This window comes from Mesocricetus auratus, unplaced genomic scaffold (genome assembly GCF_017639785.1).
Source record: "Mesocricetus auratus isolate SY011 unplaced genomic scaffold, BCM_Maur_2.0 Super-Scaffold_15014, whole genome shotgun sequence".
Classification (NCBI taxonomy): domain Eukaryota; kingdom Metazoa; phylum Chordata; class Mammalia; order Rodentia; family Cricetidae; genus Mesocricetus; species Mesocricetus auratus.
Window position 1 is genome coordinate 6,159,423 of NW_024429186.1, and position 70,870 is coordinate 6,230,292.

Below are 70,870 nucleotides of genomic sequence, written 5' to 3' on the forward strand. Positions count from 1 at the left end.
GTGCCTGGAACTGGAGATCATTGCAAGCCTTGCGTATGTCCAGGTAAGCCATCTCCAGCCCCAGTATGCAACAAGTGTCCTAAGCAGTCCTTGTCGGAGAGTAGCCCATTTCCATCTTTCTTCTTCATCTACAGGCCCAGAAGTATCGTCAGTCTTCATCTTCCCACCGAAGCCCAAAGATGTGCTCACAATCTCTCGGAGTCCCAAGGTCACGTGTGTTGTGGTGGACATTAGCCAGGATGATCCCGAGGTCCGGTTCAGCTGGTTTGTAGACGGCAAGGAAGTGCACACGGCTCAGACGCAGCCCCGGGAGGAGCAGTTCAACAGCACCTACCGTATGGTCAGCGTCCTCCCCATCCTGCACCAGGACTGGCTAAGCGGCAAGGAGTTCAAATGCAAGGTCAACAGCCCAGCCTTCCCTGCACCCATCGAGAAAACCATCTCCAAATCCAGAGGTGAGCGTTGCCGAGTGGGCGATGAAGTAGCTGCCACAGGGTGTAGGCAGAGCTTGGCATAAACAGATTTCCGCCCTGTCAGTGCCCTCTGTGCTGACTGCTCTCTGTACCCACAGGGCAACTTCAGGTCCCACAGGTGTACGCCATGCCCCCACCCAAGGAGCAGTTGACCAAGGATGAGGTCAGCCTCACCTGCATGGCAGTGGGCTTCTTCCCTGAGGATATTGATATGGAATGGCAGAGGAACGGAGAGCCAGAGAAGAACTTCAGGAACACCCCACCCGTCTTGGACGCGGACGAGACTTACTTCCTCTACAGCAAGCTCAATGTGAAGAGGAAAGATTGGGAGAGTGGAAATTCTTTCACCTGCTATGTGGTACACGAGGCCCTGCACAACCACCACACAGAGAAGACTCTGTCCCACCGTCCTGGTAAATGAGCCCAGTGTCCTGTGAACCCTCTGGTCCTAAGGGACACTGACACCTACCTCCATACCTTCCCTGTGTAAATAAAGCACCCAGCACTGCCCTGGGATCCTGCAAAAAAATGTCCTGGTTCTTTCTGAGATGCAGAGTCTTCCTAGGTCATGGGCTGTGGGATCTCCAGGGTCTGAGGCCTGAATTAATGCTAGGGAGAAAAACATGGGTCTGTACTGCCAGACCCAGTGCTCTGGAATTTGCCTGGCCTCACTGAGAAGGCTTACCCCTAGGCAGTGACTCTCACTTGCTCTCCCTCTAACTAGTAGTTCATCTGTTCTGGGCCCAGAGATGTGCTTAAGACACCCCCAAAGAGAGGAATGCACAAACACCATCTCCCTCAGTCTGTCCTTGCCCCCTTCCCTGTCCAAGGACACCTCTGAGTGCACTAAAAATGTCTATGTGGCCAAAGGCATGCAGACAGACACTTGCTGTCCCTCCGCTCAATCCAGGAAGCTTTCCAGGGGCTAGGTCTACACTACATGGTGAGGATGAAGGTAGCTTTCACTGCCCATGACAGGGACTATCAGATGGCCATGTGGGTGCCAAGTCCAGACCTAATAGAACCAACATGATGAGCAACACCCAGCCCACAAGACCCATATGTGCACATACACACATGTATACACACACACACACACACACACACACACACACACAACTGTGACCTCACATGGGCACCTTGCACAGTATTCCAAGTCAAAAGAGGTATCGGGTCTTTCCACATGCCCCTCCTCAACTTCCACAAGTGTGCTAGCCGAGACAGATACAGCTTTTCTCTGCCAAGGATGCCCACACCCTCCTCCTACGCACATAAGTCCCCTCAGGCCCAATCTGTCCCTGGAACCTCTTACCAGTTCTCCCACCTCACACAACTGAGACTCCTCCGAAGCTGTACAACTTGGCCCACTTCCCACTGTGGACCTTGTCTGAGGTACAGGCAACAACACCAGGAACAGGCTGCGCCATCACTCTGCTCCTCTGAGCTTGGTCACCAGGGGACAGACAGAAGATCAGGGAGGCTACACAAGCACTGTCCACAACAGTCACAGGCCCTGACTCAGCCTAGCCAGCCTCAGAACTGAGGAGTGGAGCAAACAGAATGGTCTCCTACACAGTCCAGGCCACCATCAGGTCCAGTGTGTCTGGATGAACCCAGGAACAAAACTGGAACTCTTTTGGGAACTGAGGTTTCTGGTCCAAAGAGAGCAGAAAGAAAGCTGGCCCCAGGGAGGACCCGCTCGCCCCAGGGAGGACCTGCTCGCCCCAGGGAGGATCTGCTGGCCCCAGGGAGGACCCGCTGGCCCCAGGGAGGACCTACTCGCCCCAGGGAGGACCTGCTGGCCCCAGGGAGGACCTGCTCGCCCCAGGGAGGACCCACTGGCCACAGGGAGGACCCGCTGGCCCCAGGGAGGACCCACTGGCCACAGGGAGGACCCGCTGGCCCCAGCCCAGCTGGCTCTTTCTCCTCCACACAGGGGATTGCCCAGCCCCAACTTGTTGGGACACACACTGACTGTCCTTCTCTGTCCAGAGCTGGAACTGGACGACAGCTGTCCTGAGGCCCAGGATGAAGAGCTGGACGGGCTCTGGACGACCATCACCATCTTCATCACCCTCTTCCTGCTCAGCGTGTGCTACAGCGCCACCGTCACACTCTTCAAGGTCGGTCACACTGTCCACACTGTCCTCACACAGCTTGCAATCTGTCACCATACTGCCCTGTTGTCCCCCAAATTGTCCACACACACGCACACACGCACACACACACACACACACACACACGCGCGCGCACACTGAACCCTACTGCCCCACAGTGTTCCCTTGCTGTCCCCAGCCCCATCCCTACACCACTCCCACACCGCCCCCCTTAATTCTTGCGTTGTTCCCAGACTGCCCTGTGCTGTTCCTCGTGGTGCCCCATGCTGCCTGCCGTCCTGTGTCTCACGCTGTCCTTACGCTTGCCTGTAATGTCTAGCATGTACCTTGCTGTTCCAGGCTGCCCTCACCCCGTGCTCATTCTGTCCTGGGCTACACCCCACTCTATCACCCCAGCGTCCCTATTCACTGCCTCCATCGTCCTCACACCGTTCCATGCCGTACCCTCAGCCTGGTCCCGCGCTGTCCACCGATCCATCCCTTGCTACTCCCACTCTATCCTCTCTGGTCCCCAAGCCATCCTCCAGACTTCAGCATGACTGGAGAGGGGGGCTCTGGGCGTGGGTACTTGCCTAGCTTACCTACATGTCTAGAGGGGACTTCCGGTGAGACAGCCCTTGATTTACCCCACGGGACAGAGTGCAGGCCTGACCCTTGTCTTCATGCACCCTGCCCCACAGGTAAAGTGGATCTTCTCCTCGGTGGTGGAGCTGAAGCAGACGCTGGCTCCTGACTATAAGAACATGATTGGACAAGGGCCTTAGGACACCCCCTTCGATGGGCAGAGGGTTCCCCAGGCCCAGAAGGATCCTGTCCAATGTGCCGAGCAGCCTGACTCAGATCACACTGTCCACACACGCTTCACTACCCTCTGACCCTGAGACCCAGCTGCCCTCCATTTGTCCCTCATTGGAGGGCCATGTGAAGAGTAGATTCTGCCCCAGGCGACAGCCACCAGGACCTAAAACATCATCACAGAAGTATCCAAGATACTGCATAGGGCCAGAAGGGCCATAGTTTCCTCCACAGTATATCCAGATGGTTGGGACGGAAGAGCTCTCACTGAAGAAGAGACAAGTGCCCACACTGTCTGCGTCCAACTAGAAAGGGACCAGCCTTGGATCCAGCCCCATCCTCGTCATCCTCTGAAACACAGGGATCCCTGACAGAAGAGGCACTTTCCAGATCCCCAAGAGGAGACATCTTTCAACCAGGCCAGGAAGACCAACAAGGCCATGGCTCAACTGAATCCTACTGGGATTATTCCAGTGACCTTCACATCATCCATGTCCAGCCAGGCTCTGTCCTGACCTTTCCACAAGCCCAGGATAAAGAAAAGGCCTGTGTTTCTCAGGGCCTTGGGACAGAACCTTCCAAAGATTAGGCTCCTTGTGTAGATCCCTCTTCTAGGCTCTGGTTCAACACACTGGATTCTCAGATAAAGGAGCCAATCCACGGGCAACCCTGACCCCACAGCCTTGAGACCTGGACGCTACCACCTCCCTGGATGTCTCAACTATACTCTGGGGACATAGCAGAGGTGAGCCTGGACTTCGTGGCCTCTGTGCGGCCCTGGCAGGTGCAGGTGCAAAGGACATCAGGGCCTGAGTGGCCAGCGAGGACCTCCTGGAAAGGGACCTGATGAGCAGGTTCCAATCAGGCCAGAAGACAGAAGACAAAGAGCAGTAGGGGCGGGACACTGGTACAGCAGGCTCATCCTCCAGGCCCGACATCTGCTTAGACACAGCAACTAATAACAGCTGGAGGAGAAGCCCAAGGAATTGCCATGTCCTGAAGCACTGTCTACTGATGTGTGGAGTAGGTCTCCTACAGAGGTCCAACGCCTGTTTCTCCATCATTTCCCAGCCAGCATAGAGACAGGAGGGGAAAGTGGGTTACCTGCCCTTTGGTGACTGGCAGGAAGTTCTAGGAAGACTTGGGTTTTTGACTTCTTCTAATTTCCTGGAGAGATCACTGATACCTTTAAGATCTCTCTCTCTCTCTCTCTCTCTCTCTCTCTCTCTCTCTCTCTCTCTCTCTCTCTCTCTCTCTCTCTTGCTTGTTGATTTCAGTTGTTGACAATAAAACATCCTTCAGATATTCTACAACTACTGTGTTCTTCTTCCTGTGTGGACCGGCCCTGACATTCAGGACCAAGGCACAATTAGGCAGACCAGTGAGTCACGCAGGCCCCTCTACCTCCCTCCTGGTCCTGTGCCCTCCCAGGCCTCCCCTAGTGGGACCTTCACTGCTGGGCTCTAGCTCTGGCACCTCATACCACATAGGCCCTCAGATTTCCTCTCTGCAGGCAGTTTCTTCCCAGCTAGAGGCTACCCTGAGGCCCAGGGTGGCCTCCAGGCTGGCCAGGCAAAGCCTCCCACACCAGCTGAGAAGCACATGCCTCCCGGTGACCTCAGGCTGCTATGACAAAGGACAGGGATGCCGTTGCCTCCATAGCTGATGTTTACTGTCTCAAGCCCTAGGAGAAGTCCCAGATGGGGTGTTGACAGGGTGGGTTCTCAGCGGGGCCTTCCCCTCCATGTGTTCTCACAGACCATCCCTCTGTGAGAGATCATCCATCCTGATCTGTCCTCCTAAGTGCACGGTCAGGCTGGAGAAGGTATACCCTAGTCTTCATTATAACTCACCTGTGTAAGATCCTGTCTGTGTCGGGCAGTGATGATGCCTTTAATTCCAGTACTCAGGAGACAGAGGCAGGAAGATCTCTGTGAGTTCAAGGCCACCCTGATCTAAAAAGCAGGGCTATTACAGAGACTCCCTGTCGAGAGAGACAGAAAGATGCTGTCTGCAAACATAGGCACAGTCTGAGGTTCTAGGGACCTAAATGTCAATTGGTGAATCTGCTGAGGAGAGAATCTATCCCATAATATCTTGCCCATATGGCCCCAAAAGCTCTTATCTTCCCTACATACAATGTCCCCCACGTCAGCATCCCAAACTCTCACCCATCCGCCATTCAGCTCTATCCCAAATATCCTCCAAATGTCTGCTAGTTGGGTAAGGGTGAAATGTGGATGGGACTCTTGCAGGGTCAAATTCAGATCATGGCTACAAATTCAGGCTGTACAGGCTGCGGCCGTCAGGAAGGACGTCAAGCGGTAGGCACAGAGCAGACATTTGCACCAGGGCGATCTGAGCAGATGCTCAGGTTCCAAGGCAGATCATAGACTGATTACATGCTGTAGGGGAGAGATAGCCCATTGTAACCATCTCCCGCTAGCTCGGCAGGGAAGGGAAAGGTTAGGAAACAGAAGAAATCTCAGAATCGAGGAAGACAGAGACTACACAGGGACCGCCCAGTGTCTCCTGTGGTGCTGAGTGTGTCTGTCTTCCCAAGGAGATCAGGAGACACAGACTCCATGGTCTGAGGTGGCCGTGTAGAGGGATATCTGGGGCCCAGAAAAATTAGCATCCATGAAAGAAAACATACACAATCTAAGGCCTCCTGAGTAGACACCCCAAGAATGGGTGCCAGGTGCTGGCTGGGCAGTGGGTTCTCGGGTGAAATTTAGTGACTGAGGAGTCCTAAGGCATATCCTTGATGGGTGGAGACTGTATAACCGCTAGTGATGGCCATACGAGGGAGCTCAGCTGGGCTGGACTGGTCAGGAGAGGACCCTGTCAGCACAGCTACTGTGAGTACAGAATCCAAACTGGCCAGTGCCATTGCAGCTTCTGGTGTTGGGAAAGGCATGCTTTACCCAGGAGGGAGGAGCGGCGGATTCCTGTGAGTGGTGTTGCTGCTATGGAGGCCACAGGGAGGTGGACAGAGGAGGCACTGGAACAGCATGGGGACTGGGCTTCAGCCATGTGTCCCGTGACACTGACACAAAGCCCCACACTCAGGACACAGAACTGGGAGCCAAGGCAACGGAAGCTACGGGTCAAAGAGAGCAGCTCTGCCTTAGTCCTGAGGAAAGCTGTTAAGTCCTCCACAGACTTCCTGCTTAGTTTGTGACCAAACCGACCGCCCCGCAAAGCGAGGGAAACCGGCCAGAGATCTTGAGTTCAGAGAACATTAGGGCCTGGGACAGTCTTGCTGCTCTGCTAAAACACCCTGTGGAATAAACCCTCAGGAAAGGAAAGTCTGTTTTGTCTCATAGCCCAAGTATACAATCCATCATGGCAAGTGTCTTAGTTTCATCTCTGTTGCTGTGGTAAAATAAAAACAATAGCAGCTTTATCTGGCCTGTAGTTGGAGGTCACAGTCTGTCACTGGGGTACGGGAAAGCAGGAACTTGAGGCAGCTAGTCACACGCACAGTCAGAACGGAGAGAGTGAGTGCACGCATGCTCACTTCTCAGTGACACACACATAGTTAGGACGGAGACTGGGGAAACGTGGTCTGGATTTTATCAAAATGCATTATATGTCTTATGAAATTCTCATGCCATATAGAAAAACACCGCAGGAATAACTCAGCAGGTAAAGGCATCATCCATGAAGCCATGATGGTGAAAGCCTAAGTGCGCTGAAAATCCAGGAGCTGAGTTTCATCACCAGGACTCAGATGGTAGAAGGAAAAAAATTATTCGCAAAAGTTGTCCTCCTACATCATATGCACACACACACACACACACACACAGATACACACAAACATACATGTACACACTCAACATAAACACAGCATACAGACAGACACAGACACACACATGCACACTCACACACACACACACGCCACGGACACACATATGCACACACTCATGTTTTAAGGGCTGCGTCCCTTATCTACCACCCTGCAGGCACTTGTCTGTGTTGCTGAGTGAGTTGGTCCTCCTGTCCTTGCCCAAACAGCGCATTTGCCTCATCTTCCCACTCCACTGTCTGTTCTCAGTGTAACTCTGGCGATGAAAAGGGGAGTCATCGGTTCCAGTGCCTGGGGATCGCCTGGGAACTGCACAGAGCTTCCAATCCCGGCAGGAGCCAAGCAACCCAGATTCCAGGTTTTCTCTCCCACCAACGAGACCAGGAAACCAGAGGAGCCAGGGAGACCAGGGGACCAGCTATTCTGGCAGGACTCGGTACAACAGGCTCTGCATCGGGGCTGTGTTCCAGTGCCTGGGGATCGCCTGGGAACTACACAGAGCTTCCAATCCCGGCAGGAGTCAAACACCCCAGACTCCACCAAGGAGACCAGGAAACCAGCGGATCCAGCAAAAGGTCCAGGGGACAAGGTGGGAGGCTAAAACGCCCCAGATTCCTGGTCTTCTTCTCCACCCACGGGACCAGAAAGAGGACAAGGAATAGAAGAACTACCAGATTATTGGCATTGCTAGCACCCACCAAAAGGGAACTCTGGTACCCTAACCACCAGACCAGTAAGGGGCTCTTTCTGCACCCACTAGAAGAAGAGATGGGAAAGAGACAATACAAAAGCACACTCAACAACAGAAAAACAAATATGACACCGCCAGATTGTAGAGACTCCACACCAGCAAGACTCCAACATTCCAATGCAAATGAAGCAGAAGAGAATTACTTTAAAACCACTTTCATGAAAATGATAGAGGCCCTAAAAGAGGATATAGGAAAATCCCTCAAAGAAATGGAAGAAAAAACAAAACAAAACATGCAAGAAATGGAAGAAAAAACAAAGCAAAAAATGAAAGAAATGGAAGAAGAAGCAAACCAAAAAAGGCAGGAAATGGAAGAAAAAAACAAACCAAAAAATACAAGAACTGGAAGAAAAAGCAAACCAAAAAAATGCAAGAAATGGAAGAAAAAGCAAACCAAAAAATGCAAGAAATGGAAGAAAGAACAAACCAAAAATTCATAAAAGGCAACAAATGGACGAAAAGATAAACCGAAAATTGCAAGAAACAATGCAAACAGTGCAAGAGTTGAAAACTGAAATAGAGACAATAAAAAAACACAATCTGAAGAAAGGCAGGAAATAGAAAAGCTGGGCAAACAGTCAGGTACTACTGATACAAGCATTACCAACAGAATACAAGAGATGGAAGAGAGACTCTCAGGTGTTGAAGATACACTAGGAGAAATGGATTCATCAACCAAAGAAACTCTTAAGTCCAACAAATCCTTAACACAAAACATCCAGGAAATATGGGACACCATGAAAAGACCAAACCTAAGAATAATAGGTATAGAAGAAAGAGAAGAAAACCACCTCAAAGGGGCAGAAAACATATTCAACAAAATCATAGAAGAAAACTTTCCCAACCTTAAGAAAGACATGACAATGAAGGTACAAGGAGCTTACAGAATACCAAATAGAGTGGATTACAAAAAAAAAAGTCCCCTCGCCACATAATAATCAAGACCCAAATATACAGAATAAAGAAAGAATATTAAGAGAAACTAAGGAAAAAGACCAAGTAACATATAAAGGCAGACCTATCAGAATTAAACCTGACTTCTCCATGGAAACTCTGAAAGCCAGAAGGTCCTGGATAGATATTCTACCAACACTAAGAGACCATGGATGCCAGCCCAGACTACTATACCCGGCAAAGCTCTCAATCACTATAGATAGAGAAAACAAGATATTCCATGACAAAACTAGATTCAAGAAATATGTATCCACTAACACAGCCCTACAGAAAGTTTTGGAAGTAAACTCCAACCCAAGGAAGTTAACTACAACCAGAAAAACATAGGCATTAGAGAATCCCTCTCTACCAACAGCCAACAGAACAAAGGGGTGAAATTCCACACATAATTCCATCAACAACAACCATTCCAAATCAAAGAAGAATGAGCAAACAATGGTCATTAATATCCCTCAACATTAATGGCCTTAACTCACCCATAAAAAGACACAGGCTAGCAGAATGGATTCGAAGACAGAACACTTCCTTCTGCTGCATACAAGAAACACACCTCACCCTCAAAGACAGACATTACCTGAGAGTTAAAGGTTGGGAAACAATTTTCCAATCAAATGGACCCAAGAAACAAGCAGGATTAGCAATCCTAATATCTAACAAATTAGACTTTGTAATAAGATCAATCAAAAGAGATGAAGGAGGTCATTACATACTCATCACAGGCGAAATCCACCAAAATGAAGTGTCTATCCTGAACATCTATGCCCCAAATACAAATGCATCCACATTCGTAAAAGAAACATTACTAAAACTTAAAACACATATAAAGCCCCACACACTTACAGTGGGAGATTCCAACACCCCACTCTTACCACTAGACAGGAATACCAGACAGAAACTCAACAAAGAAGCAAAGGGTCTAATAGAAGTAATCCCCAACTGGGATTAACAGACATCTATAGAACATTTCATCCACATAAAAAAGAATATACCTTCTTCTCACCACCACATGGAACCTTCTCAAAAATTGACCACATACTTGGCAACATATCCAACCTCAGCAGCTTCAAAGAAATTGGAATAACTCCACGCATCTTATCAGACCACCGTGATTTAAAATTAGAATTCAACAGCAACACAAATTGCAGAAAACCTATAAACTCATGGAAACTGAATAATGCACAACTGCATCATTCCTGGGTCAAAGAAGCAATAAAAAAAGAAATTAAAGACTTCCTGGAATTCAATGAGAATGAAGACGCAACATACCCAAACCTATGGGACACTTTGAAAGCAGTGCTACGGGGGAAGTTCATAGCACTAAGTGCTCACATGAAGAAACAGGAGAACAGTTATACCAGAGAATTAACATCACAGCTGAAAGCTCTAGAACACAAAGAAGCAAACTCCCCCAGGAGGAGTAGACGCCAGGAAATAATCAAATTGAGGGCTGAAATCAATCAAGTAGAAACCAGGAAAACAATACAAAGAATCAATGCAACGAAGAGTTGGTTCTTTGAGAAAATCAACAAGATAGACAAACCTTTGTCCAAACTTACCAAACAGCAGAGAGTGAACATGCAAATTAACAAAATCAGAAATGAAAAGGGGGACATAACAACAGACTCTGAGGAAATCCAGAGAATCATTAGGTCATACTTTGAAAACCTGTACTCTACAAAATTCAAAAATTTAAAGGAAATGGATGACTTCCTGGACAGCTATCATTTGCCAAAACTAAATCAAGAACAGATAAGCAATTTAAATAGACCCATAACACCTATGGAAATAGAAGCAGTCATCAAAAGTCTCCCAAACAAAAAAAGTCCAGGTCCAGATGGCCTCAGTGCAGAATTCTACCAGAATTTCAAAGAACAGCTTATACCAATTCTTCTCAAAGTGTTCCACACAATAGAAGCAGAAGAGTCTTTGCCAAACTCTTTCTATGATTCCCAAGCTACACAAAGATACAACTAAGAAGGAGAACTTCAGACCAATATCCCTCATGAACATTGACGCAAAAATACTCAATAAAATACTGGCAAATTGGATCCAAGAACACGTCAAAACAATCATTCACCACGATCAAGTAGGTTTCATCCCAGGGATGCAGGGATGGTTCAACATACGAAAATCCATCAACGTAATCCACCATATAAACAAGCTGAAAAACAAAAATCACATGATCATCTCACTAGATGCTGAAAAAGCCTTTGACAAAATCCATCACCCCTTCATGATAAAGGTCTTGGAGAGATCTGGGATAACAGGGACATACTTAAACATAATAAAAGCTATATACAGTAAACCAACAGCCAACATCAAACTAAATGGACAGAAACTCAATGCAATTCCTCTAAAATCAGGAACAAAACAAGGCTGTCCACTCTCTCCATACCTTTTCAACATGGTACTTGAAGTTCTAGCTATTGCCATACGACAACAAAGGGGGATCAAGGGGATACAAATTGGGAAGGAAGAGGTCAAACTTTCACTGTTTGCAGACGATATGATAGTTTACATCAATGACCCAAAGAACTCTACCAGGGAACTCTTACACCTGATTAACACCTTCAGCAAAGTGGCAGGCTACACGATCAACTCAAGAAAATCAGTAGCCCTACTATATACAGATGATAAAAGGGCTGAAAGAGAAATCACAGAAACATCACCCTTTACAATTGCCACGAACAACATAAAACCTTGGGGTAACGCTAACCAAACAAGTGAAAGACCTGTATCTCAAGAACTTTGAATCTTTAAAGAAAGAAATTAAAGAAGCCCTCAGAAAATGGAAAGATCTCCCATGCTCTTGGATAGGTAGGATCAATGTAGTAAAAATGGCAATCCTTCCAAAAGCAATCTACAGATTCAATGCAATCCCCATTAAAATCCCAGCACAATTCTTCACAGACCTTGAAAGAACAATAATCAATTTTGTATGGAAAAACAAAAGACCCAGGATAGCCAAAACAACCCTGTTCAACAAGGCAACGTCCAGAGGCATCACCATCCCTGACCTCAAGCTCTATTATAGAGCTATAGTCCTGAAAACAGCTTGGTATTGGCACAAAAATAGACAGGTAGACCAATGGAATCGAATTGAAAATCCGGGTATTAACCCACACACGTACGAACATCTGATCTTTGACAAAGAAGCTAAAAATATACAATGGAATAAAGAAAGCATCTTCAACAAATGGTGCTGGCATAATTGGAGACTGGCATGTAGAAGAATGCAGATCGATCCATGTTTATCGCCATGCACAAAACTTAAGTCCAAATGGATCAAAGACCTCAACATAAATCCAGCCACACTGAACCTCTTAGAAGAGAAAGTGGGTGGTACCCTTGAATGAATTGGTACAGGAGACAGCTTCCTGAACATAACACCAGTAGCACAGACAGTGAGATCAACAATTAATAAATGGGACCTACTGAAACTGAGAAGCTTCTATAAAGCAAAGGACACAGTCAGCAAGACAAAAAGGCAGCCCACAGAATGGGAAAAAATATTCACTAATCCCACATCTGACAGAGGGTTGATCTCCAAAATTTACAAAGAACTCAAGAAGCAAGTTTCCAAAACACCAAAGGACCCTATTAAAAAGTGGGCTGCAGAACTAAATAGAGAGTTTTCAATAGAGGAGTCTAAAATGGCTGAGAGGCACTTGAGAAAGTGCTCAACATCCTTAGCCATCCGGGAAATGCAAATCAAAACAACTCTCAGATACCATCTCACCCCTGTCAGAATGGCTAAAATCAAAAACACCAATGACAATTTATGCTGGAGAGGATGTGGTGAAAGGGGGACACTCCTCCATTGCTGGGGGGGAGTGCCAACTGGTTCAGCCACTTTGGAAATCAGTATGGAGATTCCTCAGAAAAATGGGAATAAACCTACCACAAGACCCAGCAACTCCACTCTTAGGCATATATCCAAAAGATGCCCATTCATACAACAAAGATGTCTGTTCCACTATGTTCATAGCAGCTTTATTTGTAATTGCCAGAACTTGTAAGCAACCTAGATGTCCCTCACCCGAAGAGTGGATAGAGAAAATGTGGTACATCTACACAATGGAGTACTATTCAGCAGAAAAAAATAATGGAATCATGAGATTCACAGGCAAATGGATGACACTAGAAGAAACCATCCTGAGTGATGTAACCCAGTCACAAAAAGAGAAACATGGCATGTACTCTCTCATATATGGATTTTAGACATAGATCTGGGGAGTGCCAGCCTACAATCCTATGGCCAGAGAGTCTGGGAAACAGAAACTTTATTTAGTGGCTGATCGAAGAAGAGGCAGACTCCCTTGGTTAAGTACTGAGCTGAACTCAAGAAAGCCAGTAACAGAGAGGGAGGACTGATGATCAAAGGGATTAAGACTGGGCTGGTTTAACCCCCAGAAACAGCTGACCAGACAAAGGTTAACTCTTGAATCCCAGGCCTCAGCCTGGGAATCCAGCATGGGACTGATCAAGACCCCCTGAATCTGGGTGTCAGTGAGGAGGCCTAGGGAATCTATTGAGCCTTGGGCAGTAGATCAGTATTCATCCGGAGTATACACACGGACTTTGGACTCCCATCCAACAATGTGAGATGCACTCTCACCCTGAACTCTTGGGGGGGAGGATCTGGGCCCTGCCCTGGATGAAATGACAGACTGTGGACACCCCCATGGAGGGCCTCACCCTCCCTGGGGAAATGAGGGGATATTGGGGGGTTGGGTGGAGGGCACAGGAGGAGGGGAGGGAAACGGAGAGGGACCTGGAACTGACTTGTGAAGCAACCTTGTTTCTAATCTAAATTTAAACTGAAAAATAAATAATAAAAAAACTGGAAAAAAATAAGTCAGTAAGTGGAGCAAAGCTCTTTGTGAGTACTGAATAGTCAACAGTGCACCTATAAGCACCAAAAGAAAGGAAACCGTTGAGTTTATACTTTGTGATTTACAGGTATCTGCAGCAAGAGAGAGAGGGAGAGAGAAGGGGGGGGGGGAGAGAAAAGTGAGTCATCAACACGCCACAGCCTCCGTGTAACGCTGACTTGAAAAGTCCTCTGCCAAGTAAATAGTTTCCCTAGACTGTAACACAGGCCTCCAGGTCCGTCTCGGCGGAAGCTTGTCCCCTTGGAAACCTCGCGAGCTTGGCGGTGTACACCCCCTTTCTGGTGTTTGCCTGCACTGGGCTTTCTCTTCCCGCAGTCTCCCTGTACGCTGTCCTTACGGTGCCCATCTTTGCCTCTGTGCACAAACCTGTCCCTCTTGGTTTTTAAGTTCTGAGATCGAGTCTATCCTATGACAGCGTTTATTTACAACCAGAGAATTATACATTTCCCATCATTCCTTCTGGTCCAGTTATTGATGCCTTTGGTCCTTAACTTGTGTTTAGCCCTTTCGATGACAAAAACCCATCTTCTTTCTTTCTTTCACCCACAGTTCTCTCTCTCCCTCCCCCTCCCCCCACCCTACCCCCTGCCTCTGCATGTGTGTGAGGGGGAGAGAGTGGGGAACAGGGAGAGGGAGAGAGAGAAAGAGAGGAAGGGAGAGAGAAGGAGGAGGGAGGGATGGAGGGAAGAAGGGAGGGGGAGAGGGGAAGAGAGAGGTGTATAGGAGTCTGTGAGGGTCAGAAAAGGCACTTGATTCCCCAGGTTGTAAACCACCTGGCATTGGGTACTGAGAGCCAGACTCAGGACCTCTGGAAGAGCAGCCAGTGCTCTTAACTGCTGAGCCATCTCTCCAGGCCCCTAATGTTTCTTTTGAGGCCTTGTGTGTCACCCAGAATAAACTCAGACAGTACACACTCAACAAAGGCCAGCATGGGCAGGACAGCCAGAGATGGAGACCCGGAGGACCGAGCATCCTTCCATGTGGGTACTGGGATCTGGCATCTGCTCCTGAGCCTCCGTCCTCAAAAGGAAGAAATAGAGCCTGCTGGGCCCCAGAGCAGGCCTGGGCCCTTGCTTGCGGTGTGGGCAAGCGTGCGTCCTGTTTGTCACCACATCTGGAAACAGATGCTACTGCTGAGAAGCCGCCTGTGAGGAGGCTGTTGATACAGGCGAGTTGTGAAGCGTGACCACCGCTGCAGCCCACATGGCGGGCTGAGTTACAGAAGACTGTGGCTTCGGTACCGGGAAAAGCATCAGCCAGCAGGCCTACAGAGGCTCCAGGGCCACACGGTCATCACACGTCTGGAGCAGATGGACGGTCAGCCGACCCGTCTATGGCACAAGAAGGGAGTCGTGCGACAGGCGTGGCCTTGTGTTGCTGCGCAGATGGGGAACTCAGGTAGCAAGGCTAGGGCCACGCTGGAGGACCTTGGCATCAGCGGGGTTTTCTAAAGCACTATCACAAGCATCATTGTGCAATTTTTATCTTCTAGCCAGAGAGAAGCTCCAATACAGACTCTCAGGACCAAACCTGTCCATCAGGACAGGCCATGAATCTCCAGCCGTGGTTCTCTACAATCCCTGGGGCTGCCCAGGGCTGTGCATGGAGTCTAAGATGGAAAACATCAGACCAGAAAGCAAGAGGGGTATCAGGGCACAACTTCCCAGGGTCAGCAGAGCAGTGCCTGTCATCCCTCCAGGAAGCCTTCTCCAATGGCTGAGGTAGGCAGTCTTAGGGAAGGTGTCATCCAGTGTCTCAAGCAGCCTTGCAGGCCCTGAGACGTTTGCTGACCAGTATAGTCATCTGTCCACTCATTACTTCTGGTGTTTTTTTATATATATTTGTGGGGTGTGTGCACGTGTGTGTGCACGTGCATGCGTGTGCGAGAGAGAGAGAGAGAGAGAGAGAGAGAGAGAGAGAGAGAGAGAGAGAGAGAGAGAGAGAGAGTGAGTTTCTAGGGGACACACACCACTGACATAGAGAAATCAGAGGACTTGGAAGAGTCAGTTCTCTCTTTCCACCAATGTGGGTCCTAGGTATTAAACTCCGGTCCTGGAGCTTGGCATCCTTACCTGCTGAGCCGTCCCCCTGGCCCATTCTTTTGGCCAATTACTGATTCATTCATCCATTCATTCTCCTAAGGCCAGTATGTGCCCTTTTCCCTCCAGCCCCTAGAGCCAGAGTGTGAAGCAGGTTGATGGGGTTGATGTTTATGGGCACATGAGAGGGATAGCAGTGCCAGAGATGGTGCCAGGGTACAGAGAGACTGCCAGTACCAGACAAAGGGTGAAGCTCTGAGGGCTTTGGCGGGGAGCATTAGGGGAGCGGGAAAGACCCCTGGTATAGCAGAGACTCCGCAGTCCAGGGCCAAGCGATCCTACAGAGGGTTGGTTTCTTCTCTGCAATGGGCTGCTATGACAGATGGATTCTTTGAAAGGACTACACTGACCTGTGCAGCTCACGCAGAACTGGGCTCAGCAGTTGGGGTTTGAAGCTGGGAGCCTCCTCCATGGGAAGCCAGTGGGGAGGTGGACAATTCCATGAAAGACTGGAACCTGGCAATGGAGAGCATCGGGGGTTTGCTGGTCAGACTGAAGGATGATGGTCACTGCTGGGTCGCAGAAAGACAGAGCCTTAGAGAGCTGGTGCATCTGTGACAGGAAGGAGAGGCTGTCAGGAAGGTACCCCCAAAGCCCTCTGAGAGTTTCTGTTCTGTCACCCCTTTCTGAAGTTCTCTCAGTTGGTACCGGGAAGCTCTTCAGGAATACAGGCCTCTCCTGGGGGTCATCCTGCTGCTGCCAATGGTCTCAGAATTTTTGCTTTCTCATTTGAATTGTTTGTCCTGCATAGAAAATAAGGCTACCCTTGTTTTCCTTCAATATCTTCCAAGTTTCATTCTTCTCGGGTGGACAAGAACCCAAGACAGGAAAATGGATCGTTTCAATATAGTCCCAACTGCATGCCCCAAGTAATGTTCTTTCTCCGTCAGACTCTCCTCGCACCATCACCACCTCCCAATAATGGCATCCTGTTCTGAATCCTTCCACGATGGGTGACCCACTGATGAGTTCAGAGCTCTCAAGACCTAATCATCTCTGGGAAGTCCTGCACAGACACCACCAGAGAAATGCCATCACGTAACCCAGTCAAGGTGACAGTCAAATGAACCATCTCAACTGAGAAGGAAGAATCTTGCCAACATCAGCTCCTGCCTCAGTTTCCATCCTTGTCCCAGATATATCAAACGTACCACTCACATTTCCATACTAATTGTGCAGCCAGTCCCTTAAAAGTCTTCAGTCCCTCCCTCGCTCTGTCTGTATATATAACCATCTGTCTATATAGCCATCCTTCTGGAGCTATATTTTTGTGTATCATCATCTGTCATTTATGTCTATCATCTGCTGTCCACCTACCTGTCATCTCCATTTCATCATCCTCTGTATCTGTCATCTCCATTTCATCATCCTCTGTATCTGTCATCTACTGTTTATGCCTTCCTCTGCCTGTCATCCATCCGTCATCTGCCACTTACTTGTTCTGTTTCTCTGAAGACCCTTGGGTACTCCTCTCTGAGACTCTGAAAGATGGAAAAGCCTAGTGTGGTGTCAGGCAGACATGATGACTGGACTGTGCTTGTTTGCAAGTTCGCTTCAAGGGGGACCAGCGTTTGGATGGTGTCTATCTGAGTCGGTTAGACCAGGGAAAACTGTGGGAAAAAGAGATGCCTATAGAAATGTCTCCTTCCAGCACAGGCTTGTCTCCCCTAAGTTCTCTGTCTACTGTGATGTGTTTGTTCTCTCTAGGATTATGGTCCAAAGCACAGGTTCTTTCTGGAACATGATTGTCCTGTGTCTCACCTTGGATGTCCACCTAGTCCCTAATCCACATATGACCCTGGTCAAAAGGTTCATTAAGGGTCAGGACCTGGTGTGACTTTATAAGTGACCAGGAGTTGGGCAGACCCACAGACATGGAACTGGGGATATTCTTGCTCCCAAAGTTCAGGTTTCGTGGGGATATGGACATCCATGGTCGTTTCATAGAAGAAGATGCACAGGGAGTTATAATATCAGAGGGCCCTGAGTCCAGAAGGAAGTGTGGCCTAGGTATCACACATGAGCAGAATGGGTGAGATTTTAAGTGGCCCGGCAAGTCCTGAGCACCTCAACGATCCCCTGCCCAGGCATGTTCCTATAATTGGAAGTAATCACCCATTTCCTTTCCACCACCACAGAAAAGGTCCACTTCACCTTTCAGGGTATACGTACGTGATGGACCAAAACCACACTGAGGGAGGGCCCTTTAATTCTGTGAATTAACCAGACATAGCTCCTTCTATATAGGAGCCCGGCAGATGGAGTGGGAACCAGGGAGAAGTTAGAGGTAGGGACTGTGGGGACAGAAAGAGGTTCAGCAAAGGAACACCATGGTGTGACAGACATTTCGGTGTGAGGACAGTGTGTGGGCAGGGTGTGAAAACGGTGAGGACAGCCTGGAGGACGGCGTCTGCAGAACGGGACAGTCGGGGGGATCGTGTGGGAAGGTCTGAGCACACTGTGAAGACATCGTGAGGGAGACCTGTGGTGTCAAAAGCACTGTGGGCCAGCGGTTCTCAACCTTCCTAACGCATTGACCGTTTAACACAGTTCCCCATGCTGTGGTGGCCCCCAACCATAAACATTCTCCGCTGGTACCTCGTAAGTGTAATCCTGCTGCTGTTATGAACCGCAGTGTAGACATCCGATAGGCATGATATCTGATGTGTGACCCCACCCCACCCCCACCCCACCCCCACCCCCGGCCAGGGGCCATGACACGTTGGTTGAGAACCACTTCTCTAGAGGGTTACAAGGGACAACATGAAGACAGTACGGGGACGCTGTGAAAGCAGTGTGAGGATGGTGAGGGATCCTGTGAGGACAGGATGGGGACAACAGGATGAAAGGCACGGGACAACGTGGGACGCTGGGTGAGGCGAACGGAACAGTGTGGAGACAGATGGGAAGCAGTTGCTCGCTGCGGCCAGCTTCCTGCCCTGTCTGGACAGCAGCAGCATCAGTCCCTCCAACTGCTCCTGCCCAAGCCCTGGACTCAGCCAGACACACGGGACCTGATGGCGGCCTGGACTGTGTAGAAGCCCCTTCCCATCCGCCACACCCCTCAGTTCTGGGGCTGTCTGGGCTGAGTCAGGGCCCCCCGACCCCTGACCCTCTCTGACTGTTCCCAAGCCCAGAAAGGCAAAGCGATGGTGGCAGAGCCTGGGCCTCAGAGAAGGTCCACACCGGGGAGTGAACCACACCACTCAGTTATGTGGGCAGGGGATTATTGCTGGAGTCCAGCTCCAGAAGGGTTCTGAGCCACAGGACGGAGATGTGAGCTTGCAAAAAAAAAGAAGGATCTGACCGACCTCAGTTGTCCTTTAAACAGATGACGTCGGTTAACTGAAGCCATTGTTACTTATATAAGTTCTAATGCATCCAAGCATGAGCATTCTCATTATATTTCTCTCTAATCGTTTCCCAAGAATCATCAATATTTACTCATTTTATTTTTTTCCTCTCCCAAGTTCCCTTGACATCATTGATCCTTACCCCATATCGTTAATTTTTATATTGAAAGCCAAATGATTATATCTAAGCAGACACATCTCACTCACGCTGTGCCCTAGCCAGCAACAAACATGTGGTTGCAAAAAAAGAGATTCAAGCCTTATGATTAGTCCTTAATATGTGATACTTTTTTATATTTTTGTAACCAGCTGGGTATATGACACTATACCCAGGGTATTATTTTCAGATATAAGTCAATTTCCAAATAATCTGTATATCACTTTTATATGGGCAACAATTATAATCCTATTCACTACAAATTCACAAAATGGTAATGATTATCTAACTCCGTTAGGACCAAATTTCTGTTCTTCCTTGCAGTTTCTACATGTACTTTTTACTTCCAAGGGAACTGGAAGTTTTACCTGAAACAAATATCTAACCATTCGTATCCTGGCACCAGAGAGATGTCTGACCTTTCCCTTATGTGTCCCTATAAGTTTTTTTTAATGTCATCTTTTAAGAAACCATCTCCCAAGTCCTTGAGATCTTTGGAATATAGTTAACTGCTGCGCCCGCACCACAAGCCACTCCAAGGTATCAGGAAAGGAGAGACAAGACGTCCAGCTGTTTGTACTGTAGAATGTATGTGCTGCCTTTATTGCCAGGAGAGAGTGTGTGTGTGTGTCTGTCTTCATTACAAGTGCTAAGAGGTCTCTCTTGTAGGAGGGAGGAGCTTTTTATACAAGTTTACAGCACAGTGGAAAAAAACCCAGGTAGAAGAGATCGTTGTTTTCCTCCTGCTGGATGTTGATGTCAGAGGGTCAAGGCCAGGGCAGTAAGCCAGGACTAGAAAACAGAAAGCACTTGGACTGGAAAACAAGCTGCACTTGTAGGCTGACCAGCAACTCACAGAGACCCCATGGGGCTGGGGCCCAACAGTTAACTCTTTTCTAGTTAACCTTAGTGAGTTCCTCCCCCTTACTCAGGACGACTGCAAAGGCAGCCAGGGGAAACCCAAGAAGCCGGTTCCTACAAATGACTGCAGAGAGGCTTAATTTCTTTATAGAAGCGTCTGGAAAAATCATCAGCTTTTTGTTCCCAGTAAACTCAGCTATAATCACAACTGAAAAGCCAAAAAATGACTGTAAGAGCACAGCAAAAGTCAGAGAGGCCTGAAGCCCATGAGCTCCCTAGGATCAGCTCCTGGGTCTGCAGCGTGGGCTCCCACAAGTCCTTGCCTGGCAGATGGGACCTTTTGAAGGACCTTGCCATAAGGAGCTCCATTCCCAAAACATTTATGCACCGTCACCAGGGGCGACCTCACGGCTGTCACCAGATTATCGGAAGGTCCAGGAACAGATTGACACAAGAGACCATGTGTTGTGGGGTGCGGTTGTATCTGTCTCAGCTGACCCAAATGTGAGCACTGAAAAGGAGCCCAAGAGAGGGCCTGATGTCTCTCTGGGTCTGAGTGTCACACAGGGCGCTCATATGAGCACGTGAGGCTTGTGTGTGGGTTCGTGCACACCACTGCACACGTCAGTGCAAGTGTGGGCAGGTTCTTCTGGGTCTAAATCCTGCATCCATGTGTCCGGACGGTTCCCTCCCCCCCTCCAGCCAGCCCTGATGCGAAACGAAGAGGATGCTAACTACACACAAGGTGCTGTTGCACCGCTCCTCTGGGGGCTGCGTCTGAGCTTTATGCATCTCCGCTTCTCCCATGAGCTCACTGTAACAGACCCTGGAGTCATCCTGGCTAGCGTCCACCCCCACACATGTGATCCTGGGAGTCAGGGAGCTCGTGCGTGCACGCTGGTGCTTTAGGGGGAAGATGACGGTCCGATCAGGAGATCAGGAACTGGTGAGGAGAGGAGATGGGCGGTCATCACCTGGGCCACCTTCTACTGTAGTGTATCTCAGGAGCTAAGATCAAGGGATGGCGACTCACCTAGACACTCAGGCACAGGTTTGGACCCAGGGCCTCTGGGTCCTACAGAAAGAAAACACGCTGAGTGTCCCTGGGATCTGGGGGAGAGAAAGAACTAAGGGGTGTGGGTGAGAGCTTAGTTCTAACGTGTGCTCAGGCCAAGTCAGTCGCTCCTGAATGATGCTGGCAGGTCAAGACCCACGCCCACTCCTGGACATGGACACCCAGCCCAGAAAACTACTCTCCAAATAGGAGGGCCATGGACAAAGAGAGACACACAGAAGTCCCTGTGCTTTGGGCTGAAGTCCCATCCCTACACACAGCTGCTCATCCTGGGTGATCTAGGGAAGAGGATGACGTAAGCCTGACTTCCGATGGACCAGCCCTCTGCAGGACATCCTCTCAGCAGTTCCCTTGTTCATCTTGCCGGCCAGATGGGTTACATTGCAGGTGGCAGTCTGGCTGGTTCAGGTGCTAGCGAGCATAATTGCCTGAGATACTGACAGAAGATAACTTCAGCTACAAGGTGAAAAGCTGCACATACCACCAGACAGGGCTCCAGAGTTCCAAGACGTAGTTACTGGCTCAGGAAAGTCAACCCGGGTCACCATGGGAACCGGGGACTAGATGGACAGGGCCGTATTTCTGGCTGAAAACAAAAAGGAGTGATGGGTGAGTGTGCTGTCTGGCCTAGAGGAGCCCTTTTCTCCATGCAGTCCTGGGTCCTATAGGAGAGTATGGACCCCTACTCTTAAAGAGCCTGGCCAGTCTCTATTCCCTCTAACCCTGGCCCCTACTCTTAGTCCCAGGGTCTTGCTGTACCCCAAACCCTTACCCTGCCGGCATCTGCTCTGGTCCCAATGGACTTTCTTCTACCCAGTATAGGGTTAGCTACCCTTAGTACTCCTCCTGATACCTGTTTCCTGTGAGACCCCAGAAATGAAACCCATGTTGTTCCAGCCCTGGAGACCCTTCCTGTCCAGATACCCTCTCAGTTCTGCTAAGAGCCACTTCTGAACCCTGCTTCTCTTCGCCACCACAAGAGCCACACGAGCCACTGCTTGCACAGATACTTCTGGCCTCTCCTGAGACGGCACTAACTGGAGAGAGGGAATGGCAGAGGTTACCACCTAGGCTGGGTCTATAGCTGTGCCAGACCTGAGTGAGAGGCTTCTCCAAAGAGGTGGTCAGGAAGAGCAGACATAATCACTCAGCCAACCTGGGGCTCTAGGTTGTGACAGCCAGGATTCACACCTCCTGTGGGTCTCAAAAGTACAACCTCACCCACCCCTACATGATGTAACCTAGACCATATCTGGACTCCCCCTTGGCTCTCCCTGCCCCAGACACTGAAACCACCAGAAGAAAGAGGAACTTCAGGAAGTGTCCCGTGTCACCAAGTTTCAATCCTGTTCTTAGTCTGTGCTGGGTTGGGAGAAGTGTGGCATTCACACCTCTGGGGCAAGGACTGTGAATCCTGGGAGAATGACACAGAGCTCAGAGCCGAGCCGTTAGCAGCCCAGAGCCAAAGCAAGAAGCGCAGCACTCGGCTTCACACGCCCCCACATGGGAGCGTGGTCAGCAGAGAAGGCTGCATCTGGAAAAAGCCACAGCTAGGGACAGCAGCCGGCCTCTCCTAACAGACAGCAGATCACAGGAGGACGGGAAGGCGTGGCCTATCTATTACAAAGGAAAGGTGTCTGTCTGAAGCTCGGTGTCAACCAGACAGTCTCCAGGGATTCCATGGACAGACGCACAGACCACTAAAGCTGTGAAAGCCCACAGACAACCAGAGCAAGCCTCAAGGAGTTGACCGCATAGACCCAGAAACCTGGGGGGTGGGCTTGGCCTGGCCTAGAAGCTAATAGACCCAAGGCAGCTGAACCAGCAGGGAAAAGGGAACCCAGGAGAGGACAAGGGGAGGACAGAGGCCTACAGAACCGAGAGAGGGTAAAGAGAAGATGGGGAGGAAAGGGATGTCCTTAGAACTCATCCGGCTGATACATCTGATGGAGAGAGCCTGAGTAAGAGCGGAACGCCCAGCGGTTCTGGAGTCAAGTCCAGCATCAGAGAGCAGATTCCAGGAGTGACGAAGAATGAAGGTAAGTTGGGCAGGAGGGAGCCTGCCAGAGGACCTCTGGGGACCAGGCAGCGCAGCTTCAGGTGGGCTCTGGAGGGCAAGACTACTCAAGAGTCACAATAGCTCCAAATGCTCAGAGGGCAGGTACAGGAAATCTGGGGCTGATGGGAGTCAGGAAAACCAAGCCAGGCAGCTGAAGGAGAGGTATGGGAGTCGAGCTAAGGGGTTGCAGAAGCAGGCGGGAGCTGTGTCAAGTGAGGTTAACAAGGGGTCCAGGGCAACCCCAGGGACCAGGAAAACCTTCTCAGGAAATCCAGAGCAGTTAGTAGCTGGGAGGGCATGCTGAGCATCTATAGGGATACTGAGACAATTGCAGAGTTTGGGTCCCGGAGCAGCCCCGGGAGCTTAGGGGACCAGTCTGAGCAGCTACAAGGGAACTGGAGAGAATTACATAACCGGGGAACAGGCAGCCCCAGAAGCTCTGAGGACCAAATTGTCAGCTACAGAAGGGGTGGAGCAACAGTACTGAGGGCTCGGGAGAGACCAGGGCAGAGCAGTAACTGGGGAGGGAGCGTAAGAGGAAAGTGCTGGGGTCTAGGGTAGCCCCAGTAGCCAATCTGGGGACCGAGCCAAGCAGTTAAAAGGGAGAGTACAGGGAATAACACGGGGTGTAGGGGACCCAGATGAGCAACTACAGGAGGCCTAAGGTATATCAAAGCTGGCAAGACGGCCCCAGGAGCTGTGGGACCAGGCTGGGCGGGTACAGGAGAATCAAAGCTGCTAGAAAGGACCAAAACAAGCACCCTGAGGAAGACGGGGCTGCTGGGAGCATGGCGCCAGGTCCAGCAGCAACGAGGGGATGGAACAAGTGGAAGAAAGGGAATGAGGCTGGGCAGCTCCGGGTAGAGCGACAGCAGGAGCCGCTAGAGGGGAACCAGGACAGGGTGGACTGTGGAAGACCAAACGCAGCAGGGGTGGGGGAGCAGGGGCAGCTGAGGGAACAGGGAGCAGGACAAACAGCTGCTGGGAAGCTGAGGTTACTGGAGGAGTAGAGGGCGAGGTTTAGAAATTGCAGGAAGCCAGAAATAATGAGGGAGGGAAGTAGCCCAGGAGCTCTGGGAACCCATCTGAGAAGCTATAGCAGAGCAGGGGCAGGTTGGGGTGTGAGGGTCCTGACCTAGCTGTTATGGGGTAGCTGGGGCAGGTTTGGGGTGTCAGGGTCCTGACCTAGCAGCTGTGGGGTAGCTGGGGCAGGTTGGGGTGTGAGGGTCCTGACCTAGCTGTTATGGGGTAGCTGGGGCAGGTTTGGGGTGTGAGGGTCCTGACCTAGCAGCTGTGGGGTAGCTGGGGCAGGTTGGGGTATGAGGGTCCTGACCTAGCTGTTATGGGATAGCTGGGGCAGGTTGGGATGTGAGGGTCCTGACCTAGCTGTTATGGGGTAGCTGGGGCAGGTTGGGATGTGAGGGTCCTGACCTAGCTGTTATGGGATAGCTGGGGCAGGTTGGGGTGTTAGGTACCTGACCTAGCTGTTATGGGGTAGCTGGGGCAGGTTGGGGTGTTAGGTACCTGACCTAGCTGTTATGGGGTAGCTGGGGCAGGTTTGGGGTGTTAGGGACCTGACCTAGCTGTTATGGGGTAGCTGGGGCAGGTTGGGGTGTCAGGGTCCTGACCTAGCTATTATGGGGTAGCTGGGGCAGGTTTGGGGTGTGAGGGTCCTGACCTAGCTGTTATGGGGTAGCTGGGGCAGGTTGGGGTATGAGGGACCTGACCTAGCTATTATGGGATAGCTAGGGCAGGTTGGGGTGTGAGGGTCCTGACCTAGCTGTTATGGGATAGCTAGGGCAGGTTTGGGGTGTGAGGGTCCTGACCTAGCTGTTATGGGGTAGCTGGGGCACGTTGGGGTGTGAGGGACCTGACCTAGCTGTTATGGGGTAGCTGGGGCAGGTTGGGGTGTGAGGGTCCTGACCTAGCAGCTGTGGGGTAGCTGGGGCAGGTTTGGGGTGTGAGGGTCCTGACCTAGCTATTATGGGGTAGCTGGGGCAGGTTTGGGGTGTCAGGGTCCTGACCTAGCAGCTGTGGGGTAGCTGGGGCAGGTTGGGGTGTCAGGGTCCTGACCTAGCTATTATGGGGTAGCTGGGGCAGGTTTGGGGTGTCTGGGTCCTGACCTAGCTATTATGGGGTAGCTGGGGCAGGTTTGGGGTGTGAGGGTCCTGACCTAGCTGTTATGGGATAGCTGGGGCAGGTTTGGGGTGTGAAGGTCCTGACCTAGCTATTATGGGGTAGCTGGGGCAGGTTGGGGTGTGAGGGTCCTGATCTAGCAGCTGTGGAGTAGCTGGGGCAGGTTTGGGGTGTCAGGGTCCTGACCTAGCTATTATGGGGTAGCTGGGGCAGGTTGGGGTGTGAGGGTCCTGACCTAGCTGTTATGGGGTAGCTGGGGCAGGTTTGGGGTGTGAGGGTCCTGACCTAGCAGCTGTGGGGTAGCTGGGGCAGGTTTGGGGTGTCAGGGTCCTGACCTAGCTGTTATGGGGTAGCTGGGGCACGTTGGGGTGTGAGGGTCCTGACCTAGCTGTTATGGGGTAGCTGGGACAGGTTGGGGTGTGAGGGTCCTGACCTAGCAGCTGTGGGGTAGCTGGGGCAGGTTTGGGGTGTCAGGGTCCTGACCTAGCAGCTGTGGGGTAGCTGGGGCAGGTTGGGGTGTGAGGGTCCTGACCTAGCTATTATGGGGTAGCTGGGGCAGGTTTGGGGTGTGAGGGTCCTGACCTAGCAGCTGTGGGGTAGCTGGGGCAGGTTTGGGGTGTGAGGGTCCTGACCTAGCTATTATGGGGTAGCTGGGGCAGGTTTGGGTGTGAGGGTCCTGACCTAGCTATTATGGGGTAGCTGGGGCAGGTTGGGGTGTGAGGGTCCTGACCTAGCTATTATGGGGTAGCTGGGGCAGGTTTGGGGTGTCAGGGTCCTGACCTAGCAGCTGTGGGGTAGCTGGGGCAGGTTGGGATGTGAGGGTCCTGACCTAGGAGTAATGGGGGAGCTGGGGCAGGTTGGGGTGTGAGGGTCCTGACCTAGCTGTTATGGGGTAGCTGGGGCAGGTTGGGGTGTGAGGGTCCTGACCTAGCTATTATGGGGTAGCTGGGGCAGGTTTGGGGTGTGAGGGTCCTGACCTAGCTATTATGGGGTAGCTGGGGCAGGTTTGGGTGTGAGGGTCCTGACCTAGCTATTATGGGGTAGCTGGGGCAGGTTGGGGTGTGAGGGTCCTGACCTAGCTGTTATGGGGTAGCTGGGGCAGGTTGGGGTGTGAGGGTCCTGACCTAGCAGCTGTGGGGTAGCTGGGGCAGGTTGGGATGTGAGGGTCCTGACCTAGGAGTAATGGGGGAGCTGGGGCAGGTTGGGGTGTGAGGGTCCTGACCTAGCTGTTATGGGGTAGCTGGGGCAGGTTGGGGTGTGAGGGTCCTGACCTAGCTGTTATGGGATAGCTGGGGCAGGTTTGGGGTGTGAGGGTCCTGACCTAGCTGTTATGGGGTAGCTGGGGCAGGTTGGGGTGTGAGGGTCCTGACCTAGGAGTAATGGGGGAGCTAGCTTAAGTGGGTTGTAAGAGACCAGACATAGCAGCTGTGGTGGAGCAGGGACAGGTTGGGGTGTGGATGACCAGACCTTGCAACTATGGGGGAGCTGGAGCAAATGGAGGTGCGATTGACTAGACTTAGCTACTTGGGGTAATTGGGGCAGGTGAGGATGTGAGGGACCAGGCCTGGCTGCTATGGGGGAGTCCAGGCAGGTGAGGGTGTGAGGGTCCTGACCTGGCTGCTCTGGGGGAGTCCGGGCAGGTGAGGGTGTGAGGGTCCTGACCTGGCTGCTCTGGGGGAGTCCGGGCAGGTGAGAGTGTGAGGATCCTGACCTGGCTGCTCTGGGGGAGCTAGGGCTGGTAGGGGAAGACATAGGAAGCAGCTACAGAGGGACTGTGGCAGGCGAGAATCTGCAGCAGCAACTCAAACAGCTGTAGGAAAACCGGGCCCTATGGGAGTTTTAGGCTGATGGCTACAGGAGAGCTCGGGCATGTCTGTGTGAGAGGAACCTGGCCAAGCAGCTTCAGATGAGTAAGGACTAGTGGTCGTGTGGAGGACTAAGCCAAGCAGCTAGCGGGGAGCTGGATTAGTAGGAGTGTGGGGACCCAGGTCAAGCAGCTCCAGGATATCTGGGTCTGTTGGAAGTGTGGGGGGGCTGAGCTGAGCCGCTTCATGCTGTCTGGAGCAGGTGGAGTTGATGGTGGTCCAGGGAGACCCAGGAGATAAAGAACTAAGAAAACCCCCGGAGCAGATAGGAGTGAGGGGCAGGCTGAGCATTTACACCGAGCTATGGTGGGTATCAAAGTCAGGGTCCCAGAGCAGCCCCAGGAGTTTAGAGGATCAGGGCAGAGCTACAAAGGCTCTAGGTAGGACAGATGGAAGTTCTGGAACCCAGGCAAGCCCCAGTAGCTCTCCCCTAGGGGGCGGGGTGAAAGAGACAAGACCGCATAGCTACAGGAGAGTTGGAGAAGACAGGAGTATGAAAGACCCACAAGAAGCTACTGAGGAGTTGGGTTGGTGGGGGGCCGGGGGCAGGCCCCCCAGATATATGGGGGGGTTGGAGTGCGAGCATGTGGGTTACAGTTCTAGTATCAGAGGCCCTAGCTATGATCCTGGGCGCTTATGGCAACCTGAAGCAGTACGGGGGTGGGGAGGGTGTGAGGGTCAAACCTGTTGTGGCGGCATCAGTTATGCCCGGAATTGACCCACAGAAGAGAGGTAAGGTAGCTGTCAGAGCTTGAGCTAGGGGTTGCGGAAGGGAGGGTTCGAGAAGGGTGGAGGGAAAACCAGAAAGGTCTGGGAGTAAGAAGAGTGAATCATAGCATCTGTGTGTGGTTTTGTTCCGCAAAAACAAAGGCAGGGAAGACAGATGCAAAAGTGCGTCCTCTTTTGCAACCCATAACTCATTGTTCAATGCGAGTTCTAATATACGCAAGAAGAAATGTGCTATTGAAAAGAAATGGAGGAGGAGGAGGAGGAGCCAGAGTCAGAAGGGATGGGAGACTAGGTGCCTTCCTGAAGAATGGGTTGTACACTCCGATTCCAAGAGCTACTGGGAAAAGAAAGGAACTTCTCTGGGGCCTGGCGGTATGAGCACTGCCAGGGAGGACCCAGCACAGCGTAAAGAATAAGACAGGAGGGGGTGGGTTAGCTGAGGTCTGAGCTGCATAGATCAAGGGGCAGAACCCCCAGCCAGGCAAAAAAACGGAAAGGCCTCCTGCACTCAGAATGTGCAGGGTAGGGGGCTGGCAGCAGTCCTCAGGAAGCAGGGGGAGAGAGGAGCCGAAGGCACGGAGAGGGACCAGGAGTGCAGACTGAGGAGCCAAGCTGGCAGAAGAGGGGAAGATTGAAGAGGGGCTCCTGCAAAGGTCAAGGCTCCTGGGGCTGGAGAGATGGCTCTGCAGTTCGAAACATTTGCCACTATTCCGGGGCACCCCGGTTCGGTTCCAGTACCCACATGGCAGCTTACAACACTCTGCAGCTCGAGTTTCAGGCTATCCAACTCTCTCTTCTCACCTCCACGGGCACCAGGCGCACACACACACACACACACACACACACACACACACACTCACTCACAGTGCACATACTCATACACATAAAATAAAGTGACCTGAAAAGATTTTAGGGTCAGAGTCCACGGTCTGCAGGTGGAAGCTGCTGACCCTAATTGTCTCAGAGCAACTCAAGAAGACACAGTCTTCAGAGAACAGCTAAGGCCAGGGCCTCTCCAAATATCTGAGCCCACCCATGTCAGACAAGCTCACACTTCCTCCTGTCTTGCAGCCACAACAACAGCCCCATCTGTCTATCCGCTGGCTCCTGGAGGCACCCCTGACTCCACCACGGTGACCCTGGGATGCCTGGTCAAGGGCTATTTCCCTGAGCCAGTGACCGTGAGCTGGAACTCTGGAGCCCTGACCAGCGGCGTGCACACCTTCCCATCGGTCCTGCATTCTGGGCTCTACTCCCTCAGCAGCTCAGTGACTGTACCTTCCAGCACCTGGCCCAGCCAGACCGTCACCTGCAATGTAGCCCACCCGGCCAGCAGCACCAAGGTGGACAAGAAAATCGGTGAGAGGACAGCCAGGGGAGAAGGAGTTCACTAGAGGTGGGGCTTGAGGCGTTTGCCTACCTAGACCAACCAGGCTGGGCTGCCATCGCCAGGGAGGGGACCTCAGCCCAGGACAGTGGGAGATCCTGTCTCTGCCTCTCTCCCAGAGGCCTCTGCCTATGACCATCCAACCCAAGGAGTGATCCTCTGGGATAGATAGATATCCCTGTCCTTGGGGTCTCAACCCACCAAGGGTCATTTCCTGGCCTAACCTCATGACAGAGACAAACTCTCCCCTCTCCAGCTTGGTGCCTTCTCTCCTCCAAACCCCAGTAACATCCAACCTTCTCTCTCCAGAGCCCAGATCATGTACTTCTCTACCTACTCTGTGTCCCAAGTGTCCAGGTAAGTCACTAGGCCTTGTGCTCCAGGCCCAGGAGGATGACAAGTACCCTGAGCGTCCCTATACTGGAGAGTGACCCAGGTATTGATCCATTTCCGTCTCTTATCAGCTCCTGACCTCTTGGGTGGACCATCCGTCTTCATCTTCCCCCCAAATCCCAAGGATGTGCTCACGATCTCCCTGACCCCCAAGGTCACGTGCGTGGTGGTGGACGTGAGCGAGGATGAACCAGACGTCCAGTTCAACTGGTTTGTAAACAATGTAGAAGTGAAGACAGCTGAGACACAGCCCCGGCAGCAGCAGTTCAACAGCACCTACCGCGTGGTCAGCTCCCTCCCCATCCAGCACCAGGACTGGCTGAGCAGCAAGGAGTTCAAATGCAAGGTCAACAACAAAGCCCTCCCGAGCCCCATTGAGAAAACCATCTCCAAACCCAGAGGTGAGTTACGCATAGTTAATGGGGCAGGTGTGTGAGATACACAGAGAACAGGGCCTGAGATACACACAGAACAGCTTTCCACTTAACGACCTCCATGCCTACTTCTAACCCCACAGGGCAAGCCCGAATACCACAGGTATATACCCTTCCTCCGCCTACGGAACAGATGACCCAGAAGGTGGTCAGCCTGACCTGCATGATCACAGGCTTCTTCCCCGCGGACGTCCATGTGGAGTGGGAGAAAAATGGGCAACCAGAGCAGAACTACAAGAACACCTCGCCTGTCTTGGACACCGACGGTTCTTACTTCATGTACAGCAAGCTCAATGTGCCCAAGAGCAGTTGGGAACAGGGAAATATCTACGTCTGCTCCGTGCTACATGAGGCTCTGCGTAACCACCACACAACGAAGGCCATCTCCCGGTCTCTGGGTAATTGAGCTCAGCACCCGGAAAGCTCTTAGGTCCTAAGCAACACTGGCACCCTCCTCCACCCTTCCCTTGTATAAATAAAGCACCCAGTACTTGCCCTGGGACCCTGTGAAACTGTGGTTCTTTCCGGGACGTAGAGGCAAGGTCATGGGCTGAGAGGTCTGGCCAGGGTTTAATGCCTAAGTTGTCTTTAGGAAGAGAATGATGTTTCTGCACTTCCAGACCCGGAGCTCACGAGTCTTCCAGACCTGGAGTGCCAGGGCTTAGCCTTAGGCTGTCTCGATTCCTTGCCTTCCCGCTAACCAGCTGCTGCTAGACAGAGAAATACACCTAGAAAACCCCCAAGGAAGAAAACACCCAAACCCCACCTCCCTCAGTCTATTCTTGTCCCCCTCCCCCTCCTCCCTATCCAGGGGCATGCCAGAGACCCTTGCCAACACTACACTCAACTCAGGCAGCTTTGCACGGGCTAGGTCTGCACACCCACAGGGACACTGCCCGCCCACTGCACACGCACTCCTACGCCACAGGGCACCGAGGCAAATGGCTCATGGTGCCCTGAGAGAGAGAGAGACTACCAGATACCCACACGCGTGCTGAACCCTGGCCCATTAAATCCAGCCTGCTGATCATCGCCCAGTCCGTATGGCACATGTACAACACACGCACCTAACACATTGTGACCTTGTCTGTGTGCACTGAACAACACCCACACCCAGCAATATATCAGGGTACTCCGCAACCACCACCTTAATGTCCACATCTGTGCCGGTGCAATCAAACACATCTCTCCTCTTCTGAGGGCGCCTGCTTTCCGCACGCTCAGCACAAGCTCTCTGAAGCCAAGTCTGTCTCTGGCCCCTCGGGGTCATGTTGCAACCCCACATAAACTACACAGCCCACAGCCATAGTGGTCCGGATGGCTTCGCGGTGTAGAATTCCCTGAAGTCCAGGCATGGCCAGGCACAGGCTCTGCTGAGGAGGAGGGGATGAGCTAAGGGCTAGGCAGGCTGCATAGCTACCGGCCACTGTGGCCGCAGGCCCTACGCCCCAGCCACTTTCTCCCACAACGAAGGGCCAAACAAAAGGAGGGCCCCCGCACAATCCAGGCTACTGTCAGGTCCCTGGTGTCTGGCAAATTTGGAGACAGGTGAGAGCAACTGAGGCCGATGCCCTAGAGGGAACAGAAAGGAGATCTGGCCCCGGGGAGGGTCTGCTGGTCCAGCCCAGCTGGCCCTTTCTCCCCTGCCCCCATGCAGCCTCACCTACCACGTAGGGAATCACTCTCTGCCCCATCTTGTTGGGACACACACTGACGGCCCCTTCTCCGTGCAGAGCTCGAACTGGATGACGGGTGTCCTGAGGCCCAGGACGGGGAGCTGGACGGGCTCTGGACGACCATCACCATCTTCATCACCCTCTTCCTGCTCAGCGTGTGCTACAGCGCCACCGTCACACTCTTCAAGGTGCGTCACACTCTTCAAGGTGGGCGCCATCCCCCCAGCACCCCCACACTCCTCCCCTGATGCAGTATGATGTCCCTTTGCTGCCCCCCACTCTGTCCCCACACCATTCCCACCATTCCCACCATTCCCTGTGCTGCCGTCGCACACGGTGACTCCCCACAGTGCCCCCACGCTATCATGTTGTCTCTGGTGACATCCCGTGTGAGCCTCAAGCTATCCCTATTCTGTCTTATGAAACCTCCTTGTGTTCCACGCTACGCCTCATGATGCCCCTTGTTGTCCCATGATAACTACCACACCACCCCTCTTGATGCCCCTATTAGCCTCACCGTGGCCCAATGTAGTAGGCTTCAAGCTTATTACATTATTATTACTATTATTATTATTATTATTATTATTATTATTATTATTATTACTCCACACCATCCCAATCTCAACCCCCACAGTGTCTCCACACTGTCTCCTAGTCTACCCCACCCTGGACACTTACCATCCCCAATTTCCTACCCGTATGCAAGGAGCCACAGGAGGGAGGGGCCTCTGCTTCACCCACGAGCTTGGGTGTGGTCTCTGACTCACTCTCACCTCCCCACAGGTAAAGTGGATCTTCTCCTCAGTGGTAGAGATGAAGCAGGCAATCTCTCCTGACTACAGGAACATGATTGGGCAGGGAGCCTAAGCCACTTCCTCTGGGATGATGAGAGCTTCGTAGCCCCCTCGGAACCCCGTCCATCCACACCACCCTGTGACTCTGCCATCCTCTGAGCCCACCCCTCTCCGAATCATCACTCTCGACTGTTGACCCTTTGGAGGACCATGTGGGCAGCAGGGTTTGTCCCAGACCCGGACAACACCTCCACAGCAGCTACCAGATAACTAGCGGGCTGGGGCCAGAAGGACTGTCTCCCTCCAAACCAGCACCAGAGCATCTGAGACCTCAGAATCTCCACCCAGGAGAAGCTGGGAGCCCACATTGCCTGAGTCCAGCTGCACGGGGACAGGCCCCGGAGCTGTCCTGACCCAACCATCCTCTGAGAGGGGTTTCCCAGAAAGAGCAAAGTTTTTAAATCCTTGAAAGGAGACATCTGCTAGGAAGACCAGGGAGCCCCAGAAGAGACTTCGGAAGGTCACTCTGGTAGCCTTTACGCCAGCAATGCTGGGCAGCTTCCTTCCTGGAACGCCTGTGGACTCCAGGCTGAGGAACCGGCCTGTGCCTCTCAAAGTGTTGGGACAAGCCTCCTGAGGATGGGAGTCCTCTCGCAGGGCCCTCTTCCAGCCATCCACTCAACGTGCGGGATTCTCAGACGCAGGATCCAACCCACGAAAACCTCAAGACAAGGCCACTGCCACCTCCAGAGAGATCCCAGCCACACTCTGGCAAGACGCTCAGAAGGACTGCATCGCCTGGCCTCTGCAAAGGCCTAGCAGGGACAAGTGCAGAGGCCTCCAAGTACTGCCTGGGTGATCAGCCAGGAGAGAGCTGTGGTGAGAAGATTCCAGTCAACCCTCCCACCACGCCCCCCCAAAAAAACAGAAGGCCAGGGAGCAACAGGGAAGGAATGGGAAGGGCCGATTAGAAGAGTCACGGTGCAGCTGGTCTACCCTGCGGGCCCAGTGTCCAGACCGGGCCACTTCCAGGAGAGGACACCTGTTGGAGCAGGCATCCAGGAAGACACAGCTGGGGTACCAGGGCTGCTGTGGCCAAGGGACAGTATCCCTGTGCCTGCTTCTCCATCATCTCTCAGGGTTAGTGGGAAGTCAGAGTCTGCAGACAGGAAGAAAAAGTAGGTGCCTGCCCTTCTGTGACTTCTAGGAAAGGCTTAGAAGACTTGGACCTCTACTCTAGCAACCTTTTTCTTGTGGAGACTGTAAACGTCTTTAAGGTCTGTGTGTGTGTGTGTGTGTGTGTGTGTGTGTGTGTGTGTGTGTGTGTGTGTGTGTGTGTGTGTTGCTGTTGTTTTGGTATTTTCAACAATAAAACATTCTTCTAGTATTCTGTATCTCACTGTGCCCTGCTTGTGTGGACCAGTCCTGACATTCAGAAACAAGGCACAATTAGGCAGACCAGTGAGCCATGCAGGCCCCTCTACCTCCCTCCTGGTCCTGTGTCCTCCCAAGCCTCCCCCAGTGCGTCAATCAGAGCTGGGCTCCAGACCATCAAGACCTTGGGCACCTCCTCCCTTCAGATAGTTCCTTCCAAGCTGGAGGCTGCCATGGGCAGGCTGGGAGGCCAGGGTGGCCTCCAGGCTGGCCAGGCAAAGCCTCCCACACCAGCCGAGAAGCACGTGCCTCCGGTGGCCTCAGGCTGCTGTGGACAAAGGACAGGGATGCCGTTGCCTCCATAACTGATGTTTACTGTCTCAAGCCCTAGGAGAAGTCCCAGATGGGGTGTTGACAGGGTGGGTTCTCAGCGGGGCTGTCTCCTCCGTGCGTCCTTGATCCGGGTGCACGGATCAAGATTCAGGGGACCAGCCTCAATGTAGGTTAAATATAATTTTATTCGGGGAGAAGTCACTTACACAAGAAGCAACTCCCTACTCTAAGCATCCACACAGGCTTCTCTCCCCTGACCCGACCGGAAGTGAGAGAGAGTCACCTGCTCACACCTCAGACCTAAAACTCACTCTCCATCACATCCACACCTTGACCACGCCCAGTGGGCGTGGTCGGTGCTACAGGTGTGGGCAGGGTGGATATCTCACTGCACTCACAGACCATCCCTCTGTGTGCATCTGTGTCCTGATTTCTTCTCCTAAGTGCACGGTCAGGCTGAAGGAGGTACACCCTAACCCTCATTATAACTCACCTATTTAAGATCCTGTCTGCAAACGTAGGCACAGAGGTCCTGGAGGCTTAAACTTCAAATGGGTAAATCTGCTAGGGACAGGCATTCAAGGGAGCCTCTCCACTATTGCTTAGATTCTTAGTTGGGGTCGTCCTTGTGGATCCCTGGAGATTTCCCTAGTGCCTGATTTCTCGTTAAGCCCATAATGGCTCCCTCTCTGTTAAGGTATCTCTTTCCCTGCTGTCTTTCTCTGTTCTTCACCCAACTCAACCTTCCTGATCCCTCATGTTCTCCTCCCCTCTCCCCTTCTCCCCTCCCCTCATGCTCCCAATTCGTTCAGGAGCTCTTGTCCCTTTTCCCTCCTCTGGGGGACCATGTATGTCTCTTAGATTCCTCCTTGTTTCCTAGCTTCTCTGGAGGTGTGGGTTGTAGTCCTTTGCTCTATGTCTAAAATCCACTTATGAGAGAGTATATACCGTGTTTGTCTTTCTGAGCCTGGGTTACCTCCTTCAGGATGGTTTCTTCTAGTTCCATCCATTTGCCTGCCAATTCCATTGTTGTTGTTTTTTCCCGCTGAGTAGTACTCCATTGTGTCAATGTACCACATTTTCTGTATCCATTCTTAGGGTTAAGGGGCATCGAGGTTGCTTCTGGTTTCTGGCTATTACGAATAACGCTGCTGTGGACATAGTTGGGCAGATGTGCCAACACTCCTCTTTAGCCTCTACCACCTAACCAGTGCCAACTCTTCCTCCCAGGTCTGGCCCTGCTTCTCCACTTGTTTATCCTAGAGCAAGTGTTGGCCTCCAGCTGTCCCACCCTCTTTTTACAGTTTTGACTATCTATCACTCTCATGTGTATGTGAGTGTGCCCCAGTGTATGTCTGTGTGCGGTGCACGTGCAGAAGCACATGGAAGTGAGAAGAGGCATCAGATCCCCTGGAACTGGAATTACAGATGGCCATGAGCCACCGTGTGGGTGACGGGAATTGAATCTGCGAAAGACCAGTAAATGTTCTTAACCACTGAGCCATTTCTCCAGCCCTGCCTCAACTTCTTATTGGGAGATGATCTCAGGAAGGGCAGACCCCCTACCCCAAGGACCTCCCTCACATCTGCGTGTGTTTTGGCTCTAACATAGTCCCGCTACTCCTCCCGGTGCCCCCACAGCACTTTAGACCCCACCCAGGGGTTCCCACGCCAGGAAGGGTCCTGTCCTGCTGAACCCTTACACCTCCATCAGTGCTATAAACATATAAACACAAACACCCCAAACATGGGACAGGTCTTCCGAACCTCCAGCTCTGAGACCAACTGACTTAAAGCTGGGTTTTCCTGGACGCGTCCCTGATGTGATGATCTGAGTCCTGCCCTGACCTCTGTGGTGTGACATGTATGTGTGACGTTCATACTGCGATAAGCACATGTGTATGTGTGGGTGAGATATCTCCACATTGATGCTCATGGTGGACATCTATGATGTGGCTTTTATGACATGTAGGCAGGGCTTCTATAGAGGACATCAATTACAGCTCCTAACAGGCACAGCCTCGAGGAGACAGAGTGTCTGTGCTAGCCAGAGGCAGTAGCCATGACTGCCCATACAGAAACTGGCAACTGACCAACTTGCCTTCGGCCACAACCTGGGGACTGTCACATGACACAAACACCAATTGCAGCACCAGGTCACTGGCTTGCATGAAAAGTAACATTTGCATAAACACATGACAACACACACACATAAACCACATGAAGACTGGAGTCTCAGAACACACAGAGAGACATGTCCACATGGGTATCACAGTGGTATCACATGTACTAGCCACAGCACAGGGACCATACATGACACAGTCACACAAGTCCTTACAAAACCATGCATGCTGGCTGATTCCCAGCTCCCCTCCCCTCGGACGCAGCACTGACCATGGCGGCCCAGCACCACGCCCGTGCCTCAATCTCTGCACACGCAGGTCTTTCAGTGTCCTCCCTTCTGTGTTTATCCCACGGCCTCCAGCATGCCACCCACCTTCTCTTCTGTGACTGTCCCCACCCTACCCATCATGGCACCCCACGACTGTGCCAGCCTCGTCCACTCAGTGACCAGGTGCGTCCATCGTCCAGCGAAACTTGAGTTCTGAAAACAGGAAAGTCTACCTCCCATCTGTCAAGAAACAAATAGCCTCTTGCCCACACTCCCACCACTATGACGCTTGACTGAGCATATGAGGACAAACAAAAACAGATCTTTCCTCACGTAAGTTGTTTCTTTGAGGTATCTGGTCACAGTGGTGCAAAAAGGCGCTAACACATCTCACACACCCAGCTTTACTGAAAAAGCCCTTCAACCAACCAGATGAGACCAACCCCACGATACCCTACTGTAGACGGAAATTTCTGTCCCACCAGCCAGCTCCCAAATAACCACACAGAGACTTATTACTAATTATAAGAGCTCTGCCCATAGCTTAGTTTCTAACTGGCTATTATGACTCAAACTAACCCATTTATACTAATGTACTGCTGCCACATGGCTCACAGCTTTTTACCACATCTACACATCCTGCTCCCTCTGCATCTGACTGGTGGCTCCACCCTTCTTCCCAGAGTTCTCTCAGTCTGGCTCTTCCTGCCTAGCTATTGGTCAAGTTAGCCCTTTATTAAACCAATGAAGCAACACATCTTCACAGTGTACGAAAAGATTATTCCACTATATTTCCCTGGATGTAGAACTCTGAGGAAACTTTAACAGAGATGCTCTGAGAGGCTGGATCACCTAGGCCATCCATGTTCATTTATGTCTGCTCCTCATGTTCTGAAAACACATAAGCTTTCAAAAGTAACATACATACCTCCATTAACACAAACATGGAATGTCTGGTATGCATAAGTCAGCTTAAGACGATTTTTTGTTCTATGCTTGAGTAGGTAAAAGGCATCTGTCAACTTTATAAGTCCATTTGGGCTGTATAATCAAACTGTAATACAAATCTCTATCTTGCCATATGAAAGGACAGCATGTAATAGTAAGTCATGAGGACCCTGTAGCCAACAGGATGATCATATTTTATTGCATCTCAAAGCTGTTCCCATGTCAAAGAATCAGCTTACATGTCACCTGTCCTGTAGTCTTTCTTGGCTTCCTCCCCATGTCTGTAGCCAAGATACTCAGGAGTTCTCCCTCAGTCAAATCTGATCTCTATTAATCTGGAAGAGCTAAGGTCTTTCCCTTCCTGTGGAAATAAAAAATATAGATTGTCTCCCAAAATAATGCATTTTTGACTTACATTTTGAAGTTAAGGCATTTTTAGAATATATGAGTTGGTTTAATTTAGCAGTTTCCATAACCCAGTGTCTCTCAGCAACTATCATTCATTCAGCGGCAACCAAAAATTCAAAATCAACACAAAAACACTCAGGATCCAGACTCCCAATGCATTTTCCATCTCCATGTGGCGATTTTCCTTTATATTACTTTACTCTTTCTTTAAAGACTTTATTATTTTTAACTATTTTCTATGACTATACATATATATATACACCCTTTTTTTCCTTTCTTAAGCCTACACACATTGTTAAACACACTGCAACCTGTTTAGTGGGTTTTTTCCATCTGAACCTGCTTTACCGTGTATCTTTAAAACTTTTTCTGTCTGCATGAACAAAACCTTAAACTCACCAAGAGCCTTAGCTCGTGGCACTATGGTGATTCAAGCCTATAGGATGCAGCTGGGAGACTCGTCTCTCTACTGCCACTGGCATGACAGACCCAAGACTAGGAAGCCACATTTTTATGTGTTAAGAACTTTTTTTAAGCTTTTTCATGTCTTATGTGGATTTTTGTAGCCGGACGTTAGGCCATTCCTGTGGTTTCAGCAGCAACCATGATTGCAGTATTCATTGCAGCTCAAATGTGTCTTACTCAAGGCTCCGAAGTATTCAAAGCAGCTGGAATCCCATGACGACAATCCTACTGGTCTCTAAAAGAAATATAAGACTACTCAGTAGAGGAAACAGCCGACCCTAATATGTCAAAAGGTCAGATCAGCCTGGTCTCCCAACAGTACATGAAGAAAATGTGAACATTACAGTATTCCCAATGAAGACCTGCCATTACACATACACTTACATCCTTGACGTCACTTGACAGATAATCCCAAGGAGAGCTGGGCCCTCCTGTCTGTCTCCCTCCACCCAGACACCAAAGTATCATTAAGGCACACTTCCACAACTTACTAGGCTACTGGGGAGTTGGGGTAGCAGCCAGACCTTTCCCTGACCCCCAAGATATGCTCACACCTACAAACACATGCTTGTGCACACATGCACTGACACACACACACACACACACACACAGGTGTGTGCATCTTAGACCTGGCCCATCTAGAGACAGATCTGTCCCAGTCACTAGAATAAGGAAGCCACCCAGGGGAATGGCTAAAGGGGGACTGGATCCCACTGGAGCCCTGGCCCAAGAGAAGCGATGAAGGCCAGGACAGAGCACGGGCGCTAAATGCATCTTGCTGCTTGGGGCCACTGTGGGCACTGATGGGGCAGAAAGGGAGTTATCAGCCTGTGGAGTTGGGGTGGGGGGGAGGCCAAGGATGGTTCCTTTATGTTAAGAGAAGCTTTTTCTTTGCTAGCCACTTTGGTTTATCCCCCCGCCAGTCGCCTGGGCTCTGCCGCGCCAGCCTGGTTCTAGATCCGCATGAGTCCCAAATAAACACACAGGAGGCTATATTAATTATGAAGCTGTTGGCCTTGCTTGTTTCTTACTGGCTAGCTCTGCCTTAAGTAATTACCCCATAATTGTTAATCTAAGTAAGTCTCTTACCGGAGAATAGTTCCAGGCTTCCTACCCCCAATGGCGTTACATGTTGACTCTCCTGTGTTTCTCCTTCCCAGAGTTCTCCTGGACTCCTAGTCCCTCCTATCTAGGTTTCCTATAGGCTCAACAGTACTTTATTGACAAATGCACAGGACTTCCCCCAACATCTCCTCTTTTCTGTTTAAACAAAAAGAAAGGTCTTAATTTTGACATAGTCAAATCATATATAACAGAACAGTTATCAAGTAAGAATACAGTTGTAATATTTTGTCTATCAACATTTAGCAAGATTTAAAGAAAATATCATCCATCCCATCCTTGTGAGTACAAAGTCCTATATGTAACTTTTCTTTTATCATAACTAAGGAAAACTATAATTATAACTATCTGTCTTCAACTCCATCAAAGACCACAGAAGGATAATATATAAACACTAGGATGGACAGAGACATCTTACTGCCTGGACAGTCACCCGAAGTTCCTCTGTAACGTTGGGGCATCCATCTTTAGCCCATAGGCCACAATGTATCTGGAACACTTCTCAGCAAAGCAGGAAATTTCAAACTGTCCATCTGCATCAGCAGTCTGTCAGTCATTTTTCTGTGTCCTGCAGAAAGTCCCGTAGACTCTTTCATGCAGCAGGAACCCTGTAAGACTTAGTTCAGCAGTCACATCCCTATGGGTCCTGCATGTCCAGATTATACAACAATAGTCAAACAGTCTAGGCAAGAGCAGTTTCTTGCCCAAATGGCTAATCTTGCCATGTTGAAAGCAAACTCCATAACAAGTTTCTTCGATGCCCATCTTCCTCTCAGACGTAATTGGTGCTGCCAGGAGCAGACATTTCTCATTGTCAAGAAAAACCCTAAACCATTTTAAATGCCATGTTCTGAAGGTCTTTGAGAGGTTTGAAGACTGTCTATCTATCTCAAATATATTTCTGTATATCTAGAACACCTAACTTACCTAACTATAAATTCTATTATAAGTAACTATCTATAGTCTGTATTCAATTATGCATTACATTTTAAAAGATCAGTATAAGCACAATACTTAATCAAGAGGAGAAATATAAGCATCACAAAATTGACCTTGAATTTGTATCAATAAATTAAAAATAATACCCATACCATAATTCCCCTTTTTACCATTAAAAGGAGATTGGCTGTGATCATTAGCCAATTATAAACAATCCCATTTAAATGAAAACAAAGATTTATAAACAAGATGGGAATTGGGACGTCGCTCATTCCAAACTGCTTCCTGCTGGAAGGGGGCGCTGTTTATACCATGGGGATCATGACAAAACTCAGAAACCTGTATAAGTCCATATTTTCGGGGTCTGTAAAACTGCATCATCTTAGCTGTTTCAATTGTTGGAACACCTGGTCCACTGCTTCTGGGGGTCTTGGTTTGTCAAACCACAGAAGCCTGGAAGAAATCCTCAGCTTTTTATGTTCTGTGGAAACATAAATTAAAACTCCTTTTTCGAGTAACATATCCTTAAATTTTGAGGTCAAGGCATTTTTAAAAGATAGAAGTTGGATTAATTTAGTAGCATTTATAATCAAGTGTACTTTAGCATTTGTTCCTTCCTTAGCAATCAAAAAACTGAAAAACACAATAGCATACAGTATCCAGACTCTCTGTGTATTTTCCATCTTTACGTGGCTTATTTATTTATCTAATATTACTTTATTTTTTTTTACTTTTATTTTTTTTTTTGAGACAGGGTTTCTCTGTGGAAACCTGCCTGTCTCTGCCTCTGGAGCAATCCTACCGGCGTGTGCCACCACACCCGGCTTTTGTATTTATTTACCACTTTGTCGTTTTATTTTCTCTCTCAATCTCACGTATATTTTTAAACACACTGTAAACCTTTAGAGGTTTTGTTTATCCAAGTCTGACTTTACTGTAAATCTTTACGTTTTTTTGGCCACGTGTCTTATCTGTAAAACCATGGCTGTTTTAAACTGCCGGTTTTTCCGTCAAGATGGCGGGCGTAAGCGTGACTCCAGCTTACCGCCTCAGTCCATGCTGACATCCAGCAAAAGCTGCCACTTCCAGCTGTAAGTACACACCTTTCAATCGTTAGCAGAGTCTCTTAAAACAACCTTGTTGGTTTTTTTTTTCTTTTTATGCCGAGTCAGGAAGACTCCAGTAAGTGAGCTGCGTGAATCTCGGCTTGTCGCTAGCAAAACAGAGCACACCTGAGAAAAATGCTGCTACCAAAAATCTGTGCTTCTCTCCGTTCTTCTGTTTCTAAAATTCCTTTAAAGCTTTTGTTATTTTGTGTGGAAATTCATGATCCCACTCCTGATCACCATTTTGTTAAGAGAAGCTTTTTCTTTGCTAGCCACTTTGGTTTATCCCCCGCCAGTCGCCTGGGCTCTGCCGCGCCAGCCTGGTTCTAGATCCGCATGAGTCCCAAATAAACACACAGGAGGCTATATTAATTATGAAGCTGTTGGCCTTGCTTGTTTCTTACTGGCTAGCTCTGCCTTAAGTAATTACCCCATAATTGTTAATCTAAGTAAGTCTCTTACCGGAGAATAGTTCCAGGCTTCCTACCCCCAATGGCGTTACATGTTGACTCTCCTGTGTTTCTCCTTCCCAGAGTTCTCCTGGACTCCTAGTCCCTCCTATCTAGGTTTCCTATAGACTCAACAGTACTTTATTGACAAATGCACAGGACTTCCCCCAACACTGAAGACCAGAAGAGAGTCACAGTGGCATCTGCACCAGGGATGAGGCAGAGCTCCCAGTGGGGCCCATGGCTTTAGAAGCCGCAGCTGCCTCCTCTCCTTCCAGGAGTCACCTGCTGACACCCAGCACAGAACTCTGAGGTACCCAGAACCAGCAGCCCAGCCCATCCTGCTTGTCGGCGAAGAATCAGGTCCTGGCATGCTGGGAACAGAGGTTCTTGGTCCTCGTGCTCCCGGGGAGGTGGAGCCTCTCCCACTGTCCAGGGCTCACCACAGGCAGCAGCGCCTGATCCAGCAGGAACAGAGGCCCCTCGCTCCTATGTTTTCCCTCAGAACCGCGATTCCTTCCACCCATGTCTGTTAGAAGGCCCATAACCCCAGACGGACAGTATATCTGAAAAAGACAAGGTCAGGCAAGGCCCAAACCCCTCAGATCTTACCCCTAGTCCCCAAAAATTCCTAACTACATCTGACCACGCCGGGCCAGCCCCCAGCCTGTCCGGCCCTGCCATTGTCAGGTAGCTCTCTGATATCTTCCAAATATAACTGGACACCCTTTTGTTGGAAGCCAGACTTGGCAAAGCCTAAGTCCCCTGGTCTCTTGCACCGGTCTAGGGGAGAGGTCAGATCGCCTTCCCCAAATCTCAGCGTGCCTCCCTCAAGAGTCGGCACTCACAAGCTAAGTTGGTGGCTCCTGTTGCTTGGCCGTGTGCTTTCACGCGACTCCTAGGAGCCACGGGCCTGCGGTGACACCAGAGTGTACAGGGGTCTATACCCAGAAGGTGGCCTTGCTCTACACGGGTCAGCGAAGCGCCAGCTACGTGGCTAGTGACCGTGGGGAAGCTGCTGAACCAAAGCCCCGCTTTCCACATCGTCTCTACTCTCCCCTCACAAAGCAGACTACGCCAGAGGCCTGCAAGAGACACCGTTTCTGCACAGCTCCATGAAACCCAGTCACAGCCCAGATGTGCCCTGGGCTTCTGGATCCCTTGCCAGAGTAGCAGGTAGGGACCCCAGCTGAAGGACCGTCACTCGTGAGTGAGCGCCAGGGAAGGCCACTCTCCTCAGCGCGCCAGCTCCAGAGCTGAGGCGGGAACCAGGGTGCCACTTTCTGAGGCCCTTGGTGTCAGGTTGTTCCTCTTTGTACCTTGCTAATCACTCACGAAGTGGCTACCACACTCCCCTTGACGCGCTGCCAGGGGAACAGAGAAGGCGATGGCTAGCGCCTGGCGCCTTCTCAGGCGTGGTGGCTGCAGCCATGTACAAAGCATCAAGATGAGAGCTGTGCAGAGCAGGCCTGGGACCAGACGACAGAGAGGAGCAGGCCTTGCCCAGAATGTGCAGGTGTGTCTCCCAGAAAGAGGCCTCACCTGAGACCCCATTCTCCTTTAGTCAACTTCCCAAGAACAGAGCAAAAAGGGAACTTCCAGAGCTGCTAAAATCGGGGGTTCCCACCCCACTTTTAGCCGAGGGCACTGAGGCAGAGCCTCCCCTTGGTACAACCATATGGGCATGAATATAATGATGGTTACCAAAGATTCGTCTGGGAGCCCGCACAGGGGCATGAGACGGCTGCAGACGCGGAGAGCCTGGACAGCCAGAGGACCTCAGGTATTACAGCCCCGGGGAACCTCAGCCAACGGGGTTGCCTAAGCAGCAGGGGCAAACAGGTTCCAGGGTCACGGACGGGGAAGGGGGCGCCTGGACTGCCTTCCAACATAGACTGAGCCTCTTGGTCACTGAATGATTGAATGTCCTTTGGATGTAACTTCCCTTCACTACGCACACAGATACTAGAAACTGCTACAGCTATCCGCAAAGACGGGGAACCATGAATCTCCACCAGTCAGGGCTGAACCAAGACAAACTAAAGATGTCAAGAGAAGATAAAAAAAAAAAAAACAGGATAGAATGGGCACGAATCTGCCTGCAGGACAAGAATGTCACCCGGAGGCAGTAAATGACAGCAAGAGATTGTCCTGTGATGAGCTAACTACAAAGAGGACGGAGTCCACAGCTGGGCCGTCCCTAGGCAGAACTGAACTGGGCTGGGTGGGGCTAAGCTGGGCTGGGCTGGGCTGAGCTGGCCTGGGTTGGGTTGAGCTTGGATGAGCCAAATAAAGAGGACTGGATTGGGCTGAGCTGGGCTGGGCTGGGCTGAGCTGGGCTAGACTGGGCTGTGGTTTTAGATGGGCTGGGTTCAGCTGGCCTAAACAGGGCTGAGCAGGGTTTGGCTGGGCTAGGCTGGGCTGGGCTGGGCTAAATTAGTTTGGGCTAGGCTAGGCTGGTCAGGGCTGGGCTGAGCGGGGCTGTGCTGGCTTGAGCTAAGTGGGGTATAATCAGCTGATATGGGCTGGTCTGGCTAGACTGAACTGAGCTGGGCTAGGCTGATCTGGGATGACCTGGACTAGACTATGCTGAGCTAACCCAGGCTAAACCAGACTGGGCTGAGCTGGGCTGGGCTGAGCTGAGCTGAGCTGGGCTGAGCTGGGCTGAGCTGGGCTGAGCTGAGCTGAGCTGGGCTGAGCTGGGCTGAGCTGAGCTGAGCTGAGCTGAGATGGTATAGGTTGATTTAAGCTGGGCTGAGCAGGGCTGAGCAGGACAAAAACTAAGCTGACCTGGGCCAGGCTGGGCTGGGTTAAATTAGGAGGGACTTGGCTAGGCTAGGTTCAGCTGGAGTTGCCTGAGCTAGGTTGGGTGGACCCAGGCTGAGTTGGGCTGGACTGGCCTGAAGTAGGCTGGGCGATCTTAAACTAGGGTAGGCTGGCTGATCTGAATCACACTAGGCTAGACTGGGCTGAGCTGGGCTAAGCAGGGCTGGGCTGAACTGGGTTGCACTAGCCTGGCCTGAACGAGGGGTAGGCTGGGCTAGGCTGAGCTGAGCTGGTCTAACCTGAGTGACCTGGGCTATGCTAAGCAAGACTATGCTGAGCTAACCCCAGACTAGACTAGACTAGACTAGACTGGGCTGGGCTGGGCTGGGCTGGGCTGAGCTGAGTTGGCCTAGGTTGATTTGAGCTGGGCTGAGCATGGCTGATGTGGACTGAACTAAACTGAACTGGGCCAGACTGGGCTGGGCTGGGTTAAATTAGGAGGGGCTTGGCTAGGCTGGATTGGACTAGACTGGACTGAGCTAGGTTAAACTGGGTTAGACTGGTCTCAGTTGGACTATACTGAGCTGGATTGGACTGGACTGGACCAGACCAGGCTAACTTAGGTTATGTGGACTGGGATGGGCTGTGTTAGGCTTGGTTAATTTGACCTTGGATGAGCTGGGCTGAACTGGGATGAACTGGGCTGAGCTGAGCTGAGCTGAGCTGGGCTGAGCTGGGCTGAGCTGGACTGAGCTGTACTGAGCTGGGCTGAGCTGGACTGAGCTGGGCTGGGCTGAGCTGGACTGAGCTGGGCTGGGCTGAGCTGGGCTGAGTTGGACTCAGCTGGACTGAGCTGAGCTGAGCTGGACTGAGCTGGCCTGGGCTGGGCTGAGCTGGGATGAGCTGGGATGAGCTGGACTGAGCTGGGCTGGGCTGGGCTGAGCTGGGATGAGCTGGCCTGGGCTGGGATGATCTAGGAAAGGCTGGATTGGAATGGGCTGAATTGGCCTGAGCTGGGCTAAGCTAAGCTAAGTATGGCTGTCCTGGACTGAGCAGGACTGGACTGAACTGGACTGGGCTGAGTTTGTTGGACTAGGTGGAACTATCTAGGGGTAAACTGGGCTGAGAAGGACTAGTGTGGTTTGGTCTGAGCTAGGCTAAGCTGGCCTGGGCTGGGCTGGGCTGGGCTGAGCTGGGCTGGACCGGCCTGGGCCTGGCGACCTGGACTGTGCTGGGCTGAACTGGATTGCACTAGACTGAGCTCAACTGGGCTGGGCTGAGCAGGGTTGGATGGGCTGAGCTGCGCGGAGCTACACTAGTCTTGTCTGAGGTGGCCTTAGCAGGTCTGGCCTGGCCTAAGCAAGGCTGGGCCGTGCTGATCTGACCTAAGCTCAGCTCAACTGAAAAAGTCTGGGCTAGGCTGGGCTGAGTTGGGCTGATCTAGACTGAGCTGGGATGAGCTGGATTGAGCTGGGATGAGCTGGATTGAGCTGGATTGAGCTGGGCTGAGCTGGGCTGAGCTAAATTGGGTAGACTAGCCTAAGATGGACTGGGTTGGCCTAGGCTGAGTTGTGCTGGGTTGGCTTGGACTGAACTGGCCTGAGCTCGGTTGGTTTGGACTGGGTTGAGCTGAGTTAAAAGCTAACTTGTGTGGGCTGAGTGGAGCTGAGTTGGGCTGTGCCAGTATGAACTGGGCTAAACTGGGCTGAACTGGTATAGGTTGAATTTAGCTGAGTCCAACTGGGCTTAGGCTTCCATAAGATGACTGAGCTACACTGGACTGAGTTGAGCTATGTTGAGTTGAACTTGGATGAGCTAGAATAAGCTGAGCTGGGCTGGTGTGGGATGAGTCAGCTGGGCCCAGCTGAGCTCGGCTGATCTGGACTGGACTGAGCTGGACTGGACTGAGCTGGCATGATATGGGCTATGCTGTGCTGAGCTCTGCTAGGCTAAGTGGGCTTTGGTTTGGTTTGGTTTGATTTGGTTTTGTTCTGGTTTTGGTTTTTTGAGACAAGGTTTCTCTGTATTGTTTTGGAGCCTGTCCTGGAACTCACTCTATAGACCAGGCTGGCCTTGAACTCACAGAGATCCACCTGCCTCTGCCTCCCGAGTGCTGGGATTAAAGGCGTGCGCCACCACAGCCTAGCTGGGTGGGCTTATTGATTTGAGCAGGGACAGGCTTGGACAGGCTAAGATGGGCTGGCCTGGGCTACACTAAACTGGGCTGAGCTGGCATTGGCAAGGTTAGGCTGAGCTGGCTAAGCTAAGTTGTTCTGGACTGGGAAAAACTTTTCACATGTCTGTTGGTCTGGTTGAACTTTCTCTTTCTGGTGCTAAACTGAACTGGGTTTAAGATTGCTCGAAATCATTTATGGGTGTCTTGACTGTCCTCCAAGAAGGTTGTCCTGTCGTAGTCAGACAGACTGACTAGGTAGAGCCATGCAGGCGTAATGGTATCCTGTGCTCTCTGGGGACCTGGCACAGAGCTGAGCTGCGGCCCGGGCTCGGGAGGACATGATGGGCATGTGTGCACCCTAGAGAAATTTAGGCAGCCACCGAGGTGGCTTCTGAAGTGGTTTTATTCTCTATGTATGTGCTGTCTGGGATACACAGGGGTCATCTGGGAGGCAGGACACTGTGCAGGTTGGGATATAGCAACGGGGAAACCAAAGCAGGACACTCATGTACCTGAGAGACTGAGACCAACTCTGTCCTCCATATGGCCCAAAACGGATTTAATGTGACTCACAGAGGAACTGGTGGTCCTGGGAAGGCTCTGGATCCCCAGTCCCCAAGACTGGGAGCAGAAGGGACAATCTGGCAATTCACTAGATCTCGGGGGAGGGGGCACGATCCCTATGGGGTACCTGTTCCCTGGACTTAAACCTAAGGGGCAGCCTGGTCCCCTGTTAATATCGTCTCGCCCACCTTGAAGCTGCTCCGTTCATCCTGTGTTAACTGGAGATCCCCTCCCTCCCGCCAGTTCCCGAATAACCACTCTGAGGCTGAATATTAATTACAAGCTGCTTGGCTGATGGTTCAGGCGTCTTACCGCTAGCTCTACACATATCACCACATGCCCCGTGGCTCGCCGGGGGATGCTCTGGCATCTCTCAGATTCCACCTTCTTTTTCCCTGTATCTTTGCTTGGACTTCCTGCCCGGCTGTCTTGTGCCTGGGTATTGGCCAAATCAGCCACTTTATCAGCCAATGGTAATAAAGCGCACTCGCAGCACACAGAGACTCCCCACGTCAATCCTGCAGCCTGAATGAATGCCTTCCAGTCTGCCACCCCGGTCTGCCATTTCGTTTGCAGCCATGTCCTAGATGATGTCACCGCCACCTGGCTACATTCCCGCGTGATTTCTCAAACAAGAAGGAGGGCAAGTTTGCATCTCCCTCCAAAGCTCAAGTTTCGCCCTCCTGTGCCAAGCCGGCTGGGGGGGTCAATGAGTGAGAAAAGCCTGGAAGGGTGTAAGGCATTGGGGTGGGGGAGCCTCCCTGGGCCTGAGGATGAAGACGGGACCCAGAAGGAGTCTCCGATACTGGGACAGGGTCCCCAGAGCCTCGCTTCTGTCACAGCCACCCTCGTCAGTCCCCCAGCCTGCAGGACTACAGTGAGCCGAGGCCAGTCTAACCTAGATCCTTTCTCGCAGCGGCTGTCCAGAAACCTGCCGTCTATACCTTAAAGCCCTATAGCGCAAACACCGCCTCCATGGCCCTGGGCTGCCTGGTAAAGGACTACTTCCCTGGCCCGGTGACTGTGACCTGGCATCCCAAGACGCAGAACATGAGCATCGTGAATTTCCCTGCCCTGGGCTCTGACCTCCTGGTCACCGCCAGCCAGGTGACCACCTGGGACAAGTCAGTCAAGAACTTCACTTGCCAAGTGACACACGCCCCATCCGGACTCAGCATAAGCAAGGTGATCAGAGGTAAGCAGCAAGAGAGAACGTGGTCAGGACAGGACCTCTCCCGTCCACCCGTGATGGGAGGATGGGGGCACCCAGCGTGCTCAGGGGCTGGGCTCAGGCTTAGGGACACAAGCAGGGGGGGGACACTCACAACTCACTGCCCCTGCCCTAGGACCACTTTGCAATCTAACCCGGCCCACCTTGAAGCTGCTCCACTCATCCTGCGACCGCAACGGGTTCCAGTCCACCCTCCAGCTCTACTGCTTCATCTATAACCACACTCTTGATGACGTCGCTGTCACCTGGTTCAGGGACGGACAGGAGATGCCCAGTGCGTCTCCGGGTGTCTTTCCGATCAAGAGGGAGGGCAAGCTAGCCTCTTCCTACAGTGAGCTCAACATCACCACAGAGCAGTGGATGTCTGAGAGCACCTTCGCCTGCAAGGTCACCTCCCAAGGCGAGGACTATCACGCCTCTATCCAGAAGTGCCCAGGTAGGCCCTCACTTGCCTGATGCCCAGACCTCAGAGTTCTGAGGGAAAGGCAGAGCCTCACACAACCCTTTCCGGCCCACAGAGTATGAACCACGTGGCGTGAGTACCTACCTGATCCCACCCAGCCCCCTGGACCTGTATGTAAAGAAGACTCCCAAGCTTACCTGCCTGGTGGTGGACCTGGAAAGCAAGGAGAATGTCACTGTGGAGTGGACCCAAGAGCACAGGAAGCCTGCAGGCTTGGCAGTCCAGAGTTCCACCAGGCACCACAATGCAACGACCAGTATCACCTCCACCCTGCCAGTGGACGCCAACGACTGGATTGAAGGCGAACGCTACAGGTGCAGAGTGGTCCACCCTCACCTGCCCAAGCCCATTGTGCGCATCATCTCCAAGGCCTGGGGTGAGTACAGGAGATGGAGAGCACACCAGCCCCTCCCTCGTGGTCAGAGATGCTAAAGCCTGGCCAACTAATGTCTGTCCACAGGCAAGCGCTCAGCCCCCGAGGTGTATGCGTTCCCACCGCCAGAGGACGAGAACAAGGACAAACGCACACTCACCTGCCTGATCCAGAACTTCTTCCCTGAGGACATCTCGGTGCAGTGGCTGCAGGACGGGACACCGATCCCAAACACCCAGTACAGAACCACAACGCCCCTAAGGTCCAGTGGCTCCAGTCACGGCTTCTTCATCTTCAGCCGCCTAGAGGTCACCAGGGCACACTGGGCACAGAATAAACAATTCGCCTGCCAAGTGATCCACGAGGCACTGCAAGAACCTAGGACGCTGGAGAGAATAGTGCCCAAGACCCCTGGTAAATGATGCCTCCCTCCGTCCCTTCCAGGGCTGCACGTAGCTGTGGTAGGGAAGATGGATGGCAGACCTCAACCCACTGCTGTAACAACTGGGAAGCCACCCCAATAAACACTCGGTGTCCGCTCAGAGCCCTGGGTGCCTGTTCTTGGGGAGGGCAAGTTGTGGGCCAAAGTGTCTTGGCATAGAGGAAGGGACGTTGCAAGAGAGGGACGGGACTAACGCACAGCTCACCCGTCTGGCAGCGCTGGGTGTTTGACAAATAGGACATCACAGAGGTTCAGCATAGGTCCCCGTGGTCCTTTGTGCCCTCCACTGTGTACAATGCACCTCAGAGAGATCCAGACGGAGAGGAGGTCTCTGGAGGAGTGGCTAAAATGAACCAGCCTGGGAGGCCTCAGCACCCACCCCTCGGTCTTGCAAGTTTCTCCTCCTCAGGTATTCCTGGATACTAGAACCCCTTCAGGTAGAGAAACGGCCTAAGTTGGCATCTTGGAAGGCAGGACTCCATGTGGACCTGCTCCTTCCCCTCTGTGCTCGGCAGCTACTAAGGCTGAGCCTGCATCCCTGACCGCCTTGTCCTGCTGTGTGGTCAGAGCAGGCCTGGATCAGGACCTGGTGCCCTCATCTTACTTCCCAGCCTCGCTCCAAGGCAAACTCATCTCAAGGACTGGAATAGCCTGCTATCCTCACACAGGCAGGAGCACTCACCTGTGCCATGTTTACACACACACACACACACACACACACACTCACACACAGCCACACACACTCAAGCTGCCACGCCTTGCGGTGAGCTAGGCTGAGTCTGGGGCTTACACCCTGCTAGGGAGCCCAGTATCTTCCACGTGACCTCAGCCTCCCAGACACTCTTCTCTATCTGCCATAACCCTAAGACAGGAAGATACACACACAGGAACACACACGCATGCACACCACACACACAGTGCAGGCAGGCTTCATCATACTCTCTGGTTTAGCAATAGCCCAAAGCAAGCTATGCATCCCTCCTGGGGAGAAGAAGGAGTCGAGAAGGGGGATGCACCCACACCCACCCCAGGCCTAACCATCAGCACATATGGCTCACACACCTGAGACCAGAGGCTCCCCTCATACGCACACAGTGGAGCCCATACACACCTGCAGGATCCAGAGGTGACTGTCCGGCCTTTGTGTCTGAGACACCTCTGAGCCCCCCCCCAATGGCAGAGTCATCCAGCACCTCAGGGCTGCTTCCAGACCAATCCTTCTGCTTCAGCCCATGCCAGCCCATGAGAGACAGAGGAAGGTGGAGGCCTGAGCTGTGGGAGACCAGAGACAGGAAAACAGGCTGTATGATAGCTGCTCATAACAGCAAACAGACAACAGGGAGACTGAGGAAAGAGTAGAGCCTCTACAAGGTCAGGAGGCACTCTGTAGAGTACCACGGGCCTGGGCTCAGAGCCCTTGTGCCCTGATCTGGCCCTCAGAGACCACAGCCAAGATTCCTGGAACTGGAGCCCTCGTGCAGATCCTGCCAATGAGCTCAGAGCCCTTCCTGGAGGGCCCTGGGCACTCTCTGAAGGATAAGTCTGCAGGCTGAACAGAGGCATCCTGTGGCCAGAAAAAAAGCTATGCTGAGGTGGGGGATATCAGGCCACCCTGGGCACTTAGAGTAGGAAGACGGAATGAGTAGCCAGGGTCAGGAGAGAAAAGAAGACATCTGGCATCCAGGGATGGCCAGAGGCTCTGGACAGTCCCGGAGCAGGGGGGATGGGGAACCTCTGCCATTCCGGCTTCATCAGGATGACCGGTGTGGGCTCTGCCCCTCCCCGCTGCCGCCTGGAGTCTGGGAAAGCTGACTGACTGCTCCCCCCAGAGCTAGACCTGCAGGACCTATGTGCGGAGGAGGCCGAGAGCGAGGAGCTGGAAGAGTTGTGGACCAGCACCTGCGTCTTCATCACCCTGTTCCTGCTCAGCGTGAGCTATGGGGCCACTGTCACCCTCCTCAAGGTGGGGTCCTGCACCTCAGTGGGTGGGGCCCGGGAGGGCTGGGCCAAGCTGCAGAGCCATCTTCATATACGCCTCTTCCCTAGGTGAAGTGGGTCTTCTCCACACCGATGCAGGGCACGCCCCAGACCCTCCATGACTATGCCAACATCCTCCTCGCCAGGGCATAGGCACAACGCCAGCTCCCATGCATGTGTGTCTGAGGCTTCTGCTCTGCCCTGGGTGGTAGGAGGGGGCAGAACCCCCTCCCCAGAAGGACCAGATTCGGGAACCAACAACCGATATATCAGCAGCCAGTTCCAGATCAAGGCACCGGTGTGGACTGTCCTACACACAGATACTTTGAGACAAGCTTTGCAAGAGCATGTGTCCCTCATCAGTTTGACCTGAGTTTTAGGGTAGATGCTGACCACCTGGGTTCATCCCATACCCACAGGCACCAGGGTCACTCCGTTTTGACAGAATAACCATAAAAACACAAGGTTTCAGGACCTAAGGTCCCTACTAGCCCCTCCACCCCATCCCCAGAGCCCAGAGTCAAAACTGGGGCATCAGAATCGACCCAGAACAAGTCCAAGCCCTGGAGCCCCAGAAGTTATCCTGCCCCACTGCCCCCAGACATACCCCAGCTTTTCCCTGCAGCCAGCCCTCTGTCCCTGAAAAATAAACAGACAGACAGACATTCAGGATGAGTTCACAAAACTAAAAAGAGTGCTTCAGACCTCTGGGCTAGAAAGAGAGTCCTACTGAAAGAAATGGACTCTCCCTGGGCGGCAGCAGAGCCTAGCCCTGAGGCTTCACTGACTCCAAGCCTCAGCCAGTGGTCCCACTCCGTCTCTGGGTTCCTCAGTAAAGCTCGTCCCCATAACTCCTGAGAACACTTTGAGGAGGTGTTTGAGGCCACCGTTGGGGTGATGGGTACCAAGAACACAGACAAGGACCAGAGGGTGAGGAGCATGGGGAGCAAGCAGCCATCTCAGTGGGGTCCTCTTCAAAACCCAGTCCACCACTCCTGCTGGCCCCCAGTCCGGTCTCACTTCCTGCTTCTTAAGCTGAAGTGAAGGGCAAAGCCTGGGGGGCTAACGGTGGAATCAGAGCTGGACCCCCTGGGAACCCGGGTGCAGGTCACTCTCCAAGGCAGCAATCTGTCTGCCCACTAAGTGCAGGCAGACAGGCCAGTCCCTGAATCCTGGAGGGACTGAGTGAGGACACGCAGGTGTGCCAATGCCATCCAAACCTAGTATTACCATCCTTGGGACATGAACTCACGTTACAAAAGACAGGATTCTCTCATATGCGATGATGACTCCTGAACCAATAAAAAGAAAGAAGTCTTCATGGGAACAAAAATCGGTAGTCGATGACTCACAGTAAAATGCTTCCTTGATGAGAACATTTCTAGCAACAAGGATGCTAGGGTGGGCGTGGCCCTACTGGGCCCTGGTTAGAGGCATGAGAACTATTAAGACCGTTTTGAGGGTCAGTTGACCAAAGGCCCTTGTAATCACTAAGTGGCGATGGTCTCACAAGGAGATCCACATTGGGGTTCCAAGCTCAGCACCCCGGGACTTTGGGGAAACTAGGATGGAGATGAGCGTGCCAGGGCCAGGCCACAGCTCCCAGGTGTCTGAACCCTCCTCTACTGTGGAGTCGGGCGTCTACAGGTCTCAGGGTACCCACGGAAGACATGGGTGGCAAAGGCACAGAGGGCCACACCTACTGGGTGCAGAAGGCCCAGGACTGGAAGGTGACTGGTCTGACTGGAGGGGAGGCATGGCTAAGGGTGTGTCTCAAGCCCCAGCCCTGGCCAGCTCACACTAGCATCTCATTCACGCTGAGGAACACAGCGTCCCGCACATTCAAACGTATGTCAGACACGGTCACACAGATTGCACATACACACTCACATGCATCCAGAGTCAGGTGGCGGGCACATGCGAGTGTGTGCACACGAACACACATGCACGCACACACGCACGCACGCACACACACACACACCACTCTAAAACACATATCTGCTCAGGCTCACAATCAAACACACTCTGTCTTGCTAAGACAAGGCCTGCACCACACCCTCCTCGTGCCAGAGAATCCTACGCCCTACTCACTTCTAAGCTGAGGTGTACATGCCCCTCCAGCTCCTAGACTGGCATCCCTAAAGGCACAGCTCAGTGACTTCTAGTGACCATCTCTCCAAGCCATGAGGCCCCCCACAGACAGTGGGTACAGGCAGCAAGGGCTCGGCTCAAGGGGCACGACATGGCAGGAATTGTCACACAGCAGCAAATCCCACCTGGAAAGAAGGAGACTTCACGGAGAGCTGCACTCAGCCCAGACAGCCAGGCTAGCGACCCTGCCTCTGCACACTATGAAAGACCTCCTAGGACCAAGAGGCCACTTCCTTCTCCCTATTCCCTTACCAGTCTACCATGGAGGGCTTGGGAAGACCCCAAAAGACACAATCCCATCTTGGGACCCATAAGTGTGGCCTTTGGGGAATGGTTCTTCACACTGTGGCCAAGGTAACTATCTCAAGGTAAGGTCGTCAAGGACCAGCCTAGTGGACTTGAACCCAGTGACAAGAGTCGTAAGAGACAGAAGCGGAGCCTGGGGAGAAGCGGCACCCGCGTCCTCCAAAATCAAAATGTGACAACTGAGAGACGGCAGCCAAAGCAGAAACTCCGTGTCCACCACTGACCGGGACCATGTGGGGGGCCCACAAGGAATTGCCTAACAAGAGCTGTCACCACAGTCCACATGTAGCCAGGGTAACCCCATGCAGAAAGCGTCTCTGCAGGACATCAGCCTAACTGCCGGCCCCACCTCATAGGCATGGATGGGGGCCACACCTGCGTCCCGTGTCCCCATGCACATGCTTCTTGCCCTTGGTGACGTGCTGGGGCCAGCTACACCATGTTAGCAAGGTGTCCTGGGAGAGTGTCTTGTGACTTGGATTGGCAAACCCTAAGACCAGGAAGAAGGTAACTGGGTTGTGAGAGTAGCCTCATAGGAGGACATATGAGTTTCAGTGACCCTCTGTGGACTAGGAAGCCGCTTTTACCACACTGGCCATACCAGCCCCCTGCTTCTCGCTCCCAACTTTGAACCAAGAGATGAACCTTTCCTGACTGAGCCTCTTGGCCTGTGGTATTCGGTAACAGCAACAGAAATGACTAAGACGGGCAGCCACAATGTCCCCCGTTGCTGATGGCTCCAAGTCATGGCTAGAACCTCCAGAGCCTCTTTGAGACGGGCCTGTGTGTCCTCCCAGATCTCTGGAACTCAGGACCACACTTCCCCACTTCTCCATCTCCCAAAAGCTCCCTTGACTTGCCTCAAAGTTAAGGGCACTTCCATTTGCAACACGCTTCCCAAGCCTGATGCAGCAGCCCCGCCCCGTGAAGTATCTATCCAAGAACCCGGAAAAAAACTAGCTTCCCCAACTCAGCACCCAGCACCGTTGGCACGACCCCATCACACCTGATGATTTAGAGCCTCCCCCTCCAGACAGGGCCATTATTCCTGAGCAAAGACTGCCTGGTGGCTGTGTGAGGCTCCAGAGTCATTACGATATAACCAGGGCACAATGACAGAGGCAGCCTACAAAGGGCGACGTTGTGGGGAGGGGACAGTAGGATGTGTAGAGGACTGAGTGAAGAATGGGACCCTACCCTGACAATCTCTGAGGGGCCCTGTAGGGCAAAGACCCATCCTGGGAAAGATGTAATAGGAGGCTGACTCAGGGCTGCAAGGGATACGAACAGAGGTAGCGCTGAACTGTGACCTCCACGCTGGCCCTCAACCCGGGGCATCTACTTTCTCAAGGAACAAGCCATGGGAGCAGCCGGAGCCATTCCAGACACTTGTCCCGCGCTGATGCCAACCCTGCGACCTCGAAGGTCTTCTCAGAAGTCTCCTTGGCTTAGGGGTCCCTCCGGAGTAGCCTTTGTTCCTCTGGCTCCCTGACAACATGTTCTCGGGCCTCCCCTCTCCTACCCCTCTCCATCTCCGTCTCGGTGTCTCTAGAGCAGCTAGACGTTTATTTCATTCCCTTCCCTGCATCTCAGGATGCAGATACGTGGAGTCCTGGCCCCACCAAGGCCCATGTGGTCAGACACACCTGTCCCCACCACAGCCAGACCACAGGCCAGACATGACGTGGAGACAAGCGGCCACAACGTGGAGGTGGAGCAGGAAGTGGGTGAGGGACCCCATCTAGGGGACCAGACATACAGTCATGCAGCCCCCTCAGGCCCCAGCCTGGCCCATCCACAGGCAGCCACGCGGAGAGAGCAGGGGACGCTGAGGACACAGACTCCAGCCAAGGCCTTGCCCGGTCCCAAACTCCCTCCCATAGGGCAGATGGCCTGTAGCCAAGAGGATGGACCTCCAGTGTGGAACCGCCTGGCCAAGGGAGGCCTGGCTGTCCCCCTGTGGAGGACACCCAACAGCCTTGAGCAGGTGGGTCCCGGTGCGGTCTGAACTCCTCTGCTCAGTGGTGCACTGAGGAGTCTCAACCAGGCCAGGCCTGAGGCCATAGCGAAGCATTAGGAGGAGGAGGAGGAGGAGGACGAGGACGAGGACGAGGACGAGGACGAGGACGAGGACGAGGACGAGGACGAGGACGAGGACGAGGACGAGGAGGTTCAAAGAGCGGGAGTCTGGGGGAGCACAGGACATGAACCCAGGCACAACAAGGCTGTGCCAGGGGTTAAAATGCAGACAGGAGAAAACCCGATGAAACCCAACTTCCTGGAAAGCAGCAGCAAGAGTCTGAGAGGCTAGACAGAGGCAAGGAGCATCAGACAACAGCAAGGGGTGGTGGAGACTCAAGCATCCGTGGCCAGGCTGCGCTGGGCTAGGCTTAGCCAAGACGAATGAGGCTGATCTGGGCTGGGCTGGACCAGGTTCGGCCAAGTTTGGGCTGACTGGGCTCGTCTATGATGGGCTAAACTGGGCTGGGCTAGTCCGAACTGGACTGGGTTGAGATCGGCTGAGCCAGGCTAAGCTGAGATGGGCTGTGTTGACCAAGATGGGGCAAAGTGGGCTGATTTGGATGACTGGGCTGGTCTAGAATGGGATGAGCTAAGCTAGACTGGTCCAGACTGGACAGGACTGGACTGGACTAGACTGAACTGGACTGAGCTGGACTGGGCTAAGCAGGGCAGAGCTAGGTTAAACTAAGATGGACTAGACTGGTCTGAACTGGGCTGAGCTAAGCTACCTTGGGTTGGGATGCACTAAGATAGACTGAGCTAGGCCGGGATAAACCAAGTTGAGCTACACTAAACTGGATTGGGCTGGTCTGGGCTGAGCTGGGCTCTGCAGGACTGAGCTTGACCGGCACAAACTGGACTGGATTAGACTAAGATAGGATGAGCTATGTTGGCCTGGCCTAAATTAGACTAGCCTTGGCAGAGCAAATCTGAGATGGGATGTTCTGGGGTGAGATTGCATACAGTAGGCTTAGCTGGGCTGCCTAAGCTAGTCTAGAATGGACTGAGCTGGGCTTTGAGTGGTCTAAACCAGATTGAGTTTATCTAGGCTGACCTAGGCTAGGCTGCATTGAGTTGAGCTGGGTTAGACTGGGCTGGTTGAACTAGCCATAGCTGAGCTGAATTGATCGAAACTGACACAGGTTGGGATGAGCTTGCTAAAATAGACTGGAATGGGATTAGCTAAAATAGGTTGAGCTGGGTTAGGGTGGGATGGGATGGGTGGGGTGGGGTGGGGTGGGATGGGATGGGACAGGATCGGACGGGATGGGGTCAGGTGGGGTGGAGTGGGGTGGGGTGAGCTAGACTGAATGACTGGGCTAGTTTGGGCTATGCTGAGCTGAGCTAGACTGGGCTGGCATGAGTTGTGCTGAACTGGGGTAGAATAGACTGGGCTAGCCAAACCAGGCTGGGCTGAGATAGCTGATCTGGGATAACTGAACTGGGTTGATCTAAACTGGACTAAGCTGGCTGAACTGGGCTAAGCTGAGTTGGAGTGAGCTGGGCTGAGCTGAGCTGAGCTGAGCTGGGCTGGGGTGAGCTGAGCTGAGCTGGGCTGGGGTGAGCTGAGCTGAGCTGGGCTGGGGTGAGCTGGGGTGAGCTGGGCTAAACTGGGGTGAGCTGGGCTGAGCTGAGCTGAGCTGAGCTGGGCTGGGGTGAGCTGAGCTGAGCTGGGCTGGGGTGAGCTGAGCTGAGCTGGGCTGGGGTGAGCTGGGGTGAGCTGGGCTAAACTGGGGTGAGCTGGGCTGAGCTGAGCTGAGCTGAGCTGAGCTGAGCTGGGCTGGGGTGAGCTGGGCTGGGGTGAGCTGGGCTGGGGTGAGCTGGGCTAAACTGGGGTGAGCTGAGCTGAGCTGGGCTGAGCTGGGCTGAGCTGGGCTGAGCTGAGCTGGGCTGAGCTGGGCTGGGCTGAGCTGAGCTGGGCTGAGCTGGGCTGAGCTGGACTGGGGTGAGCTGGGCTGGGGTGAGCTGGGCTGGGGTGAGCTGAGCTGGGGTGAGCTGGGCTGGGGTGAGCTGGGCTGGGGTGAGCTGGGGTGAGCTGAGCTGAGTTGAGCTGGGCTGAGCTGAGCTGGGCTGAGCTGGGCTGAGGTGAGCTGAGCTGGCGTGAGCTGGGCTGAGCTGGGCTGGGCTGAGCTGGGCTGAGCTGGGCTGAGCTGGGCTGAGCTGGGCTAAACTGGGTGAGCTGAGCTGAGCTGGGGTGAGCTGGGCTGGGGTGAGCTGGGCTAAACTGAGGTGAGCTGAGCTGAGCTGGGCTGGGGTGAGCTGGGCTGAGCTGGGCTGAGCTGGGCTGAGCTGGGCTGGGGTGAGCTGGGCTAAACTGGGGTGAGCTGAGCTGAGCTGGGGTGAGCTGGGCTGGGGTGAGCTGGGCTAAACTGAGGTGAGCTGAGCTGAGCTGGGCTGGGGTGAGCTGGGCCGAGCTGGGCTGGGGTGAGCTGAGCTGGGCTGGGGTGAGCTGGGGTGAGCTGAGCTGGGCTGAGCTGGGCTGAACTGGGCTGAGCTGGGCTGAGCTGAGCTGGGCTGAGCTGAGCTGGGCTGGGCTGGGGTGAGCTGGGCTGAGCTGGGCTGAGCTGGGCTGGCCTGAGCTGAGCTGAGCTGGGGTGAGCTGAGCTGAGCTGGGCTGAGCTGGGCTGGGCTGAGCTGAGCTGGGGTGAACTGAGATAGACTGAAATGGGCTGAGCAGAGCTGGACGAATCTAGACTGGGCTAAACTGGTCTGGCTGGGCTATGCTGAGCTGAGCTTGGCGGGGCCAGGATAAACTAAGCTGGGATGAACCGGGTTAGACTGGATGAGGTAGGCTGGAATGGTCAGGTGGGCTGAGCTGGAAGGGGCTGGATTGAGCTGAGCTGGGATGCACTTGGCTAGGCTGGAATGGATTGAGATGAGTTAGGCTAAAGTCAGCTAGGCTGGGCTGACTGAGCTAGACTAGAATGGGCTAGCTGAGCCGGTCTGGGACAGCATAAACTGAGCTAGGCTAGGCTAATTGGGCTGGCTAGACTGGGCTGGCCTGAACAAGGCTGAGCTTACTTAGACTAGGCTGACTAAGAAAGGGTTGCGTTGAGCTAAGTTACACTGAGCTGTCTTAGCTAGGCTGAACTAGGTTAGATGAGCTGTCTGAGCTGGCCTAACATGGGCTGAGCTGAGATGAACTCAACTAGACTGGGGTGGACTTGCTGAACTGAGCTGAGCTAGACTGAGCTGGACTGAGCTAGACTGAGCTGGACTGAGCTGAGCTAGACTGAGCTAGACTGAGCTGGGCTGAGCTGGACTGAGCTGGGCTGAGCTGGGCTGGGCTGGGCTGAGCTGGGCTAAGCTGGGGTGAGCTGGACTGAGCTGGGCTGAGCTGGGCTGGGCTGAGCTGGGCTGAGTTAGACTGAGCTGGGCTGAGCTGGGCTGGGCTGAGCTGGGCTGAGCTGGGCTGAGCTGGGCTGAGCTGGGCTGGGCTGAGCTGGGCTGAGTTAGACTGAGCTGGGCTGAGCTGGGCTGGGCTGAGCTGGGCTGAGCTGGGCTGAGCTGGGCTGGGCTGGGCTGGGCTGAGCTGGGCTGGGCTGAGCTGGGCTGGGCTGGGCTGAGCTGGGCTGAGCTGGGCTGAGCTAGGTTCAGTCAGACTGGGATGGACTGGATGATCTTGCTGGCCTGGGCTAAACTGAGCTGAGCTAGGATGGAATGGGATAGGCTGAGCTGAGTTGAGATGGTTCTGTTGGGTTGATCTTGCTGAGCTGGGTTTATCTGGGTTCAGTTGGTCTTGCTAGGGTGAGCTGGTCTAGATTATCTATTTGTGCTGGCCAGAAAGGGCAGAGCTAGGATGGGATCAGGCTAAACTGTGCTTGGCTGGTTAAGATGAGCTAATGTAAGTTAGGCTGCCTGAGCTGGGCTTGGTTATGAGCTGGGCTGAGATAAATTAGGCTGGTTGGGCTTGTTCAGTTCTAGTCTAAGCTTTGCTGTGTTGTTAAGCTCAGTGCTGATGTCACTGGCAAACTTTAGACTAAATGTAGACCAACCTCTGTTTCATGACTCAAGCTTGCTCCGTTTATTTTACATGAATGGGGGACAGACAGCTCAGTATCCATTTCTCGCACCCTCTTCTCCTTCCCCCATTGCCTGGTGGAAATTCAAACCTACCTGTAGGTAGCACCTGCACAGCCGAGGCAGTGCTCAGATTTAGGCCTCTGTTCTTGAGGGTCTAGTGCTTGTTAGGTGGATGGGTAGGGTGGTAGAGTGATGAGTGACAGGTCCGAAGCCCTGACAAGGCAAGTGTAAGGTGAAAACTCAAACAAAATGGCCTTCTCCTCCCCAGTGAACCTTCCAGCCAGCTCTTTCCTGACCACCCCTACTCTGTGGGGCTGAGCTGCAATCTCGGGTTATTCATTCCTGCCAGGGCCCACCAGTTATGATCCTCCAAACCCTGGGATAGAGAGCATGGCTGTGACCACTGCCCAAACAGGAGTGGGCTCAGAAATCCGGAGCACTAAGTTGCCCAGTAGCATAGTCATGTTTATAAAGACACTTACAGTATGTAAAAAGTCCTGCCCGAGGCATTTGGCCCGGTCCTTGCAAAAGACTGCCTGAAGGTCTTGTTCCAAACTCTGAAGCCAGATCAGCTCCAAGTGTAGACACATGACACAGCTGCTGTGTGAGGCTGGGCTCGGTTCTCCAACGTAAAGAAGAGAAAGGCATAGCCCTGTCCCCAGAAACTGTCTCGAGATGGGCAGTGGGGAGACTGCCATCTCACTCATGTTCTGTGTTCCAGAGCCCGAGAGAAAACCCACCATCTACCCACTGAGCCTCCCACGGTCTATGGCAGAGGACCCAGTGGTAGTCGGCTGTCTGATAAAGGATTACTTCCCATCTGGAACTATGAATGTGTCCTGGAGCAAGAGTGGTGCTGGTGTGACAACCATAAACTTCCCACCCGCCCAGGCCTCTGGGGGCCCGTACACCATGAGCAGCCAGTTGACCCTGCCAGCCTCCCAGTGCCCTGCTGAACAAACTGTGACATGCTCCGTGCAACATGACTCTAACCCCACCGAAGACGTGACAGTGCCCTGCACAGGTGATCATCTGGGGGTGGAATAAGCCCTACCCTAACCTGGTATCAGGATCCATGTCCCCCCATCAGGGAACCTCGGAAGCCTCTAAAGTGGCTTTTCTGGCCAGTCCGTGGAGGGGGCACAGATAGGCCACGGGGAGCTGAGGCCCAAGGACACCCAGAGAAGGGGACAGGGAAGGAGAAAGGAAGAGTGTGCTGATTTTCTAGGACTTCTCTTTCAGTTCCTCCTCCTCCTCCTCCTCCTCCTTCTCCACTTCCAAACTGCCAACCCCGCCTGTCACTGAGCCGGCCAGCTCTTGCGGACCTGCTACTGGGCTCAGAAGCCAGCCTCACGTGTACGATAAGTGGCCTGAAAACAACTGAGGGAGTCGTGTTCACCTGGAATCCCACCACGGGGAAGGATGCGGTGACAAAGGAACCTGTGCAGGACTCCTGCGGCTACTATAGTGTGTCTAGTGTCCTGCCTGGCTGTGCTGAGCGCTGGAATAAAGGGGAGGCCTTCACATGCACAGTTTCTCAGCCTGAGTCTGGGACCCTGACTGCCACAGTTGTCAAGGAGAAAGGTGGGCCTATATGCACTCTGGGGCGTTGTACGGAAATTCCACGCTTACATGGCTGCCTCCTCCCTCTAACACCCTTGTGTCGCAGAGGGAAACTGAGGCTGTCTGAGGGACTGCCCAGAAGGGAAGTGCGGGCGGGCGGAGGGGGCGGGGTCCACTGATCTCCTTCTCTGAGCCATCTCTTCTCTCTGCCTCCCAGACCCACTCCCACCCCAGGTCCACCTGCTACCGCCGCCGTCGGAGGAGCTGGCCCTGAATGAGCTGGTGTCCCTGACATGCCTGGTACGAGGGTTCAAGCCCGAAGACGTGCTGGTGCGTTGGCTGCATGGAAACCAGGAGCTGTCCCACGAAAACTACCTAGTGTGGAAGCCCCTGGAGGAGCCAGGCGAGGGTGCCACCACCTACGCGGTGACAAGTGTGCTGCGTGTGTCAGCCGAAAACTGGAAACATGGTGACAACTACTCCTGCATGGTCGGCCACGAGGCTTTGCCCATGGGCTTCACCCAGAAGACCATCGATCGTCTGTCGGGTAAACCCACCCAAGTCAACGTGTCTGTGATCATGTCAGAGGGAGACGGTGTCTGCTACTGAGCCACGCTGCCTGCCCTCATCCCTTAAATAAACTCTGTGCTCATCCAAAGTATCCCTGCCCTTCCATCCAGTGCCTGTCCGTGACATCATCCTTAGGGTCTATAGAACACTGGGAGGGGTCAGGGCCCAGGGAGAGAGGGACACCCACCACCTGAGTCTCTGAGGCCTCAGAGACCTGAAGACCCTTCATGCCTCGAGTATATGTGTGCCCATGTGGCTTTGTGTGTGTGCCTCTGCGTGACAAGGGGGGAGTGAGTGTGTGCGCCTGAAGTACATATATGACTATGAGTGCATATGTGTGAGTATGCCTGTATCCCCAAGAGCATGTGTGTGCCTGTGTGTACCTATGAGTATGCATGTGTCCGTCTGGGTATGCTCATGGTGGTGGAAATGCATGTGTGTGCCTGTGGGTGTGAGTGCCTGCCCTGCGGATGTGCGAGGAAGGATAAGCTGAGGATGAAATCCGAGACGAGCAGACTCAGCCAAGACAGGAAGAGCTCAGGGGAGAGTCCCAAGGGCAGTGGTTTGCTACAGAAATACTCCGAATGGTGGGTGGTTTGGCTGTTTGTGTATTGGATTGCAGCTTCTGGTTCTAGCAAGGAAAGGGTAGACTGGGCAAGAGAGAAGCAAGATCAAGACTGGCACCATCTGGGGGTCAGAGTAGGGGTGGTGACGGAATGAAGGGCTGGATTCAAGGGGCGCTTTGAAACATAAGATGCCACCCACCTACCCTCAGCGGGACGGTCTCTCTACTCTGTACACATGCACATGGGCACACTTACATTTGCACACTCACACAGACCCGAACCCTGCAGGGGGAGGAAGTTCACACCCCATAACCCGTTTCTGGAAAGCAAGGGGAGTCCCCTCCCAATCCCCCAGTAGAATTCCCAGGCCCAACCCTGAGAACTCCACACAACTCATGGACAAGGCCATAGGCTCCTCCCGGGTGGCCCCTACACCCAGCCTGTCCTTTCTAACTTAAATCTCCCTTCCCACCCTGAGCCAAGTATATCAAGCCACAAACAGGGTAGGGGCAAATCTGGGGAGGGGGCAGGAGCACGCCGTAGAGACCTCTCCCCACATAGACCTTGGCCTCCCACGTGGGCACCCCCAGAACACAAAGTCCTACAACCAGGTAACTTGGCACCAGGATGCCCACAAGAGGGCAGTGGGGCCCCTGCTCCTGCCTCACAGACCTTCAGAACATCTCCAGGAAGCTAATTTCTAACAACTTCCCTCTGCCCTCAGAGCCACAATGGAGTAAAGGACCATACACACACCCTCAACACTCTCCCCCCTTGACAGCCCAGTTCCCTGAGAATTGCAAGAGCAGCAGACCAACCTGGGAAACCTGACCCAGAAAAGTACTCCAGCCAAGGCCTGGCCTGTAACAGGGAATTCTAGAAAGGAGCCAATATGTTGAAGGGCTGAGCCCACAAAGGGGAACAGGCAGAGAAGCGTGAGGATCGCGATGGTCAGAGGAGGGGATGGCGGGTGGGTGGGTGGGTGAATGGATGGAATGACGGATTGATTGACGGATGGGTTGAATGATAGAAAGATGAGTGGTGGTCTGTGTCAGCGTATGACGAACAGTTCCCACTTCCACTTAGCGTGGAAGCTCTGCACGTTGGGACCCTGAGGGCAGCATGGGTGTCTGAGCTGGAGGTCTTTACCTGTCTATGGTCATCCCTCCCCCGAGTCACAATTCTTAATAATGCAGCAGAGTCTTTCTAGTTACATGTCCAGCCCTCGGTACGCCAACCTCAGCTCCAGAAATTGTGTTGGCCAGTATCTCTGAGGGTGTCTGGTGTTGGCCACTATCTCTTTGAGGGTGTCTGGTGTTGGCCAGCCCCCCGTGCCCGGGCCATCTTCAGCCTAAGAACTGGGGCTTAGTGAGAGATTAATAAGTATCTAGACCGAACTAAGACCCAAGTGGCCTTGGGTTCAAACTCTTCTTGAAGCCACAAAGACAGCAATGACCCTCTTGGCAGGTCATTTCTCTAATCACAGTCCCCTGAGAATGATGGGTCTTAGGGGCATCTCAAAACTGCAAGGATTCCAGTCCCTTGCTAGGAACCCCACCTCCTCATGCTCCCTGAGTAAATCTAGACCCAGAGATTAGGAATTCCTACCACCACATCCCCAAAGCACAAGGCATGGAAAGGGAAGCCTTAGGCCTAGGCACCCATTCCCATGGGTTTGGGTTTCTAAAAGATCATCTATGTCTTACAGAACATCAGGAGCCATTTCCCTGTGTGATACTGGACCAGTCCCAGGACATGCTGGAGGAAGAGACCCCGGGTGCCAGCCTGTGGCCCACCACTGTGACCTTCCTCACCCTCTTCCTACTTAGCCTATTCTACAGTACAGCACTCACTGTGACAACAGTACGAGGTCCATTTGGCAGCAAAGAGATCCCCCAGTACTGACCAGAAACCAGGCAAATGTGGCAGTCATAGAGATGGTAGGTTGTGGGGGAGCCGGGGAGAATGTCTGGTGTATGGGGGTACATTCAGGATATAACTGTCCCCTCCACATGTGGCTTTGTAACCCTTCACAGACATTAAGGAAAAGGAAGTAAAAGATGACAACACTCCCTGGATTTAACCCAAACTTCCACAAGCCAGTGCTGGGACTGTGGCAAAAAATGAAGACACAGCCTAACTTCGGGATGACACAGCCCAACTTCCAGATGACACAGCCCAACTCCAGATGACATAGCCCAACTTCCGGATGACACAGCCCAACTCTGGGATGACACAGCACAACTTCCAGATGACATAGCCCAACTTCTGGATGACATAGCCCAACATCCAGATGACATAGCCTAACTCCAGGATGACATAGCCCAACTCCAGGATGACACAGCCCAACTCTGGGATGACACAGCACAACTCCAGATGACATAGACCAACTCCAGGATGGCATAGCCCAACTCCAGATGACATAGCCCAACTCCAGGGTGACACAGCCCAACTCCAGGATGACATAGCCCAACTCCAGGATGACATAGCCCAACTCCAGGATGACATAGCCCAACTCCAGGGTGACATAGCCTAACTCCAGGATGACATAGCCCAACTCCGGGATGGCATAACACAACTCCAGGATCTCTTCTAGCTGATCACTCTTGTCTTTGCGGGGATGAAGTGTGGAGAAGGTCCCTACATTTCAGAGCTAAGACCTATGTGACAACTGCCCACCCCCCAACTCACACGCTTTCCTAAGCAATAAACTGATGTAAAAAGTACAATTCCTTGCTCTCAAAGACAAAAATTAGTAAAGGATTGGAGAAGGTCAGGGAACATATGGTGATACCAGACTAGGATATGCCTACATCATAGACTGTGGGAATGATGGGCAGGGTAGACACAGGGTGCCCATGGCCTAGTGTCTGAGACATAACTTGGACATATGTGTGGCTCAAACCAAGTGCTTGACACTGGTTTGTAGCCTCTTCAGACCTGATACCAGGTCATTATTGGGTCTGATTTCTAAACACTTGGCCATGCATGGTATTTTTCACCACGAATGAACACTGAACACCAAACCCTGATCCTGGTTCCAAACCCTGATCACTGAACCCTGATTTTGGTAACTGAACCCTGGTCCTAATCAATGACCTCCAGCATGATCATGAGTCTTGACCACCGATTGCTTGTCCTGATCCCTCATTCTAATCACTGGCCCCTGGTTCTGATCAATGACTTTTGGTCCTTATCCCTGATTAGGGGTAAGAAGCCCGGACCCTTTTCTCCTGTAAGAGAAATACTTAGATTAACAATTATGGGGTAAAACATACAAAACCCAGCAGCCCTCCTATGTACCAGATAAAAACTTGCTGAGAAACGAATTTTAAGTTACAGTAATTGTCAAATAGTCTTAATAAAAATGAAACCAAAAAAAACAATTATGGAGTAAATATTTAAGTCAGAGCTAGCCAGTAAAAAACAAGCAAGGCCAACAGCTTCATAATTAATACAGCGTCTTGTGTGTTATTTGGGAACTACAACGCAGCAGAGCCCAGGGAAAAACCAAAGCGGCTGGCAAGGAAAAGGCTTTACTCTACACCTGATCCCTGGTCCAGATCATTGAATCCTGCTCCTAATCACCGGGTCTGGTCCTTATCACTGAGCCCCGGTTTTGACCACTGACAACTAGCCTTGATCATTAGTACCTAATCTGATCACTGGTCTCTGCTCCTAATCTCTGCCCATAGTACTGGTCACTGGGTCCTGGGCAAATCACTATTCCAGATCCTTGTCAATAAGACACTTTTCCTAAAGAGTGTTCTTGGTTTTCTGTCACCAGATCCCATCCTGATCACTGGGTCTTCGTCCTGGTGACTGATGCCTGCTGCTCATCACTGGGCCCTGGCCCTCATCACTGGCTCTTGGGTATCACTCAGACCCATGGTGGTCATCACTGAGCTCTGGTATTGAGCAGTATGCTTGAGTTCTGAACACCAGGATGAGGATTAGAAAACTTGGCCCTGGTTCTGATCACTGGTTTCTGGTTCTGGTCACTAAGGCTTATTCCAGGTCCTGGACACTAGACAGGAGACTACATAACTGAGTTCTGGTCCTAGACCTGAGTCTTGTGATCTGGATCGATGGGCACTGACTTAGGCAGTGGGCCCTGGCACTTGACACTAACATCTAATCCTGAATTCCAGCCCCAATTTCTGCTTACAAACACTGGTCCTGTACCCCGGGTTCATCTCACATGCATTTGTCTCAGGCCCAAGACTACAGGGACATTGAACAAGAGGCCCCTTTCCCATCTGAAGCGCCATGCTCATTGGGAAGAGCACTGCAGGCTCAGAAGGAAGATTCCAGAGGCCCTCATCACTGTCCATACACTGGGCTGCCAGTGAGACTCTGCTCATCTGCCTTTCCCAGGGTCAGAGAGGCACGGATGGAAACAAAGCAAGCCCAGGCATGATGACCTGTGACCTCTGGTCTGGGGTCTGGAGGTCTGGGGTCAGCACTGTGGAGGAGGATTGCAGTCCCGCTGTGGGGGCAGGGCAGGGTGGGTCATGTTTGTAACCCTTGTTTTTCTTTCTTCTGAAATCTCTGTTTTCTGTCACCTGCCAAAACACTCAAAATAACCCAGAGAACTGAGGGTAGCTGAGTCATCATGAGCCCAGCTCAGCCCAGGTGCCCCAAACCAGAGCTATTGTTCTGAGAATCACACTGCACACTAGACCTGGCCAGGTGGCCCTGGGGCCTGGATGAGGGGTTGGAGCCAGGGGAGCCCTGCCGGGGACTGAGGAGAACCCAGCCCCCATCACTCAGGCCAACCAGGGCCATCCCCAGTCAGGGCTTAGTGAGGCCATGTTGTACCAGGATGAGAACAGTCCAATAAAGACCAACTATGGTCTGCCCAGGGTCACACAGAGTCAAGCAGTGTCAGCCAAGGTCAACCAAGACCAGGCTGAGGTCAGCCAGAATCACCCAGGCCACACAGGCTATTCTGACAGACAACTAGGGTAGCCAGGAGAGCAGGGCCCTGGGGATGCAGAAGGGAGATGTGCATCCCTGCCAGGCAGGCAGGTCCCTCATGCATGTGGGCTCCCTGAATGTCCCCAGATGGCAATTGGCTATAGACGGTGGGGACAGTGGCTAGCAGGCTAGCAAGAACTGTGGTTATGGCCCTGGTTATCGTCTGCAAGACTAGATGGCAAACTCGGCTAGAAGTCTGCCAGAGACCCCAGTGGAGACCGTTTGTAGGGTCCAGCTGTAGGATGAAAGCTGAACCGAGCCTTGGGGTTGAGTCAAGGACAGAAGCAATCTTCCAGACCCTGGAGGCCATGAGGCAATGGGCAGGGTGAAGTCCAGACAGACTAATGAGTAGACAGTCAGATGTGATACAGTGAACCATGTCAACAGTGAAAGACTCGGGGACACTGTGGGGTTCTCTGCCTCTGGATCTCTTGATGTATAGACCAGGGGATCAGGAGACAGGGTGGTGTGGCCATTGTCATCACAGTGTGAGGTGCCCTCCTCTTCATGGGATTCAGGTGAGGGTGTGGCACCTTTTGTTAGAGGGAGTGTGTGAAAACTTCTCAGGCATGGATTTCAGGACATGATTTTATTGATCCCATGTGTCCCAAAGCCTCAAGGCTCTTTGGTAAATTTATAGGGTGACACCTTATTTAGGGATAAACTATGTGTCAATCTGTGCCTTATGGAAGGTGATGGGCAGCTATGTTATTACATATCGACAAAGGTGTGTGATGATTCTCCACTTTCAAAATAGAGTCAAAAGCCATTTGTAAAATGAAATTCTCAGGGAAAGGTACAGTCTAAAGACCACCACTTCACCCAATATAGAGACATTTAGAGGAAGGTATGGTTGACATTAACCCAAAGACAATGAAGGGGTCCCAGAAGGCCATCAAGGGATAAAGATGTATAGAGACGATGGACAGAACAGAGACGCTCAGATGAGGTGAGAAACAACAGGAAGGAAGAGACGCAGACAGAATGAAAAGAGACAGGGACAGGGAGAGAAAGACAGACAGATGTAGGAGAGAGCGCAGACATGAGAAGGAGAGGCCAGAAGAGACAAATAGGGAGAGAGAGAGAGGAGACTGAGGCACGGCGGTGAGGCCCACCCAGCACTCAAATGAAGGCCCCAGCACACACTCTCAGAGGAAGACCATGCACCACAGAGCCAAGGGTGAGCACTCCTCAGTCACAATCGCACAGAGCAAACACCCCTTTCCATGCAGACACAGACACAGCACCAGCCTGCCTGATACAAACCTCAAACCCAGCTACCCACTCCCTCCCCTCCAGGCCTGTGTGGTCAGTGTGGGACATTGAGGGAAGCTCAGCCTGGACACCTACCACAGGACCTAGAGACCAGCATGAGCTCAGGGTCCATAGTCTCCATCCCTTGCTGGCCCTGCACCCCCGGTCATGATTCAGAGGACATCGACTGAGAGCTGGGAACACAGTCTGAGTCAGGGTGTTCTAAGGGATGGGCTCCTATCAGGACTTGTCCAGACGAGGCCCAAACACAAGGAGTGGGCAAGATCAGCTCACAGCTGAGAGTTTCCTGGCTAGTCCTGATCAGAACACAGGGAAATGGTGGCTGAGGGACTTTCTTCCTGTGGGGTCTGACCTAGCTTCTCTACCCAAGGTCACAGGTACCTTCCCAGACATTTGCTTGGTTCCTGGTAACTATGCCTGCAGGAACAGTGTTAGAAGCTAGAAAGAAACATCGCCGGAGAGACTCCGGCCCCCAGGACTGAGGAAGGGAAGATAAACGCAGAAGGGGTCAGTCTCTGGAGCCCTGAGATCCCACAGAAGAAACAGCTCACCCAGCCAGTGGGCAGAGTGTAGCCCTGGAGGACTGTGAGCAAACAGGACCACGGGCCTGCAGGGCTGCGTACATGGGAAGGGGTCCTGCTTGGGCTCCTCCTACCCTGGTCCAGGAGCAGCTGGCTGGGCAGGGGCACAGGACAGACAAAGACAGTGAGACAGGGGCACGAACGAACATTTGGGATCACATGATGGGAGCCTGGCCTGTGCTCTGCTGAGACCAGGATTGCCAACTGCCTCACAGAAAAGACAAGAGTCCAGGCCAGGAAAAGGGTCTGAGGAGGAGATGGGGCTTTGCCCACATTTGTCAAGATATTGGGTCCTGAACTTCATGGGCACAGTTCTAAGAACCAGGCCTGGCTCCTCATCCTGTGGTCCTCTCACACTGGAAGACCCATCTGAAAGGCTGGGGTTGTGGGGTGGGGGACCAGGATTGGGGCCAGGAACGCCGGGTGTCACAGCACATGCAGTATAGACAGTGCTCACAGTGCAGGTGGGGACATGCCCTGCAGTGTTCCTC

General features: G+C 52.5%; 2 long non-coding RNA genes, 1 other non-coding gene and 4 gene segments (V, D, J or C); all 7 read left to right on the forward strand.

The window, feature by feature from the left end:
* The window catches only part of LOC106020982, a gene marked incomplete at its 5' end in the record, with an annotated part of 9,085 nt that extends 8,083 nt beyond the window's left edge, over positions 1-1,002 (forward strand). The window contains 3 exon segments of the C gene segment in view: positions 2-43; positions 135-455; positions 572-1,002. Of these exon segments, the coding sequence occupies positions 2-43; positions 135-455; positions 572-967 (759 nt within the window).
* A 20,180-nt stretch (positions 1,003-21,182) lies between these two features.
* On the forward strand, positions 21,183-30,844 carry LOC106020983. The segment is given in 6 exon segments: positions 21,183-21,212; positions 23,233-23,380; positions 29,202-29,489; positions 29,827-29,874; positions 29,982-30,311; positions 30,428-30,844. Coding segments are annotated over 6 exon segments (1,236 nt in total).
* Positions 28,236-28,361, forward strand: LOC121139614. The gene has a single exon (XR_005876524.1). It is a non-coding gene; the product is annotated as a small nucleolar RNA SNORA40 (small nucleolar RNA).
* A 1,220-nt stretch (positions 30,845-32,064) lies between the features above and the next one.
* On the forward strand, positions 32,065-33,730 carry LOC121139217 (the record flags this gene model as incomplete). The annotated part of the segment is given in 2 exon segments: positions 32,065-32,208; positions 32,804-33,730. Coding segments are annotated over 2 exon segments (228 nt in total), but the record flags the coding sequence as incomplete, so codon positions are not given.
* A 14,172-nt stretch (positions 33,731-47,902) lies between these two features.
* On the forward strand, positions 47,903-50,345 carry LOC101823977. The segment is given in 4 exon segments: positions 47,903-49,051; positions 49,203-49,523; positions 49,606-49,926; positions 50,011-50,345. Coding segments are annotated over 4 exon segments (1,197 nt in total).
* Positions 50,346-51,888: 1,543 nt separating this feature from the next.
* Positions 51,889-53,675, forward strand: LOC121139218. The gene is made up of 2 exons (XR_005876065.1): positions 51,889-52,328; positions 52,412-53,675. It is a non-coding gene; the product is annotated as an uncharacterized LOC121139218 (long non-coding RNA).
* A 10,870-nt stretch (positions 53,676-64,545) lies between these two features.
* On the forward strand, positions 64,546-66,269 carry LOC121139220. The gene is made up of 2 exons (XR_005876067.1): positions 64,546-65,483; positions 65,580-66,269. It is a non-coding gene; the product is annotated as an uncharacterized LOC121139220 (long non-coding RNA).
* The last annotated feature ends 4,601 nt before the right edge of the window (positions 66,270-70,870 follow it).